We start from the raw sequence: 72,089 nt of genomic DNA on the forward strand, positions 1-72,089 counted from the left end.
GAGGTTGTTCTCATTTTAAATTCATGAAGTCACTTAATCCACTTTTTCATTTCTCTACATGGGTATTTTATATAATCTTTTTCTTTAAACCCCTGACACCTCATTTTCTATCCTCACTCTCAGCAGATGATATTGCTTTGTGCTACTATGAGAAAACTGAAATAATGAGAGATCTTATAAAAAAAAAATCCCCTGTAAAATACCTGCTTCTTATTTCACTACCACATGTGCAGTCATCAAGGATGAACTATTTTGCACCTATCTATAATAGTTCCTCCTATTGTGCATTATACCCCACCCTCTCTTGCTCAAGAACCTGGCTAGAACATTCCCCCTTTTCTCCCAGATCCTCAACACCTCTCTGTTCAAGTATTTCCGTCAATGTATAGATATTATGTTAACAATCCCATTAAAAAAAATCCTTACTTGACCCATTTACTCTTTAGCTATTGCCTCGCTTCTTTATTGCACTTCACAGCAAATTTCCTGAAACTAATTTTCCATATTTAATGTCTTCAATTCCTCTCTTTCCTTTTTCTTTTAAACTGACTCTAGTCAGTATTTTGCTACCATCACTCCACTGAAACCACTCCAGTCAAGGTCACCAATTACCTATGCATTGCTAAATCCAAAGATCACGCCTCAGCCCTTATCTTATTTTGATTATCAGCAGCATTTGCTGTAGTTTATCACTCCCACTTGGATATAAATTCTTTGGTTGGCTATAGTTTCATCACTTGGCTTCTAAGTTTCCGTGCTCTCTTGTTTTTTTCTTTTGCTGAATTGACTGCTTTTTAAAGACCCTTTGGTTCTTTTTCTTCTATATTCCAAACTCTCCAATCATTGGAGTGCCTCCAGACTCAATCCTAGAACTTCTATCTTCTACCTATTAATTTAATGAGCTCACCCAATCTCATAGTTTTAAATAATAGCTCTTTACTGACAACTTCCAAACGTATATCTCCCTCCTAAATTACACCTTCTCCCCTGAATTCCAGATGTATATGTCCAATTTCACATTTCTTGCTTAATATTGCCACATGATATTCAAACTGACAAGAAAAATTCTGAAATTCTTTTCCAAACCTTCTCCACCAATGGTATTCTATATCTCAATGACAAATCCATCCTTCCATTTCCTCTGTCCCCAATGCTTGAATTCATGCTTCTCCTCTTACTCCCTCAAATTCTATAGTCAATCCATCAGAAATCCTATCAATTCTAACTCAAGAATCTGATCACCATTTAGCAGTATTGTTGCTTCCACACCAGTCTAAACCACTATCATACCTACCAGCTACCTAGTTACTTCCTACTCTAGATTCTGGGTTATACTATTAAATATAAGTCAAACTGTGTCACTCTTTGTTCAAAACCCTTCAGTAACTCTCTATCTTATAGTAGAAGTCAAATATTAAAAATGGCCAACAAGGCCCCAAAGAGTCCGATACCCATCTGACTTTCTTTTCTTTTTGTACCCCCTCCTTCTAACTTTCCCTCCTTGCTCTTCTCCAGGCATGTCAGACATTCTTCCTCTGCCTGGAATTTTCTTTTCCCTGATATAGCAGTGCTCAGTCCATCATATCTTTTGAGGTTTAGATGAAATTTCAACTTCTCAATAAAGCCTACTTGGACTATACTAGCAAAAAAAAAAAAAAAAATCCTTTGAGTATTTCCAAACCCTTTTAGATTGTTTTATGTGTACTATATTATTGTTTCCTTTACACTAGAATGTAAGTTCTACATATGCAAATTTTTTGTCTATTTTGTCCACTGATGCCTTGAATAGTGTCTACTAAGTGCTTAACAAATATTTATTTAATGGATAGATCACCAACATGGCTGCTATTATAGATGAGGGGACAAAGGGAGGAAGTAATTTGCCAATGATAAAACCAAGAATATGTTACAAATATGGAACCATGATTGCAGACAATTATGTTGCTAGATATCATGTCTTTAACTACTTCACTACAGTTAAAACCATATGATAAATTATAATTTCCATCATGTGTGTTTCTGCTCCGCTGCACTGTCATCTCATACTGTTGCATTGATTACTTTTTAGTTTCTTCATCTGCTTAAAATAATAATAAGCATATATTTGGAGACTGTATATAAGTTAGTGATATATTCTTCCAACAAATATTAGTAACACTGTTTGTACACATCTCAACCAGGCAGCTTGTGTCTGGAAGCAAGGTTAGCTTTGGGAATCAAGAATTATATGTGCTCCTGAGTCCTTGAATTTTCATGAGACTTTAGCACAACCTGCCTAAAGTAAGAGCAGATCATTTATATGGTGAAATGCTATATATCTTTCAAGAACCAACCTAAATAATAGTTGTTTAAGGTATTTCCTGTTTTTCTGAACTGGAAACATTCACTGTTGTCACAGAAGCCCAAAACAATTTTTCTCCTCTGTATTAAAGGACCATATTTTAATTTGCAGTGTCTTTATTTGAAAAAGTCATTATATACTCCTAAATGTATCATCAGTTGTTTGAGAACATATTTTATTTTTGTGTACCACAATATCCAAAGTAGGACATTAGTATAAAATATCTGTTGAATTGAGTGCATTAAAAAAGGAACAAAGTACACTCCAATTGCATGGTAAAGTAAGTAAAATGAACCTGTTTGTTTTTAAAATGATGATCATGATGATCTGTTTTCTGCACCATCCCCCTCAACCAACAGAGATGATCCTATATAACTAAGAAATTCTATGAGGTGCAAGTACTGAATAAAATCAAATACTTGAAGGAAGATTTTTGTCCTGTTTGTTACAAGAAGAGAATTATAAATGAGCCATATGATGCCCTGGGTTTATTTCAGAATTTCAGTGTTTGTTTGGCTGTTTCAGAAAAGCTTAGGAAATCTCTCCCTGTGTCAGAAATCTTTACAATCCCATGTACTTTTGGATTTACACCATGGATAAGGTAGGATTTTCAGAGAAGTAACAAATAACATTTTAAATTCATTAAGCTTGAAAGTCGTTGAACTCTGTAAGATTACTAAAGTACAGTAAGTTTTTACATTATATATATATATATATAAAGAGCTTCTTGTAAACTTTGGCAGTCAATCAAAGAAAATCCTGAAGTTTTTGAAATTTACACTGCTTCATTTGCTGGATTATTAGTCTTAGAACTTTATAAATTTTTGTGGAAGATTCTGTTTTTCAAGCTCTGCATTAGAAAATTCTGCTTGACTGTCAAAATGCTCAACTACATTCCTAACATTTCTAACTCGAGGATTAATATTAATTCAGATGCATATTTTTGTCTACAAAAGTGATACACTATGCTTTGAACCAAAATTTTTCAATAATCACTCATATGCCAACTACCAGGAGCATTTGCTTTTGTCTGATTGGTTCTTTGTCTCAGGTGTGCATGTCACAACTGTACGACTGGTGTATATTTTCTGCAATTTCTTTTATCTTGCTGGTAATAGGCCATCAGAATTCTGAAACATTCCTGAAGTGAACAAAGAACAACTATGAAATAGAGGATTAAATGCAAAAGAAATGTAAACTACTGGCTTCAATGGTAAGGTTCCACTAATTCTAAGGATATGTTCAGTATTAAATATTTAAAGAATATTTCTATTACTCATTTTCTACTCAAAACTTTAAATGTCTTTTTATCTCTGTATGCATCTTCTCAGCAGCTTTCAATTTTTCTATTTCTTTGAGTTAGTATTATACATTTCAAAACATAAAGGCTTTTTAGAACTGAAAATGCAATGTCAATTTAACAATTTTACTAGAACTGTATGAAAACATGGGGATTTAGACTCTGCATGACATACTTGTCAATTTTGAAAGTGTTATGTAAGTCACGCAAGTATGAAGATGCAATAGTATATTATGTCTAAGGTAGCACTGCCTTTACAGTTTATTTATATGTATATTCTCAAAATGACATATTTATATATATGGAAAAACCCATTCTTTGCCATATGATCATTGGTTATATGTGATTTTTCAAGTAAGTCACTATTGGTGACTGTGGATACATTTAAAATTATAAAAATGGAAGAAAACTTATAGAATAAGTTAACCTATAATTTTAACAAAATCTCTGTGTTTATTTTCTTCTAGTATAGTCAATAGATTATTATCTTGTTGCTACTCCTCTGGTTCAGTGCTTTTGTTTAGTAAATAAGTGGAATCTCTTCATTACAAAAGATGCAAACTGTACAAATTCCATTTGGGTGTTGTAACTATTGGAGTTTTGCCTGCATAAATAAATTGCTTACAGTTTCTCCATCTATAGAGATCCAGTTAACATTACTTTATGACTTGAATTTCATAAACCAAGGCATTTCAATGTCTCAAAACGTTTTATTAAAATTTCTTATGCTTTCTGGTTATCTCTACCCTAGGCTTTGTGGCTGCTACACTTCTTCATGTCACTATCAGCGTGATGATCAAGGTCAATTTAGCTTCTATAACAACAATCCTTCTCAGCAAGCATTTGTATCTTAAAATTCTGGACAATCTGAAGGCAGATAGAAAAGGGGTTTATATCACAGTAATAAAACCAACAGTAATGGACACTGCAAGGACCATATTTCTTTCATTTTTGCAAACTTAAAGCAATTTTACTGTCCTCAAATGTAATCTGTGCATCTCATCAGTTCCGCTTTTTTCCCATTTCTTCTCCATTATCTAGTGTTTCTCGCTCTCTCTTTCTCTCATGATCTCAGGAGGAAAACAAAAATGAATCTTTCTCTTTGTCATACTGAAACTTACTCTCTCCTTAAGGTAAGGTCAGGATGGGGAGGGTGGGGTTTCTCATCATGAACTTTTAGTATTTATCACTGTAACCACCTAAATCACTTAGTATGCTTATTAAAGAAAATTTACTTTTTTCTATTTCATTGTAATTAAAATGGGGTTTCATTTCTTTGAAAATAGAAAGTACATATAAGTATTTAAAGTTTATTTAAAACAATATTAACTGGTAGAAATAAGTTTTACAGATCTTGGGAGTAATTGTAAATACAAAGAAAAGTCTGTACTATTCTGAGAAGAACTTAACTTTGCAAGACTATTTTTAACTAATTTAGGTAATAGAATACCTTCTGAGTTAAAAAGAAAAAGAAATTTCTGTTCGAAAGTTTGTTTGCATTTACCAGTGAACTCCAAGAGATAATACTGTTGACTATTATGTATGCAGGTATTTCTATTTAAAAATATAACTTCACACAATAAAAGATAACATATATGAAATAATTGTTTTCAAGATAGTAGCCATCAGGTGATGGAAGACAATGAATGATGCCTGAGAGAGAAGAAATATCCAATGTGGGCCCTTTACAACACCGTTAATGTCCTTGAGACAGTTTCCAGGCTTCTTCCAGGAGTTTATTATTGATCTTAAGTACTATCAAAATGACATGTTATTGGCATTTATTCTGCTTGGTGTTCTCTAAGCTTCCTGAATCTGTGCTTTTGTGCCTGATATTAATTTGGAGAAATATTCCGTCATTATTGTTTCAAATATTTCTTCTGATTTTTTTCTCTCCTTCTTCTGGTATCTCCACTATGCATAAGTTACACCTTTGGTAGATGTCCCATAGTCCTTGGATATTCTGTTCTGTTTTTTAATGTTTTTGATTTCTTTGCCTTTAGTTTTCAAGGATTCTATTTATATACACTCTACCTCAGAGATTCTTTCATCAACTTTGTCCAGTCTATTGGTAAGCTAATCAAAGGCATTCTTCATTCTTTTGCACTGTTTTTGTTGGATAACTTTTCTTTTTTTTTTTAACATCTTTATTGGAGTATAATTGCTTTACAATGGTGTGTAGTTACTGCTTTATAACAAAAATTATATACATAGTTTAGCTATACATATACATATGTTCCCATATCTCCTCCCTCTTGCTTCTCCCTCCCAACCTCCATATCCCACCACTCTAGGTGGTCACAAAGCACCGAGCTGATCTCCCTGTGCTATGTGGCTGCTCTCTATTTTACATTTGGTAGTGTATATATGTCCATGCCACTCTCTCACTGTGTCTCAGCTTACCCTTCCCCCTCCCCGTGTCCTCAAGTCCATTCTCTACATCTGCGTCTTTATTCCTGTCCTGCGCCTAGGTTCTTCAGAACCACTTTTTTTTTTTTTTTTTTAGATTCCATATATATGTGTTAGCATACAGTATTTGTTTTTCTCTTTCTGACATACTTCACACCATATGACAGCCACTAGGTCCATCCACCTCACTAAAAATAATGTAGTTTTTCTTTTTATGGCTGAGTAATATTCCATTATATATATGTGCCACATCTTCTTTATCCATTCATCTGTTGATGGATACTTAGGTTGCTTCCATGTCCTGGCTATTGTAAATAGAGCTGCAATGACCATTGTAGTACATAACTCTTTTTGAACATTGTGCTGCATGACTCTTTTTGAATTATGGTTTTCTCAGGGTATATGCCCAGTAGTGGGATTGTTGGGTCATATGGTAGTTCTATTTTTAGTTTTTTAAGGAACCTCCATACTGTTCTCCATAGTGGCTGTATCAATTTACATTCCCACCAACACTGCAAGAGGGTTCCCTTTTCTCCACACCCTCTCCAGAATTTACTGTTTGTAGATTTTTGGATGATGGCCATTCTGACTGGTGTGAGGTGATACCTCATTGTAGTTTTGACTTGCATTTCTCTAATGATCAGTGATGTTGAGCATCCTTTCATGTATCTGTTGGCAATCTGTATAACTTCTTTGGAGAGATGTCTATTTAGGTCTTCCACCCGTTTTTGGATTAGGTTATGTGTTGTTTTCATATTGACCTGCATGAGTTGCTTGTAAATTTTGGAAATTAATACTTTGTCAGTTGCTTCATTTGCAAATATTTTCTCCCATTCTGAGAGTTGTCTTTTCATCTTGTTTATGGTTTCCTTTGCTGTGCAAAAGCTTTTTGTTTCATTAGGTCCCATTTGTTTATTTTTATTTCCATTTCACTAGGAGGTGGGTCAAAAGGATCTTACTGTGATTTATGTCACAGAGTGTTCTGCCTATGTTTTCCTCTAAGAGTTTTATAGTGTTTGGCCTTATATTTAGGTCTTTAATCCATTTTGAGTTTATTTTTGAGAATGGTGTTAGGGAGTGTCCTAATTTCATTCTTTTACATGTAGCTGTCCAGTTTTCCCAGCACCACTTATTGAATAGGCTGTCTTTTATCCATTGTATATTCTTGCCTCCTTTATCAAAAATTAGGTGACCATAGGTGCATGGGTTTATCTCTGGGCTTTCTATTCTGTTCCATTGATCTATATTTCTGTTTTTGTACCAGTACCACACTGTCTTGATTATCATAGCTTTGTAGTATAGTCTGAGGTCAGGAAGCCTGATTACTTCAGCTCCGTTTTCCATTCTCAAGATTGCTCTGGCTATTCAGGGTCGTTTGTGTTTCCATAAAAATTGTGAAATTTTTTGTTATAGTTCTGTGAAAAATGCCATTGGTAGTTTGATAGGGATTGCATTGAACCTGTAGATTGCTTTGGGTAGTACAGTCATTTTCACAATATTGATTCTTCCAATCCAAGAACATGGTATATCTCTCCATCTGTTTGTATCATCTTTAATTTCTTTCATCAGTGTCATAATTTTCTGCATACAGGTCTTTTGTCTCCCTAGGTAGGTTTATTCCTAGGTAATTTATTCTTTTTGTTGCAATGGTAAATGGGAGTGTTTCCTTAATTTCTCTTTCAGATTTTCATCATTAGTGTATAGGAATGAAAGGGATTTCTGTGCATTAATTTTGTATCCTGCTACTTTACCAAATTCATTAATTAGCTTTGGTAGTTTTCTGGTACCATCTTTAGGATTCTCTATGTATAGTATCATGTCATCTGCCAACAGTGACAGCTTTACTTCTTTTCGATTTGTATTCCTTTTATTTCTTTTTCTTCTTTGACTGCTGCAGCTAAAACTTCCAAAACTATGTTGAATAATATTGGTGTGAGTGGACAACCTTGTCTTGTTCCTGATCATAGAGGAAATGTTTTCAGTTTTCACCATTGAGAATGATGTTGGCTCTGGGTTTGTCATATATGGCCTTTATTATGTTGATGTAATTTCCCTCTATGGCTACTTTCTGGAGGGTTTTTATCATAAATTGGTGTTGAATTTTGTTGAAAGCTTTTTCTGCACCTATTGAGATGATCATATGATTTTTCTCCTTCAGTTGGTTAATATGGTTTTTCACATTGATTGATTTGCATATATTGAAGAATCCTTGTGTTGCTGGATTACACTCCACTTGATCATGGTGTATGATCCTTTTAATGTGCCATTGGATTCTGTTTGCTAGTGTTTTGTTGAGGACTTTTGCATCTATGTTCATCAGTGATATTGCCCTGTATTTTTTATTCTTTGTGACATATTTGTCTGGTTTTGGTAGCATGGTGACGGTAGCCTCTTAGAATGACTTTGGGAGTGTTCCTTCCTCTGCTATATTTTAGTAGTGTTTGAGAAGGATAGGTGTTAGCGCTTCTCTAAATGTTTGATAGAATTCACCTGTGAAGCCATCTGGTCCTGGGCTTTTGTTTGTTGGAAGATTCTTAATCACAGTTTCAATTTCAGTGCTTGTGATTGGTCTGTTCATATTTTCTATTTCTTCCTGGTTCAGTCTCAGAAGGTTCTGCTTTTCTAAGAATTTGTCCATTTCTTCCAGGTTGTCCATTTTATTGGCATAGAGTTGCTTGTAATAATCTCTCATGATCCTTTGTATTTCTGCAGTGTCAGTTGTTACTTCTCTTTTTTCATTTCTAATTCTATTGATTTGAGTCTTCTCCCTTTCTTTCTTGATGAGTCTGGCTAACGGTTTATTAATTTTGTTTATCTTCTAAAAGAACCAGCTTCTGGTTTTATTGATCTTTCATATTGCTTCCTTCTTTTCTTTTTCATTTATTACTGATCTTTATGATTTCTTTCCCTCTGCTAACCTTGGGGGTTTTTTTGTTCTTCTTTCTCTAATTGCTTTAGGTATAAGTTTATGTTGTTTATTTGAGATGTTTCTTGTTTCTTGAAGAAGGATTGTAATGCTATAAACTTTCCTCTTAGCACTGCTTTTGCTGCATCCCATAGGTGTTGGGTCATCGTGCTTTCATTCATTTGTTTCTAGGTATTTTTTGACTTCCTCTTTGATTTCTTCAGTGATCTCTTGGTTATTTAGTAGTGTATTGCTTAGCCTCCATGTATTCGTATTTTTTACAGATTTTTCCCTGTAATTGATATCTAGTCTCATAGCGTTGTGGTTGGAAAAGATACTTGATACAATTTCAATTTTCTTAAATTTACCAAGGCTTGATTTGTGACCCAAGATATGATCTATCGTGAAGAATGTTCCATGGGCACTTGACAAGAAAGTGTATTCTGTTGTTTTTGGATGGAATGTCCTATAAATATCAATGAAGTCCATCTTGTTTAATGTATCATTTAAAGCTTGTGTTTCCTTATCTTTCTTCATTTTGGATGATCTGTCCACTGGTGAAAGTGGGGTGTTAAAGTCCCCTACAATGATTGTGTTACTGTCCATTTCCCCTTTTACGGCTGTTAGCATCTGCCTTATGTATTGAGGTGCTCCTATGTTGGGTGGATAAATATTTACAATTGTTCTATCTTCTTCTTGGATTGATCCCTTGATCATTATGTAGTGGCCTTCTTTGTCTCTTGTAATAGTCTTTGTTTTAAAGTCTATTTTGTCTGATAGGAGAATTGCTACTCCAGCTTTCTTTTGGTTTCCATTTGCATGGAGTATCTTTTTCCATGCCCTCACTTTCAGTCTGTAAGTGTCCCTAGGTCTGAGGTGGGTCTCTTGTAGACAGCATATATACAGGTCTTGTTTTTGTATCCATTCAGCCAGTCTATGTCTTTTGGTTGGAGCATTTAATCCATTTACATGTAAAGTAGTTATCGATATGTACGTTCCTATTACCATTTTCTTAATTGTCTTGGTTTTGTTATTGTAAGTCTTTTCCTTCTCTTGTGTTTGATGCCTAGAGAAGTTCCTTTAGCATTTATTTAAAGCCGGTTTGGTGGTGCTGAATTCTCTTAGCTTTTGCTTGTCTGTAAAGGTTGTAATTTCTCCATCGAATCTGAATGAAATCCTTGCTGGGTAGAGTAATTTTGTTTGTAGTTTTTTCCCCTTCATTGCTTTAAGTATGTCCTGCCACTCCCTTCTGGCTTGCAGAATTTCTGCTGAAAGATCAGTTGTTAACCTTATGGGAATTCCATTGTATGTTAATTGTTGTTTTCCCCTTGCTGTTTTTAATATTTTTTCTTTGTATTTAATTTCTGATAGTTTGATTAATATGTGTCTTAACGTGTCCCTGTATGGGACCCTCTGCACTTCCTGGACTTATTTCCTTTCCCATATTAGGGAAATTTTCAACTATAATCTCTTCAAATATTTTCTCAGTCCATTTCTTTTTCTCTTCTTCTTTTGGGACCCCTATAATTCGAATGTTGTTGCATTTAATGTTGTCCCAGAGGTCTCTGAGACTGTCCTCAATTTTTTTCATTCTTTTTTCTTTATTCTGCTCTGCAGTAGTTATTTCCACTGTTTTATCTTCCAGGTCACTTATCCGTTCTTCTGCCTCAGTTATTCTACTATTGATTCTTCTAGAGAATAGTTAATTTCATTTATTGTGTTGTTCATCATTGTTTGTTTGCTCTGTAGTTCTTCTTATCCCTGTTAAATGTTTCTTGTATTTTCTCCATTCTATTTCCAAGATTTTGGATATCTTTACTATCATTACTCTGATTTCTTTTTCAGGTAAACTGCCTATTTCTTCTTCATTTGTTTGGTCTGGTGGGTTTTTACTTTGCTCCTTCATGTGCTGTATGTTTCTCTGTCTTCTCATTTTATTAATTTACTGTGTTTGCGGTCTCCTTTTCACAGGCTGCAGGTTCGTAGTTCCCGTTGTTTTTGGTGTGTGCCCCCATGGCTAAGGTTGGTTCAGTGGGTTGTGTAGGCTTTCTGGTGGAGGGGAATAGTGCCTATGTTCTGGTGGATGAGGTTGGATCTTGTCTTTCTGGTGGGCAGGACTACATCCTGTGGTGTGTTTTGGGGTCTCTGTGACCTATTATGATTTTAGGCAGTCTCTCTGCTAATGGGTGGGGTTGTGTTCCTGTCTTGCTAGTTGTTTGGCATGGGGTGTCCAGCACTGTAACTTGCTGGTCGTTGAGTGGAGCTGGGTCTTAGAGTCGAGATGGAGATCTCTGGGAGTGCTTTCGCTGTTTGATATTACGTGGAGCCAGGAGGTCTCTGTTGGACCAATGTCCTGAACTCGGCTCTCCCACCTCATAGGCACAGGCCTGACACATGGCCATAACACCAAGGCCCTGTCAGCCACACAGCTGGCATGGTGAACCCGAGGGCGGACTGGGGTTGGCCAGCAGGATCCAACCAGAGTGCAGTGAAGTTGTGGCTATGGGCACGGCTGCGGCAAGCCTAGGGGGTCATGCTGCCCTCTGCTCGGGCTCTGGAGCAGCTCAGCGACTGTGGAGGTAAGAGATGCTAAATGGGTAGTTAGGGCTCTGCTGGGATCTTGGCTCCATGCCATGTGGCGGGGGTGGGGTGCTAGGCTCTCAGTCACTCAGGGAGAGAGGTGGGGGTGCTGGAGAGAGGGGCGGATTGGGAGGGAGGAAGCAGGGCATGACCAGGCAGCCGGGGACTGCAGCTTCGCCGAGATCTTCCACCTTCTCGATCAGTAACATTTCTTTTTGCTTCTTTCTTAAAATCTCCAACTCTCTGCTTACGTTACCCATCCGTTTTTACATGCTGTCTACTTTATCCATTAGAGCTCTCAGCATGTTAATCATAGTTGTTTTAAATTCCCAGTCTGATAATTCCAACATTCCTCCTGTGTCTGGTTCTGATACTGGCTCTGTCTCTTCAAGTTGTGTTTTATGCCACTGCTGTGCCTTGTGATTTTTTTCTTGATAGGTAGATAGTTTCTTGATAGATAGTTTATGCCATTGGTGTGTCTTGTGAATTTTTTCTTTATAGTACCTAGGTGATGTACTAGGTAAAAGCAACTGCTGTAAATCAGCTTTTAGCAATGTGGTGGTGAGGTCTGTGGGGAGAGGAAGCATTCTATAGTCCTATGATTAGGTCTCAGTCTTTTGATGAGTCTATGCTTCTAGACTGTGCACTTCACAAGAGTGTCTCAGGTTTTTCTCCTCCCTTTGATGGAACAAAATATCTAGTGTGGCCTGGAATTTGTTATTTCCCTTTTTCCAGGTCAGTTAGCCTCTGATAATACTCCAACAAGTTAGGCTCTTGGTTAACTAGATTCCTCTAAGGGAAAGCCTTGTTAAGAACAGAGTTCTCTGGTGTATTTCAAAATGGTCCCTTTTTCCTTCCCCCAACCAGAAGCCACAGGAGATTTTTCTTTGATATTTACTGTGAGAATCTGGTCAAACTCCTGAAGGTAAACCTCACTGTATTGTGGAGGTCTCCCTAAGACTGAGTCCACCTGGAGATTTTAACTCTTGGTTTTGTCCACACTGAACCTCTGCAACTCGTCAATTACTGTTGAGGTTCCTGTGGTGGTTCTTCCTCAAGAGCGTTTGCTCTGTTAAGCTATGACTCCCTGTATTCCCTCGTTTGACTCTCCAGTCTTCAGGGCAGGCGTTTGTCTTGTGTCTTACCCTAGTTAAGGGATCCAAGAAGAATTGTTAATTTTTCAGTCGGTTTAGCTTTTTACTTATTGTTAGAATGTAGTGGTGACTTCTTACATGCCAGACCAGATACTAGAAATTCCTATCTCACAGTTTTTGTAGGTAGTATTTTTAGGGTCTCTCACAGACTGCAACCAAGATGTCAGCTACGACTGTAATCATTACAAGACGAGATTGTGGAAGGTTTTACTTCCAAGTTCCCTCATGAGGTTGTTAGTAAGATTTTAAGTTTTGTGGTATTGAAAATTCACATAGAAATGAAAAAATATCTAGAACAGATGAAACAAATTAGGAAAGGCAAGTTGGGTTAACACTACCTGATTTCAAAACTTTTTATAAAGCTATAGCAATAAAAGAAGTGCAGTATTGAAATTAAGATAAACACATACATCAGTGGAACAGAATATTGAGTCCAGAGGTAAACCCACACTTATATGGACAGCTCATTTTTGAGAACCGTGCAAACACAATTTAGTGGAAAAATATCTTTTCAACAAATAATATTGCAACAATTGGAAAAACACATTCAAAAAATATGAAACATTAAATTAGAGTCAGGGATCATGCTAGGGACCTGAGGAAGGTATCTGCAAACTCTTTCATGTTTTACTTTTATGAACCCTCTTTAGTTTGACCCTTGAACTAAATTAACAGCTCTGTGTTTGGGGTTCATGTTCTGGTTTTGATCGATTCTAATTCTTATGCCCTCAGTGTTCCTACTCTACTTTTGCTTCAGAGGTCTTTTTACTGTTTCTGAAAGTCTAACTCTAGCAATCACTATATTAATACTTTATAACTGAATCTGTATCCACAGCTATATATTTGTTTTGTCATATTGAATTTCAACATATTTAGAGCATAAATAGTGACAAAACATTGAAGAATTCCGTAACTTAGGATCATCTCCTTGTGATAATGCTCATTATTTTTAAAAATCACAAAAAATAAAACTCTTAGGACATCATAGGACACTAAGTAATTTCATGTGAGTTACTTTTTAATCTAGATTAAGCATTTAATTGGGAATTTCTATAACTGAAAATAAGAACATAATTTTAATTAATTTCTAACATTAGGTATATACCTCTTGGCAATTTTCATGAGTTCTTGAGCCTTCTGCCTTTCATGATATTGTAAGGAAACATCTTTTTGTTAAAAATACGTTGAATTTATAAAATACCTGTGGTTTAGATATGATAGTTGTCATCATTTTGCTCTAGAAGAAAAACTGCAAATAAAATTTTGGCCTATGGAACTCTAAGCCCTTTATTCTAAAAGATTTTAAGTTTAAATGCCAAGTAGGTCATTATAACAAAAAAATGTTCTGGTCCTATTACTTGGATGTAAACATCTGCTTTGGCTTTAATGTCATAAAATCCTGAGCTTAGAATCAATATATTCTTTTAAGATAAGAGAAACAGTTTATTGTTGAGAATAAAGAACGGAAATGGAAAGAAAATTTAGTCATTTCAAATGCAAATTTACATGCATGTAATTCTCATTTGTATGCATGCAGTTTCAAAATGACTATGTGTTTGATGTGGAAAGACTAAAAATCATTTGCTACAGAAAAGCATTTGCTACACATACATAGGAATATTATTCAACTTGAAGAAAAATTTACCACATGCATTAAATTGACATTGACATTTGTTGTTGTAAAACAACAACTAATGAATTATTATCGTATGAATTGTATTTGTTTAAGGATGTTTACAATGATAAATGTGTCCATGTAAAAAACATTTCACTCATATGTTTTTATCTAAATTTGCATACATTCCATATATTTTACTTTCATTCTGGTATTCCATGATATAAAAATTAGAAATTGCAAGAAAATCAGACTTGTATGTTGTTTTTTACAACACCGTATTCTGCATTCTTGATAAAAATCTTTTATTTCTTAACTCCTCAGTCTCTAACTCTAAATATCTAACTGTCTGCAACCAGATGCTCTGTAAAATGTCCTATTTGTTAACTGTAAAATTGCTGTGTCAACTTGTTCAAATCCAAAATACAGTGTGACACATAAGAAAAAATAGAAATGAAGCTAAGGAAACAAACAAGCACATAAACAGAAAAGCCAATTATTATTTCTAAGGAGCAGACTTCCTATTTTTAAAAATATATTTTAAAGTTATTTCTCAAATTATTCAGAATCAACATATCTTATTTTCAACACATCACAGAGAAACAAACATAAGTCTCCTTTAAAATTTTTCTTCTGCCTGGGTTACTTTATAAAATAAAATACTATAGTTTAGCATGGATGATTTGTATAGACACTATAATAGGCAATCTGTATTAAACAGTTAAACATTAGGAGTAGGAAACACACACAATCGGAAAAGAAAAACACACTTATGCACCTTGCAAATTGAGCGATAGGAACCCTTTTTACCAAAAAACACTTACAGAGGAAAGGTATCACTGAGAGCAGTATTGGTTTAAGAAAAAAAGTCACACAAAAAAATTATAACCATCTTTTAACTAGTTCCCAATTGTAGGCAAAAATACTGCTCTATTTCTCTACCTGGAACACCATGGCGAATGAGAATATTAGACTGAAAGTTAGAAATGAGTACCCTATTTTTAATTCTATCTCATATTATATATACAGGTATAGGTGTGGTGCACCACCCAGATTACTCTTTAAAGAAGGACTTGTCACCCCTCTTGGAATCTGAATTAGGGTTTGACACAGCGGCAGAGAACGACCTCACCCAAGGCCATGCTTTTCCTATGTGGCGCATATCCAACAATGAATCCACAAGGTCAATCGCAATGTTGGAAAATGCTGACAGGTTACATTGACTCCAAATGTCCTCATGAGGATGGTCAAATTTGTCAGGTGTGAATCGGTTTCACCTCTTCCTCTTAGTGCTGCTGCCGCCCTCATCCTCACAGTGTTGATCCTTAATTAATACTTCATGATAAACTCTTTCTCAGTTTCTGCTTCCTCAGAAACAAACTAGTGACAGTAATTCTCAGGAGTGGTGCAAGAAAGAATGCAACAATATTTGTAACTGGATGTCTTGCCAGCCTCTCTGCCATCATGAGATGATAAGTGGGGCACAGAGAACCCCTGACTCAAGGTGGTGATCCACTTGTTAAAAGTCTCACAAGTAGTGAACTGGCATAGTTTAACAGTGAAAGGGAATGCTTAAGCTGTAGCCATTTATCAGACATTTGAGAGGCATAAGGGAAATGGTAAGTATAAAGACAATGGGACAGGATATCTATTTATTGCTAAGTACCATTGATACCTTGAAAAAAGTAATGAAAAGCTGCAGGGGATTAATAGGTAATTAAAGCTAGTGTGAAAGCCAAAGTGTCCCTTTGGCAGTGTGTAAAGTGACTCTTATCCTGCAGCTGGAGGGCAGGTAAAGCTGAGGCCAGGCCAAGGACTTAATAGTATGAATGGCTGAGGTCCAGAAAAGGTTAAAAACCCAACTAAATCAGCTTCGCTACGCCAAATTCAGGGCCAGCGTTGGGGAAATACAGGACCCTAATTTGACAGGTGTCCCCAAATGCTGAATCCTTAGATATAACTGCAATCCCTGAGCCTGCAGAAGTTGCCCAGCCCTCCCTATTGAAAGCTAACACTCCCTTTCTATTTAAATGCAGAGGCTCCTTCCTTGTACGACTGCTGCCCGCAAACGGTTTGGCAGGTTCTCAAAATGTTAAATGTAGAATTACCATAGGATTTAGCAATCCTAGCCCTAGATATAATCCCAAGAGAATCCAAAATATATATCCACACACAAGCTTGTATGCTACCTTCACAGTAGCATTATTCATGATAGCCAAAAAGTAGAAATGATACAAATTTCCAGCTGATGAAGGGATTAAAAATTGTGGTTTTGTTATCCATTTACACAACAGAATAGTCATGCAATGTAATAAAAATTAATGAAGTGCTGATATATGCTACAACATGAAAGAATTTTGAAGACATTAGGCTAAGTGAAAGAAGCCAATCATAAAAGATCGATTGAATGATTCCATTTATTTGAAATGTCTACAAAAGGCAAACTTGGAGACAGAAAGTATATTAGTGGTCTAGATTGGGAAGGGATGATGGTGGAAAGAAATGAGGACTGATAGCTAACAGATATGGGGTTTCTTTTGGGGGGTGATGCAAGGTTCTAAAATTAGATTTTCATGATAGCTGCATAATTCTGTAAATACACTAAAAGTTATTGAAGTGTGCATGGGTGAATTTATGATTTACAAATTATATCTCAAAGTTGTTTAAGAAATGGTACGGAAAGTTCTCATATAACTTTCGCTCATCTTCTCCTAATGTTAATTCCTTGAATAATCAATACCAGTAAAGTCACAGACTTTATTTACTAAAGTACTTCTTCAATTCCAGGATCCAATTCTGGATCCCAAACTGCATTTTGTTGTCATGTCTACTCAAGTCTCCTCCAAAGAGCTTGTTTTTCGTTTTCATAATCTATCATTAGAATCTAGTTACTAAGCCCAGCTTACAATGAAAAGGAAGGCAATTGAACTCCCATCTCCTTGATAGAGAGGTAACTGAGAATTCATAGTATTTTTTTGAAACTATCAAAGTAGTTAAAAAGTTGGGGGGAAGGTATATTGGAGTATGCAAATAGCTAGTTTCTTTTTAAAGTTTGTCCACTAATTTTGTCATTCATCAATGAATCTTGCCTGCAACAGTTATTACTATGGTGTTCTTATGGTGATTTTTCTATTTCCTCATTTGTCTACATTGTAGGGGAGGGGAAAAATAGCTTTTCCTTCTACCCTTCTTGGTTTTTGGGTGGGGCTCTGTAACAAAACAAAACAGATTAGCAAGAGAAAAGCCTAAATTTATTTAATATCAGTTTTACATGACACAGAAGCTTTCATAAGAAAATGAAGATCAAAAGCATGTTTATACTACGTTTGATGAAGAGTAGAAAGTCATGGGAAAATGTGATAGGACAAAAGGGTATAAGCTAAGTGTATCGACCTGGGAAAAACTTATCAAGGCCTGTTTGTTAAGATTCTTCTTGGCATCCCTTTGTCTTCCGAGATAAGGGTGCTCCTTTTCTCCAGATATAGGAAGGGCATCTCTCACATGAGGCTTTTATGACCCATTTCAGGGAAGAAGGGTGAGGTGGGGGGGAGGGAGTCACAGTGGTATTCCTGCTTCTGTGGTTTTCTCACACTCTTTTAGCTTAAAATATTCAATGTACTAAGGTGCCATATTTTGGGGTAGTGTGTCTTGCACCCTATCACAGTATTCAACCAAGTCACTCCTTGCGATGTTACAGTTCAATGGGTTTTGACAAATGCATAGAGTCATGTATCCCACACCCCGATAACAAAGAGTAAATTTCCATCACTCTAAATTTCTCATATGAAGTTCCTTTGCAGTCAGCCCCTTTCCTCCTCCAACCCCTGGCAAACACTTATCTGTTTTATATCCATATAGTTTGACCTATTGGATATGAGTATTACATTGGATATGAGCATATACACATATGCCTGCACCCCTCTCCTTCTCTCCATACACAAGAATGTAGCTTTTGTTCCATAGAAGAGATAACAAGGAGCAGAATCTGAGTTGAGTTTCTTGCCCCTCTTGAAAGGCTGCCATTCCTCTCTCCTATGTCTGTAGCACAAAAGACACCTCTCAGAGCTGTTTCTGTAAAGATTCAGGAAAAAGAGCTTGTATATACTGACCACTCCTTCCAGGGATTTCACACTATCCTGCCAATCTGCACTTGACCTTTAATATTTTGTCAGCAATTCTAGCTAAACTCTAATGTGTTCAGTAGCATCTATTCCAGTAAGTGTGAATTTGCATCTGTTTTCTCTCTTCAAGCATTGTATTTTCTTAGATTTTGGGCCAGTTATTTGATCTGCTACCAGTTATGATTTTGAAGTTAGTCCACCTCTTTTTCTGTTGCAAGAGAGGAAGTGTCCCACTATTTAGCTCTGCATCTTGGGGTAGAATCCAGAAGTTCTCAGTTCTATAGTTTTTGGTTTGCTACTACCAGTTTACACTTATTATGCAAAGCAGGACTCTATACCCTTAAGATTTGTGCTTAGAGTGAAAATAGATATGTCTAATGCAGCCCCACTGGTATAAATTATACAAACTCTGTCTTTCCGAGTAGAATTTTTCTCACTTCTGTCTGTGCATACATCTGGAAAGTAACATAGCCAAACTAAGTAAGCATTTCTCTATTTTGATTCTTTAAGTCTTTCAAAATACATTTTACTTATCATTCTCTTGCTGTTATTGACCAGTTTTCCATTTTATTTTAATATGAAAAATAAGCGAATGTTTGTGCTTTTCCATTGTAGTATCTGTGGGTTATATAAACTGCAGGAATGTAGCCAGTCCTTCTTTGGGAACTTTTACATAAGATAACGTCGCTGCCTGTGGATATCTTTAGGGATGCCCTCTTTGTCATGTGTGATATAGTTAATTTTGTTTATTTTTTCTTGATTAGCATGGCTAGGATTTTAACTGTTTTATTTTCTTTATTTTTATGTATTTTTGAAATGTCATTCATTTCACATTTTGTATTTACTATTTCTCTTCAATTATTAACCTATGTTTTATTTGCTCTTTAAAATGTGCCTTAACTTTGTATCATACAAATTTTGACATTTGGGGGTTTATTATTATTTAGTTTGAAATATTTGTGACTACTTTTTGGAGCCACAAATATAGAACATCTACCAAGTGTAGGTTGATGCTTTAGATTTTTTATTTTTATTGATGTCTAATTACCTTCAGTATGTACGAGGGTATAATTTATATTACTTAAATACTTTAAATATACTGAGACTTTTTAATGTTTCTGCATAGGGTTAATACAGTCAGTAAATGTTTCCTGTGCACCTTGAAAAAATGTTCTCCTCATTCATTCAGTATTAACTTGCGAATTAGGTCAGGTTTGGTGGATAGTGTTCTAATTTTGTATTACTTAACTGACTTTTTATCTTTTTTAAAAATTATTTAAGAGTGATTTTTAAAATACAGACTGGGAGAAAATATTTGCAAGTGATGCAACTGACAAGGGCTTAATTTCCAAAATATATCAACAGCTCATACAACTCAATAACAACAACAAAAAAAAATCTAATTCAAAACTGGGCAGAAGACCTAAATAGACATTTCTCCAGGAAGAACATGTAGATGGTCAACGGGCACATGAAAAGATGCTCAACCATTTTTTAAAGGTTTTGACATTGAATATGTTAGCAAAACCTTATATGACATGAGTTTTCTGCTTGGATCTAATTGATTAAAGCAAGCATATTTAAAAGTAACATTTCTTGAATAAAATTTTAGGGTTTTTTCCTGTATTTTCTAAAATTGATAGACTGTTTATCATTATCATTTTTCCTTTTGGAGAGTCTTCAGCTGTCATCCTAATATCTCAAGAGACTATTTATAGACCAAGCATATTCTTTAGGTGGTATAAATTTCCTGAACTTGACATTTATGTGTCATATCTATAAGAGTTTTATATACATACGAATAGATATACATAATTATATATCTATCTATAGTTTTAGTAATATATACATATACTTTCCTAAGTATGTATTTGTGTGTTTATATATTATAAGCTATTGCCTCTCTCAGCTTCAAATCTACCCTTCTATATGCAACTTCATGATGTTGGGATTGGGACTCTCCAAATCAGTTTCTGTTTTGCCAGCTATTCTTGGTTAATTTCCACTAATAGAAGGAGATTGGTAAACTTGAGAAAGGAGAATGGATTTGCTCCTTCTAGTTTTCTTCCTGTTCCTGTTTTGCTTTTTGTTTGTATAGGCATCACCTTGGCAATGATTCTTCATCCTGGAGGTGGCAGTCTGTTCCCATAACCGCATAGCAGCAGCTGAATCCATTTTGCAATTTTTCTATACCCTTAGAACCAGTCTTATTTTGTTACTTGTAGATCTCAATACCAGTGGGCCAGTGTTCACTTCTTAGAAATCCGGAACTCAGCTCCATGGGGACCCTCTTTGATTTCAGAGATGCCAGCAACAGCATAGCAGCACCACCCCCTCCCTGAGCCTAAGTTTAAGCTCTGCAGAGCCTTCCTGCAGGCTTCTCAGGGTTAGTCACTCCAGACTCTTCCCTTTGCTTTGGTAGCCATATCCTACAATCCCTACATTTGTGTTATTTTGTTAGTGTCTTCTGTTTTTATTATTTGGTGCTTCCACACTTGGTAAACAATTTTTATTTAATATTATTCTGTTAAAAGAGCTGGTATAATTTCTCTGGGCAGGTATTTGAGTGATACACAAATAATTCTTTTGCTGATATCTTTGATACAGAGTGATATGATACAGCATTTTTCAAATAAGCTGTACAGTGATTAAAATCATTAGTCCATTTAAAATTGCTTAGTAGTTGATTTCAAACTACTATAAGTCCAATGATAATTATATTAGTATATATTTTATCTAACCATTTTAAATTTGGAGTTAATTATATCAGTCTAATAAGGCAGAAGTGGCAAGTATTTTGATGCAGGCAATAGTATTATACAACGCTTAGCTCTGTATGACGTATATTCCTCCCCCTTTGTCAATCACTTAACAGTTTTTGTGAAATTCTAAGTAAAATGAGTCATCTCCATATAATGAATAATTTACATCTTCTTACTGGACTGACAAGAGTACAGTGAAAAATCATCTTTAATTTTGGAAAAATTTTGCAAATTATGAGCCATTTGCTGAGTTTTTATTCCTCATTAAATGATTCTTGTCATGTGTAAAATTCTCATTGAATGCAAATGACAGTATTCACATATTTTCAGATTTGTGAAATAACTTTACATGGAGAGAAAAATTTTATTCCAATGACAATAGGTAATTTGTCTTTCATATAGGTAATCTCGCCTACGGAGGGAAAATTATTGCTAATGTCTGAGTGCAAGCGGTTTTCACATTGTTTAAAGGAGTCAAATTTGTATGTCAGACTAATGCACTTTCCCCCCAAATTTTACAAAAGTAACTTCAGCTATCTGACAGGAAATTATTAATTCTGTGATATACTTAGTGATTCAATAGTTTTCTGTACCAGATGACATTGATTGACTTTGAAATGTAATCAGTAAAATACAGTGTACATATTAACATCTAAGTAACCACGTTTATTATAATAGGAGTTTATTCCACTTGTGTATTTATGTGACGCTGTCAACTTAAGAATGAAATTTCATTTTTCATGATTGTTGTTTAAGTGTGTGAACAAGGGGTTCTAGCTTCCTGGATTATAAATAATAACAAAATAAAACACAGGTCTTTAACTCAAAATAGACTGGCCTAGAAAATGCAAAGTTATCAAATACATGGAAAATTTAGTATTTTTTCACTGTTGTTTTTGAGGATATCTGTTATTTCCTTGATGACCTTTAAAAAACTGGCAGGTGTGCATTCAGTCTCAGTACTACCCATGGATGGTTATAAGAATACCAAGATTTGAGTCACTGTGGTAATCAGAGCACCAGATATGTGTCTGAGCTTCTATTTTATCTTTTGGGATTCTACATTAACAGGCAGATGTTCTGGGTTCCACTCTTGGCTGTAATATGATATTGGATAAGTCATCCTACTTTCAGGCTCAGATTTCTAATATAAACCTGAATTCCTATGACTTTAAGAATTTTTCAAGATTTATATGAAAATCAAATGTGATTATGCATGTGGAAACTCCTAAGAAAATATATAATTATTTGTAAAATTTCAAGTTGTAGAGTTGTGGGAGAAATGACTCTAGGACTTGGTATCAGGTAGCCATTAAGCAGAATCTCTTTTACTTTTCCTTCAGTGGAGATATGACACTATAAATCTCAATTAGTTGATCCCAGGAAGAGTATCAGATACCTCTTGTAGAACCTGTCAAAGTGTCTCAGGTATAATGCAAAAACAAGGACCAGGAAAACAGCATGCCTCTAAATAGACTGCCATGCTGCACAGAGCTGGTCTACACATGGTTTGATAAAAGCTTGGAAAAGGTGATCTTGAACATTTTCTATTCATTTAGACCCATAATTGAGAAAAACTGACTGAAATAAGTTAAGAAGGACTAGCAGCACAGGATGAATACAGGCAGGAACAGGGTAGTTGACTTCAAACCTGATCCAGTAGTTTGCACATAAACTTTCCCAATTATTTCAAAATCAAAGTATCTCTTAGGAATCCAGGGAAACTATTCACTACTACTTAGATCATGCCAGATATTTGTATATATCTGAAGCCTATCACCTATTACAAATAAAATAAAAATTATTGATGGTATGTGCAGAGAACTCTGAATATCTGTTATTCAGAGTTACAGTATCACTTCATTATAACGGATAGAACATTTTATGTTTTCATATCCTTAAAATCAAACCTCTGTATAATAAAGAGCAGGGCTTGAGAGAACTATACTCCTAAAAGCCAAAAGAATAAAATTCTTTATGATGGATATTTCTCACCTTATGTAAAATAAATCTATATATTTTTGTATTTAAAACAAAGGTAGTCAAGTTTAGAGGGTGTCGTCTTGAGAAAGATAACCTAGGTTAATTCCTAGATTTGCCAGTGAGAAGCTATGTGACCTCAGGCACCCTATTTAACTTGTCTGAACTTCAGTTTCCTCATCTACAATATGGAGGCAGAAAAGTCCTGTAATATAGACTTGTGAGGATTCAATTAGTTAGCACAGGTCCCAGGTTAAGCAGTAGTAAACGCTCAGTACATGTTAGGTATTAATACTGAACAATATATATATTAGAAAGCACTTTAGAAAAATTAATGCAAATGATTTTCTTAAAAAATTCAATTCTCTTAATGTTTTTGTTTATAAAATTACACTTTAATGTCTGTTTACATTGTGAATTTTTCAGTCTCACCATTCATTTATTTACTTATTTCTTCCCCACCTATTTTTGCAGCATATATAAAATGTGTGATAAGTACTTGCTGAATGTTGAACATGTCACAGTAAGAAGTTCACAGACCTTACCCTAAGGGAGATCAAGAAGCTCATAGTAGGGAAGATAAACAGATTAACACACATCCAATGCAGATGGTGAAGTCTTTGACAGCTCTATTCACAAGATGTTCTGCGACCTATATTAGCACCTCAGCCTTGTGCAGACTTTAAAGTCCTATTAGAGGAAGTATCTCTTAGTAACACCAATCTCAAAAAAAAGGAAAACTGTATTTCAAAAAATAAACAGTATGTGAGAAAAGTACATTAAAAATGAAATTAAAATTCTGGGGAAATAGAAACTGAAACAAACAGGAAAAGAATAGTGAAAGATGAAGCTAAAATTGAGATAGAGGCAGTTACAAAGTGCCTTTTCTATGTCACTTAAAATTTTTTCAACTTCTTAACGAGAGTCATTGGCATGTTTTAAGCATAGTTTGTACATATTTTTAAGAGGTCACTCCAGGTCTAAGATAGAGAATGGTTTCGAATGAGAACAATCCAGAACTTATTCTACATAATTAGAATAACAGTACTCTAATTCTGAGGTACTGACAATGGAGAGATGGATTGAAGAATTAAACATCTATTGAGGGACAATCTAGAATTGGTGACTGAAGGAATGTGGAGGAGAAATCACATTATATCTGGTATGACCTGTGTTAAAAATCATATTTCAGGTTCTTTTTGCTAGAGAACACATTATCTCAAAATACAGTGGCATAAAACAAAAATTTATGATTATTTCTCAGGGTTCTTGAGCTAGACTGGGCTCAGCTGAGCAGTTCACACTTAAGATCTTGGTGACAGACAAATGGCAGCTATGGCTGAAATCATCTGGTTGTTTATGCTTATATCTGACACAAGGGCTGTGATGACTGAACTAACTAGGAACTTTTAAGGCATCCCTCTTTCTCTCTCTCTCCCTGTAAGTCCTTTCCACATGCTATCTTAGCTTCCTCATAGCATGGTAGCTAGACTTCTTCCCTGGAAGTTGGATTCCCTCAGAGATACTATTCTGACAGATAAGAAGTGGACACTGCCCTTAATTCCAGGGCCTGGAAACGGGCATATTATCACTTTTTCCATATAGGTTGATCAAAGCAGATACCAAACCTACCCATATGGAAGAGGAAGGATCACTGTCTCTGACTTTTTATGGGAAGCATGCCAAGGAATTTTTTTTGGCCATCTTTAATTCACCATACCCATTATTGTTACTATTTTATTTCTTGAGAATCAACTGGAAAAGGGGAGTGATAGAACATGAGGGTACTTGCCAGTTTTCTAGATATTGAAATTTTGAAAGGGAAAGTGGTTTGGAAAAGAAAATGAATTCTATCTGGATAACTGTCAGACTACCTAGTAGAGATACACAATCGCTGGATTTGGGTCTGAAGACCAGAAATTGGGATCTCCTTTGGAGTTAGGCTTTACAGTTATTCATCTACACATTCTATAAACAGCAATTGAAGATCTGGCAGTGGAGGTGAACACTCTAGGAAATTAGAGAGATAAAGCAGATTAGGAGACCCAAGAAGAAATGGCAGAAGAAATGGCCAGGTGTTTAAGGGCTGGGCAAAAGTGATGAATACTGGGGAAAAAATGGTCAGATATGTAGGTAGAAAGGGAAGAGAGTCTGTTATCATAAAATCCAGGGTTAGAAAGCATTTTATTAAAAATTAAAAGAGATTGTCATGAAAGTTTTAGGGAATCTTCCTTTACTCTGGGTCTGAATTAAGACAAATTCATAACATTTATGACTGAGATTAAGGTTTCTTTTAGATTGGAACTGGTTTTCAGAACCTGAGAATATTATTGTGTTTGGAAAATGTTCATTTGAAAAGTAAGCTTTGCTGTGTTTGCACTTATTTTCTTTTTAATTTTACTATGGCTTTTAAATATGTCTACCTACATTTATATCCATAACTTTATCTGGTCCATCAATACTTTCTTATAATTTTGTGAGTGCAGAAAAATGAAAAAATCATAGGGTGTCTGACAAATTTTTGTGATAAACATTTTAAGTGTTAGAGCTTTAAAAGCCTTGAAGTTTCTTTAAAGCACCCTCTTAGAGGTTTTTCTTTTAACATTTTAGACACATTTGGCTTTTCTAAAACTAGGTATCAAGACAAAGAGATTCTGCTGAACATCATGTGATATCTAATGTGTCATGGGAGGCTTTTCTGCCATTTCTGAGAAATCTCCTTTTTGGGTATGATCTTTCTTAGAACAGAAAAAGATTTACAACCCTAATACAACCTGCAGTGAAATCTCATTGTACCATTCCAGAATTGCTTATAAGTCTCATTAGAAGTCATCCTTGTTTCTATGTGAATAACAACTATGATAAACTTTCATGAAAGTAAGAAAATATGAGTAATAAAATGAATTCATTATAGTGAATATTTAAAGGTTAACAACATGAAAAGTATGCTTTATTTTCTTAAATATGAACAGATTTGTGGCTCTGGAAGTAAATAATTAGTCTTACTTTATATACTGGCTGCCATTGACTTATGCTGTTATTGACTTGGGTTGTCATTGATTAGCTCGTGTATATATGTGTGTGTATATATATATATATATATATACACACACACACAATTTTTGTATTCTTTTTATGAGTATATATGTGTGTATGTGTGTGTGCAAGTATGTGTAAACTTCAAACTAAAATTGTTAGAGTGTAACAATTTAAAATATATGGCCATCTTTTTCTAAAGGAAATAATATTTGTCTTCTTAATAAGAATAACTATGAAATAAAACTCTAACAACATCTTATATATTTCTTTTTTTAGATGTTTCAAGTAAAGACATAAAGTTTAATTATTTTTTTAAATGTCTTAGAAATAAAACATCTAAATATTCATTACCAGTAGCTGAAATATTTGTCTTAGCTCTCAGTTTCAGTATTGGTCCAATATGTAAGCACTGGTAGGTAGAAAAATCTTCACAAACAAAAGTCTTTATGTACAAATTGTATGAGGTCATATAATAGAAAATATGATCACACTGAAGGGAAAATTTACATTTAATAAAATGGTAATCAAGGAAAAAATTAAAAACAAATATATCCAGATTTAAGATGTACTTGATGATTTGATTTCCTTATAGCAAGAAATCTTTTATTATATTATCCATTTATTAACAGAGTAAGATTGATACCATTGTTCAGAAGTGTTATTTTAAATGGCATCTTAATTAAGATAAAACTTGCATTATTAAATTATTTTTTCATAGTGTAGATAATTAGCAAACTATTTCCAGCTCTATTGCTCTATCAGCTTTGTATCATGTCAACATAGCTTGGAGGCAGAGCCTGGAGAATGCAACACGAATATGTTTACAATTAGACTCATAAACAGGGAGTGAGTGACCTCCTCACATTCCCTGATAACATGGACCATCCAACCTCTCTAAAGGAGACACCAGCAGTTCTGAGATGGAGCCTAACAAAAATAGCATGGGATGAAATTCATTATGAGGATGGAATTTATCAAATAGATGCTGCATCCATGCCAGTACACATTTGATGTTTTAAACGTCCAGGTTAAGACATGGGGTGAACAATCTTGAGCAATCTGTGATGGTGTTCTCCAATAGGAGAAATTAGAGTTATGTTTCAGAGAGGGGACACAGTTTAAATTTGAAGACTGCAACAATGGTACTATAATAGAAGTGGTGACCAAATCATGGGAGAATTTTAGAATATGCCTTTAAGAATAGACATGTGTAAAACACAGTCTGTCATCTTGTTAATATGACCTCTTTGTAATTTTTGTCTGAATTTTAAGAGTGAAAGAGAAGATAAACCAACTGAAATATAAGTTGCACCAAGTATGAAAGATGGCACAGGATGACATAGTATGAAAGAAAGTTTTTCACCCATGGTGAGAAAGATGGTGAACATAAGAGCAAAAAGAGAGAGGCTGATCCCGTTATCATTGTAGTATAGTTTTTTTCCATATAAAACCAATCATACACCAAGTTGACAAGAACCAAACTGTGGAAAGATAGATTAATGAACAGTTTTTAGTAGAACCCACAGTAAAAAGATGAATACCTATTGTAGCCAGCTTTGGTTTTTGTCTGCTTTTTTGTTCACATTGAATCAAGCTCATAAGTTTGTAGGGTTACAAACACATAGTAGGCTAGATTTCCATAAATGAAAGGTAGATTTAAAATAATTTCATATATATCTCTAACGGTTAAAAAATTAAAATTTATTCTAAATGTCAATAAAGCATTCAATATGAAAATGAAATTTGATCAATTAAAAATAGGGAATGTAGTCACAACCAATTGTGAATGAAATTCAATTGATAGGGTCCAACTGATATTTTTTTCCCTAATTTATTATTAGGAAAATAATATTCAGGTCTTATAAGCTTTGATTGAATAAATGTTAGATATCTCAGACTTTGAGGTTGTTGAGAATCTTCCAAAGAAGATCTAAAGTTTTGATAGACTTTTTAAAACTATCTTATTTAAATAGTCACTAGTTCAGAATCATTTTATGAATTATCTTTTTCCTTCATCATTATCATATTTTTTTATGAAACAACTTGGAATATGTTTTGAAAAGAAATCAACTCTACTACTGACTTTCATATACACAAAAGCAAGATTAGATCATATCTTATCATATATTGATCATGTCTTATCAGGTATCATGACTACGCAGTTTGCAGTTTTCAGAAGTTAGAATAAACAACATTACATCATGAACAGTGATAGTACAGCAAATAGGACCACTGTGTGACTTCACAATCATATAAAAGATTATCTGTAGAAATATTTGAATTATAGTGAAGACTTTTCTGTGATTTCCTTTAAAAACAATTTTCCTCATGCTTGTTTTCCTTGTGTTTTTAAATATTTCCAAACCACTTCATTCCTAAGGCCATTAATTAACTGTCAATAATAACAAACACTTCTCCCTCTCTTTGTAGTGAGATCACAGTGTGACAGCTATATGACAGCATTTGAATTACAGGAAAATGAAGTAGGTTGTCTATAGTCATATAGTGCAAAAACTAAATGGATTATGAACCCAGAAAAAATATGGCTTCAGAATTCATGCTTTTATCACCTGTGATTGTTCATCTCATTCCATGTGTTAACTTGGCTATGTTATGACACCCAGATATGTGGTCAAACATTATTCTAGATGTTTCTGTGAAGGTAATTTTTAGATGAAATGAACACTCAAATCAAGATGGCCTTGTCCACTCAGTCAAAGGCCTTAATAGAAAAAGATGCCGTTTCTGGAAAAAGAGGGAATTTTGCTGGAAGACTGCCTTTGGACTCGAACTGCAGCTCTTCTCTGGGTCTACAACTCACCAACCCACCATGCAGATTTTGAACTTTCCAAGCCTCTGTAAATGTGTGGGACAATTCCTTAAAATCTCAATCTCTCCCTTCCTTCTCTCTCTCTCTGGGTCTCTCTCTGTGTCTCTCTTTGTCTTTATCTCTTTTTCCTCAGAATCACTGTAGACCAGGGTTGATGTATCTTATGCTGCTCTTAATTAAGCTCCCTGTTATCAGTGAGAATGAGAGCACTTCAGAATAGCTCAGACTAACTGGCAACACTTAACTGTAAGAGGTACGTACAATGAATGTGATGGATAAAAAGGACAGAATATAATCCACAGCAACCTGACCTAGAGGGATCTGTGGTAATTTGAAGAAAACATGATGCTTCAGGATGCAAGACAGATGTGGACCCCATACAAATATTTCCTGACATATAATACCAGAGAGATCTCTGGCTGTGCCAGTTTTCAGATGTAAACAACTTCTGAGACCTAGAGCTCATTGGTTTAATGGGAGGCTTGGTCACCTTGAAGAAAGGCCCTATAATCCCACAGGAAGCATATACCATACTGGTCAATAATTTTTCTCCAAAGGAGCTGACAGCTGTTTCTTATAGTAACTAAATACTAGGAAAATTGAATACTCAGATCTTCACAGGGCTATTGGATGCAGATTTTAAGCCGACACTGAACTGATACCAGGAAATCCAAAAGTCATGAGCCCTCCTCATCACTTCACCCCGTTTAGAGTGATAATTCAAATTCCAGTCCAACTCCATCTCATAATTTTTCCAGTAGGTCTGTTGACCTAGGCTATTTCTATGGTCTCTGAATGCATGATCAAGATGAATATAGTTAAGTGCTCTCAGAATCTCATTTTGTTTTCTTGACTTACAGATTTCAGAGCCATTATTGTAGAAAAGGCTCAGTAGAAATCCACGATACCTCTTACCCCTGTCAAAATAGAGTACCAACAGCAACACTCAGTGAAATGGCACAGTACAGTGAAAACTTCACAAACCTAAAGGATGCAAGGACGATAGTCCCTGACATATCCCCACTTAATTCAATACTTTGTCCCCTGAAAAAGCAAATAGATCAAAGCAGATGACAGTGGTCTATTCTAACTTTAACCACGTGACAGCCACAATCATAGCTGCTCTAACGAATGTAGTATCTTACTGAAACATATCACACAACCCTGAACCTTGGCAAATGGCTATTGGTGTGTTGTTATCAACCCCAACCCAGAATGGGAATCAGAAGCCATTTACAATCCTTTAGGACAGACAGCAGCACACATTTACTAGCCTTAGAGCTATATTAATGTTCCTTCTCTGTCACAGTAAAGTATGAAGAAGGCTAGATCCTGTAGTCAATGTACAGAACGTCATGTATGTCATCCATACTGACAAAAACTGAATCAATTTTGGGGCTTTGAGTAGGTCAATAGCAAGAGAGGAAACTGTATCCATTTCAAATTATGGTACTAAGTAGTACTGTCACTTAAACCATATGGCTTTGTAGATGCCATGATGCTAGAAAAACATCTACAGAATCAGGGTACCATGTGGATATTTATAGCACAGACTTCTGGGATTCTCAAGCAGTGTCATGATTTGTGCAACTGAGAATTATTCTTCAATTCAGTTCTTGGATCTATCATAGACTCATAAGCCCTTGACATTAGCCTTGAGTCTTTTGGTGACTAGAGGACATGAAGATGCCCACAATGAAATGCATATTTTCTGAAATACCAAATAATAAGTTTGAGTAGACTTAATACCAATTCATCATACAATGGAAAGAGAGTGTTTGAGGTATAGCTCAGGCAATTAGAAAGGACAAAGTATATTACATAAATAGGTGTCCTAAACTCACATGTCATCTAAATCTGTTGCATTGATATTTATCCCTCACACTTTACAGGTAGTTCCCTAAGACCAGATATCAAAGAAGGAAAAATTCTAGGTCCATTTAATGGCTAAGTTAGTTCAATATATTGGTGTGAACTAAATATACTTTTTCAACATTATTGGTCTGGAACCTAGGAATGGAAATTGTAACAGCTCCTCTCAGTGACACATTGGGGAACTTATCCCCACTATTTTAGACTGTGTTAAAATTTTATTTTTGACTTAGTTCCTAGGTTTTAATTTCTTGGGGCTTTGATTTGTTGGAGACAGGATTTTCTACTTGGGAATACAGTAAGGGTTCAACGTGGTTACTTTGGACAGTTTGCACCAAAAATCTGAAGGCAGGCAAGTTATTCCTACTTTCATAGAGGTAATTGACTCTGATTTTCATGATGAAATAGAGCTGTTGCTATTAAATCAGGAGAAGGAAGAATAAGGCTGCATCTCTGGAGATTTACTGGTGTGCTTGTGCATGCTTCCATTTATGGATATAACCATAAAGAGAAAATTAAAAGCACCAGGAACTGGCAACAGCACAGTTACCTTGGAGAAAGAAGCCAGGGTCATCTTACTGGGCAAACTACTTATTAGCAGAAGTACTGACTGAGGTTGTAGGAAATCTAGAACGAGAGGTAGAAGAGAGAAATGATATATATAAACTATGGCCACAGGATGAACTGCATACAGGAAACTAACTTCTCAACGGTTTCTTCAATTATCCTCTTTTTTAAACTGCAACTGGCTACAAGTATCAGTGAATCAGTAAGTAAAGAAAGTGGATCTGAATTTTGCAAGAAGTGAAATGTAGCAAAACATAATTACTGATGGTTTCCTATTCCAAGTACTGGTATGTATCCAACTAAAAGCATATCTGACAGTGAAAATTTATGGTCTATAAGTGCCTGAGAGTTGACAATCCCAGGAGAAGCCCTCAAATAATGAAGGAAGGAGGTGATGGGTAAATACCACAACTTTTTTGACTTTAGGTGGGATAATTCTGAGGTGAATTTTATAAGTCTCTCCAAGGGGGAGATAAAACCCTATTTTTCCAATGTGTTAACTTAATTATTATCATAACCTTGAATGACTATATCGCTCCCCTAGTCCCTCACTGTGCTCCTGAGATGATTTCTAAATAAATTATTTACTCTATACATGTCATTTTGGACTAATAGGCTTAGAAACCCATCAAGTGAAAATGTCTCTCTAAAAAATTCTTCGATAGCTATAATTGCTATAGGGAGCGTAGTCTACCTAGAAAACTGAGAGAGTTGAACTCCTTTTCTTGAAATTTTTTATTAGATTGGATTAGATTAAATTCCCTTGACTTGAAACTGAAACTCTATCTACAGAGGGATAGAGATATAATTTTTGACCTATGAAACAAAAGGAAATCAACCTAACCTTCCAAAATAATGTTATTAAAGTGTCCAGAGATTAGATAAATATATGCAAATATCTTTATGCATTAAACAGAAAATTTAATGGAAAATGATTCCCCATTTCAACAGCAACACCAACTATAAAATACCTAGAAATAACAGTAAAGAACATTGTTTAAGATCTGTATAAAGAAAACAGCACAATTTTATTATTACAAAAAAAGTCTAATAAATTTGAGTTAGGTATAAGGAAGAACCTATATTTCAGAATGGGTGTACATGGTGTATGTGAATTGTAGTTTCACTATATAATAAAACTTAAGGTTACCAGAAATCTGATTATTAAGACTTGAATGACCGGCCAAGAATTTTGGATTTTAGTTTGGCGTCTTGGGAGTGGGTTTGATCATTTCTGAATTTTAGAAAGGTTTGGAATTACATAGTCTAATTTGGAATATCAAGAAGCTACAGTAGGTAAAACAAGTTCTATGTGACAATTACATAATTATTATTGGTATAGATACTAATAAGAGATTCTATCAATACTAATAAGAGAAGCTGATAATAGAAATATTATTTTAAGAAGGCAAAATACTCTGTTTCAATTTTCCTAAACCAATATGTGTGTGTGTGTGTGTGTGTGTGTGTGTGTGTGTGTGTGTGTGTGTGCGCGCGTGTGTGTGTGTATAAAATTTTAAATGTAACCATTATTGACTATATGGCTTTTTCTCTAAAGCTCATAATGGCCAGCTCTCCAAATATACTCTATGACTCAAAGACTACAATCAGTCTTGCTATGGCTATTGATAGTTCTGATATCCAGAATAGTATGGGTGGCCCTGCTTTAGCAGAAAACTGCCAATTCCCTCAGTATCTGTGAAGATCTCAGAACTGTTTTCTATTCTCCTGATGTGATTATGATTTTCTTTAAATTGGGGTAGGTGGAAATATGTTACCAATGAAGAATGGAACATTCTACTTCATTCCTAACTAAGAATTTCATTTTAACACCATCTTTGCACATTAAAAACTAAAATAAAATCCCTTGAGGGTAAATAAAAGATGTCTGGGCAGAGATAAAATGTAAAGCATTTGAAGATGATTCTAAAATTCGGGATTATGTATATATGTATAAGAAAAATCTGGTGCAATGGCAATAGTCCCTTTGAACTTGCATAGAATAGATAATTTAAAAAAATTTTTTAATGAATCCCCAAATTAGATTCAATTTTCTAGATAGTCAACAAACTAAAGCAGCACTTTCCACATTGTGTAGCTTTCTTAGGTATACATGTGATTAATACATATAACACCAAATCAGTTAGAAGCGTTCATTCAATTATTAGCTTTTGTGGTACACTGAAAAATATTTTCCATAGAATAACATTTGAAAATTTTAAGTCTCTTTGACTATTTTGTTTCTAAAAAATAAATGCCTATATTTCTGCTCTGACATGTAAATAGTGTGGATGTTAGCACTTCCATCCTCATGATAAAAAATGCTAAACAAGCTGAAAAACAACTCAGAGAATTGAGGTCAAAGGGCAAGTTGCTGCCCACAAACCTGAATAAACTAAGATATGGAGGATCACAGAAAATCACAACTTACTTGGAGCAGAAGCCACTGCTGGCACCAGTACAAGTAGGCAGACTTAAACTGTAATTGAAGAACTGCTGGCAGCTCAGTGTGGAGTATCTTGAAAGTTATGACCTCTGGGGATCCCAGTGTTAGGCAGGCCACCAAAATTCCATGAGTTTTACCTTCAGGATCCCCACTAGCTTCTCACTGTGAAAAAAAAGAAAGGAAAAAAAATCCCTTAGTTCTTCCTGTGTATAGTCTTTATTACCATAACTTTATAATAAGATTTGAAAGTGGGTACTCTGAGTCTTTCATATTTATTTTTCTTTCCTTTTTCTTTTTATAAATTTACTTATTCAGTTTTGGCTGCATTGGGTCTTTGTTGGTGTGCACGGGCTTTCTCTAGTTGTGGCGAGCAGGGCCTATTCTTTGTTGCGGTGTGCGGGCTTCTCATTGCAGTGGCTTCTCTTGTTGCAGAGCACGGGCTCTAGGCACATGGGCTTCGGTAGTCACAGCAGGCAGGCTCAGTAGTTGTGGCTCACAGGCTTTAGAGTGCAAGCTCAGTAGTTGTGGCACGTGGGCTTAGTTGCTCTGTGGCATGTGGGATCTTCTCGGACCAGGGCTCAAACCCATGTCCCCAGCGTTGGCAGGTGGATTCTTAACCACTGGGCCACCAGGGAAGTCCTATTTTTCTTTTTGAAAAGTTGTTAAGGCTATTCAAGGTCCAAAAATATAGTGGGAATTCGACTGGAATTCCATTGGCTCTATACATCAAATGGGGAAGACTAGTATATTAGTGATATTGAATCTTTAAGTCCATAAATAAGGGTTTTTTTCCTCCATTTAACTAGGAATTTTTTTTTCTTTCATCAGTATTTGGAATTTTCTTTATCCTATTTTACTGAAGTACAGTCGACTTATAACATTGCATAAGTTTAAGGTGTACAACAAGATGGTTTGATATATGCGTATGTAGTGAAATGATTACCACAATAAGTTTAGTTACCATCAATCACTTCACATACTTAAAATTGTTCATTCCTGTGATGAGAACTTTTAAAGTCTAGTCTCTTAGCAATTTTCAAAGATACAGTACAGTATTGTTACCTACAGTCATCACGTTGTACACTACATCCCCCAAACTTATTTATCTTATACCTGGACATTGTACCTTTTGACCACTTTCATACATTATCCTACCCTAAGCCATACCTCTGGCAGCCACCATCTTGATCTCTGTTTTTATGAATTTGTTTTTTCAGATTCCATATATAAGTGAGATTATGCAGTGTTTGTCTTTCTCTGACTTATTCCATTCAGCATAATATCCTCAAGGTTCATCTATGTTGTTGCAAATGGCAGATTTCCTTTATTTAATGGCTGAATAGTATCTAGATCTCTATATATATTCATCTGTTGATGAAATTGTTTGTTCTATTCTTTTTTTATGAAAGAGTGCTAGCAACACTTCTTCCAGATCTCTAAAATCATGGTGGAAGATGGAAATTCATATATACATTTTATTTAGTTTATGAATCAAGATTGAAACATTAATGTAGCTCATCAGCCACATATAACTGGATTCAATAAATTTTGTCTATTAGGATAATTTTTCCTTTTGTTTACTTTAATATGTAATTTATTCCATGAGTTTCACTTATGTTGCTGTAATATCTTATGGTTTGCAAAATAGGAAGCCTAATCTTAAAATATTCCTGTATGGTAGGAGTATTCTCATTTTACATAAAGAAACTGATGCCCAGGGAGGAAAAATTTTTGACAAAGTTTACCAAGAAAATATACATTGAAGTTTGAAAATGAGCTAGTGCTTCCAAAACCCATGTCATTGTTCCATACTTATTCTGTGTTTTATGTAACAGTGCACTGTAAACATTATAATAAAAATGAAGATTGAATGTATAACAACATGTTTATAAAATTAATATACAATTAATTAGCAATTAGACTTTATATCTGTGTTATGAGTGCTTTGGGGATATAAAACTCTTCATGGATAAGAATCTAATCTCGATATCAGAATACCATTCTATGTATCATGAATATTGGTATCAAGCATGATATATTTAAATGAATCTCTATCAATGTGAAATACTTTGTCATTGACAAATGATGGGCTATATAGGAAATTAGTATTTAGGAAATAAAGATATAATTTTAAAAATCCTTGCTTTCTTACTAGGGGAAAAAAGGTTGAAGTAACTGTAATATTAAATTATTTTAAGAATTAATTAAATAGATTACTAAAAATAAAAAATGGAAATACTTTCCTAGAATTTTATTCTGAATGTTCTTCTAAATTGAAAATATATTACTATGCTAGATATCAAGCCTCCAAGGAAAGCACTTAACAGTTTCACATTTCACTGACTAGTGTTTGAGATAGTTACTTTAAATCATAGCAGGACACGTGGAGTTAAATGATTTTATCTTGGCTTGAGAATTAACCAACAGCTGAACACTTTACCTGCAATCTCATTCAATGTGATTTTAATGGACTAGCTCATGGTGGGAAAATGCCATCACAATTAAAATGAATCTCTTAGGTTTATAAATCCTTGTAGAGACTAACTCAAGAAGGATATCAACAGAGGTTACAAAGAATATTTCACTTGAAAGTGTCTGTAATACTCTGCATATGTGACATTTTTTATAAACTCTTACAGTTTATTATATTTTCTATTTTAATACGCAGTAATCATCAACTAAATATTACGTGCATATTTTAACAAGTGCTATAGACCTAATGCTAATGCTCTTACCTTGAAGAGGATTATTTGTAGTTCAAGGCTTTAAACTACTCTCTAATATGTAGAATTCTACACTGAATAGTTTGCCCAAGTGTTCCGAAGGCTTTGACTTTGCAAGATATTGCCATCATTAGCATCAAACTTCTGGATCAGAAACAAAAACCACAATGCCCTATGTTGTTCATCTATGTTGTTGCAAATGGCAGGATTTCTGAATCTAGGTACTGAATCTAGGTACTATTCAGCCATTAAATAAAGGATTCTAGAATTAACAAAATCATCGAGGCAGGTTCTAAACAATTTTTTTCTCATTAAAATTTTAGCATTATTTATTTCAACAGTGTTTAAAATTGTTTTAATGGCAGTGGTGTTGAGAGGATCAATAGATATGATATCAATAGATTTAAATGAAGAAGTGGTTGAAAATTCATAAAGATTACCTTGGTAATAACACAAAGGCAGGAAAGACAATAAAGACACATTGCTAGAAGTCTAAATCTGAGTTATCCTAAGTATTTAATTGGAAAGATACTTGAGACTATAAAGATAGAAGGTCCTGGATGAGGATAAGCAATGAGGTACAGAATTAAAGGAGGTATTCTCAGATTCTTGAAAGTGAGTGCCTCCTTAAATTTTGGGTCCTAGGCTCTTGCCTTTCCTCACCCTAGTCCTGAGCAAGAAAAGTTGAATTAAATACTACACAGATTTCCCAAGTTTCGATATTTCAAAGGACTCACGAGGCTTCCCAAAGCATACTCACATAATGCTCTTTATTTAAAGTGAAAGTATCAATAAGACACAGCAACAGAAAGAGAGTACAGGCAAGTTTTGGAGGTCTGAAATATATTCAGGTACAATCTCCCCAGAATCCTTAATGCACATGGGCCAGGCTTCAACATCAGTTGAGGCATCAAGATCTGTGCAAGGAATCTGGGTCTCATGAGCACTCAAGGCAGAAGTAAGGAAGGGGGATCACACATGTCTGGCAATGTAGTTAAACATTGCCATATCTCATAGGCTACACCAGGTAAAAACCATCAGTAAACCAAGCCCTAGGAGTGTCTAGGAGATCTTTAGACTTTAAACTACACATGATAAATCCCACAGAGCTTATCTTGGTCAAAGCCAACCTCCAGTATCCCCAGAGATAAGGATAGAATTTTCCCAGACCAGCTGAAAATCAGCTCTATCCTACACATACTCCAGTATGACTCCCCCGACCTTAGGGCTTCTAGGCAGAAACATTTTAACAGATGCCAGCAGGATTGCAAATTGGTTTTAAACCAATCTTAAGCATGCATGTGAGATCTTGATAGTCCTAGATGTGGCCCAAGGCTTATATCAGGAATAAATTAAAGTAATAATAACTGACTACAGGAATTTGAATTCTCTGGACAGTTATCAAATTTTGCCTTTTCATTACTTTTGGTCCCTTCCTCATACACACACCTTTTACATGTACTACTGAAGAATTCCAAATTTGAAAAGCTGCATTATGCTTAGCCATCTGCATTATGTTCAATGTTGAGCATTCAGTGGTTTGATCCTTAGAACAGGTTTCTTTGGAAAATGTTTCCAAAATCATGTATTACCTTTGAACTCTTGTACGTATTTATTTGCTTTTTTAGTAGGTAAAATGAAAATAAAGAAATTAACCATAACCAATTTAAAATGGTTAGTAAACAAATAGGGTGAAACATTTAGATGAAATAGGACTGTTTGTAAGGTAATAACACATGTGGAGAGTTTAAATGCAAAAACAGAATGCCATGAGAATTTCCATATTGTTTATGATCCCTGATTTCCAGTATGGTATATGTAAACATGCTCTGAAAAGTATTTTTATGTTCTTCTCTACATCACTAAGACAAATTAATGAATATACCACATTCCAATTTTGAAAGTAAAGTATAACAGTATGATTGAAACTACTCTGAATTTATATTTTATTCATAGACTGCCTTAAGAATTATTTTTATAAGCATCTGTTCAGATATATTTTTACTTTTTATTAACATATTCAAAGAGTAAAAAAATTTTGTCAGGAAAAGTTTTATTACATAAATGTATATAGTATCAAAGTACATATTTATTATTTAAATTATAGTGAGGTTACTAAAGCAAAAATGTAGACTTGGAAAAATGTTTTGAAATTACATATTTCTATAAAATTATTTAAAGTAATTAAAGTAGTTCTTCAACATTAAAATGATAATTATTTTGTTCATTTAAATAAAATACTGCATAGACATAGATATATATAACATGATGGAAAATTTCATTGATATTATAAAATCAGAGTATAATGAAAAAACTACAGAAATACACAAAAACAGTAAATTATATTATAAATTCCTGGTGAATGATGTCAATAAAACCACAAAAATGTTTTGGAATCTGGAGGATTTGAAATGACTCACAAATGTGTAATAATGAACTACTCTTAGAACTATTCAAACACTAAATATGTACTGCTTGTTAATCATTTATTATAGTTTTAATTTAAAATTTTTACCATTTTATTTTAAACCTCATTGTCAATATTGGGTAATGTCTTATTTAAAGATGAAAAAATCTTTAAGTTTTATAATTTTCATTAAAAATTTGAATCTAAATTACACAGCAGAGAAAAAAATTGGAAATATAATTAATTTTTTTCATGAGATAAAATTATTTCTATTAATGTTGGAAAAAACTTAAGTAGGAACTATAATATGTTGATATAATTTTGAATTATCTGAGTTATTTTATTTAAATAGTGCCTCATCCTTTCTCAGTTTTCTAGACTTGATTGTTGGGGGACTTCAATGGAAAAGGAAGTTATGCATATTATCCTGTTAAGTAAAATAAAAATGTATAACATAATACTATTTCTGTCAATGGATTTTAGACACTTGGTAGTTCAGGTTTAGTAGCAACATATTAATTCATCAGTTTTTTTTAACTTTTCTACATATTATTCCTTAACATCTGGAAAAAATTTAAAATCTATCATAGTAAATATTGATATCTAAGAATGTCTTTTAAATTTGTTACCAAAAATCTTTTGTGTGCCTCAGTGTGTTAGTTTTATTATGCCCATGAATAGATTAAATCTGTATACTTAAAATAAAATTAAAGACAAAATGGTACAGAACTCCTGAACTGTGGAGTTTTTAACTTTATAAACTACCAAACATACAAACTGCTATCAACTGCCTTTTGTACATAAGATCTGTAAAAACGGCACTCCTTATAATAAAGCCCCAAATCCTCCTCTCTATGACTAAGATAAAACACTGAATTGAGACATGGTTAATGTATTAATTTGATGAATAGAATTTATGCTCATCTCACTCAATTTTGACCTGTGGCTGCTTGCGGGGACATGGAAGAGGGGGCAAGAAAATCAAGAAACCTGGAATTGTGTTGCCATTTAAATGAGTATTCCTAAAAGGTGAAAAAAGTGGAGAAAAGAAAGCCTAGCTGAATGTGATAGAAAGACCTGGACACAGTGGTGCTGTCCCTGCCAAGCACGCCAAGCCCCACGTACTGCTGAGCCAGTACCCAGAGAAGGAAGTGAAGCGCTGAGGTCAGTTAACGTACAGTATGTACCAGGACACCTGACTGCCTCAAGTAGTAAGGAAATCCTGAACTTCACTGATGGTGCAAAGAGCCCACCAGCTCTCCAAGCACGATGCTGTGACCAGCCTGTCCACCTACAATGTCCAGCTGGCCTGGAGGGACAAGGAGAACACCATCTCAGGTCCCATCCATGGCACTGCCTCTGTCTCCCACCTCCAGTATGATGCCTTGCACCTGGTGGGACTGAAGAGCCCAGGACCCCGGCATTTCTTCAGCCCGAGGCTGTCTGTGGAAAGTTCCAGAGGCCTCAGGAAAGGCTTCGTGTCCGAGAGCGGAGTGGGGCCTGTGGAGGCCAGCTGCCTGGTGATCCTGGCTCCTGTTCTGCCAAGTCTTCCACATACTTTATGTGGAGTCCACCATGGACCTTCAGGGCAGAGCAATATTGGAAGGTGTCTCAATACCTACCACCACTTCTGTCCCATCACAAAAATGACTGATTCTCCCACAAAAGTGAACATTAGAGGATCCCACGAGGCTGAAGCGGGCACCTTCCTAGGTAAGTGCACGCACAGGTGGCACCCTGCCTGGCCTCCTGCGTATGGACATCGCCAAGTGCCCTGACCACCAACGAGAGCGCTCAGAGCGCTGGACCCCTAGCTGCTGACGGCCTCTGCACTGACGCAGTACACCCGGCTTTCCTCCCAGGAGACCTAGCAGTTGGCCGCCCTGGGGCCCCAGTACCGCAAAGGGCCTCAGTCCAGAGTTCGCCATCCACAAGCGGCAGCTCAATGCAGACAACCACAAGTTCCTGCTGCTGGGGCCGAGGCCCCTCATCCCTCAAGAGGACAGCTAGTACTTGGAGGACTTCCTGGAGACCATCAGGGTGATGGACAGTGACCGCATGCATCATCACGATAGGAGCAAGGCCTGGGCGCTTTGCCATCCCCACCCACCCCCTTAGTCTTGGCCCATCCTTCCCAGGAAGAGGTTCCTGTGACCTCTGTGCATCCACACTTCCTATCCCTGGGCTGGGCTGGGGGCTGGGCGACAAACTCCAGGCACAGATGTCCCTCTGCTGTTAAGGAGCACTTTTATATTGAGAAACAATATATATATTGAGAAACAATATAAAATAACTCATTTATGATCATATTAAACTAAACTTTGCAGATATTTTCATTTCCTGCTACATTGACTGAAATATTCTTTCTCCTGCTGCCTCGTTTTAGAAATCCTTCTTTATTACTCACATCCTCCATAAAATATTTTGTAAAGATACAATGCTACATATTTCTAATTACTTTATTTGTTCAAGAAGAATTCTTTGGATACCAGTTATGTGTGAGGACGGTTCATGTAAGAAAATTTTCTGATAGTCTCATAGGTAATGTCACAATTTTGGAGAAATATATATTCTGTTGACTTGTTCATTGCCTGAAAATTTAGATATTGGCAGTAAAAATTCTTTATTTCCAAGTTAACTGACAAAAAGTCAATGAGATTCCTAAAGAGCAGGGTTTTGGGTAGAGGTAGAGGGGTGATGTTATAGTGAAAGCTTCCTAGGCTCATCAAAAATTATTGTACTAGTCCTGACTTTGCATAAATTAATACACGAACAAAAGAAAGTTCTAAATCAGACTTTTACATCAAGAAATAGTTCATTGCACTATGTAACTAAACATTTTATTATTGGCTCAATCTATGATTAACACCAGAAGAGATTCCACAGAGTGGAGTAGACATAAAGTGTATCTACTCTTCTTTGCCGAGATTCCTTTCTACATCAGAAAATTTGTGATAATTTATCATCAGAAGATGATGGGCCCTTTATTGATACTTTCATTAAAATCTACTAAGGATTCTTTTTCTCTAAAATCAAGCCAAATGGCTTTAAGAGAGGCAAAACTGTTATTCCAAATGGGCACTGTGTGTGTCCCTCTCCACAAAAGGCCATTCTCCAAATTTCCAAATTTCCCTGAAGGCAAGGAAGGTCATGGCTTGGGAGAAATGATAGATAAATGAAATTCATAACGAGGCTCCATACTCCTATGCCTTTACTCAAGACTGCTAGAAAATTATGTGACTCATTAACCTCTCTTACACAGGGCATTCTTGTTTTTATCTGTACTCTTCACTTGTACCAGCAGATCCCAGATTTATAAGTTTGAAAGAGATAGAAAGCTGAGTAAAACTGCTAGGTTTTTTAGTTTATAAACAATTGTTATTTCTTCTTCTGATATTACTTTCAGTAGATAATATCAAGTGCTCTGGACACATTTCTTTCAGATTGAAAAAAATAAATAACACACACACACACATATATACACACACACATACATACATAGATATATGCACATGTGAGATAAATTTCTATTTTTATATGGTTTTGAGTTGGGAACCTTGTTTCTTTAATATTGAAGTCTTTCCTCTGTAACTGTTTATTTTATATTGTCATTGCAAATAATCTAAAGGACTGATTTTCAAAAATTCCTCTGGGACAACACTAAACGCACCAACATTTGAATTATAGGGGTCCCAGAAGAAGAAGAGAAAAAGAAAGGGACTGAGAAAATATTTGAAGAGATTATAGGTGAAAACTTCCCTAATATGGGAAAGAAATAGTTAATCAAGTCCAGGAAGCACAGAGAGTCCCATACAGGATAAATCCAAGGAGAAGCATGCCAAGACACATATTAATCAAACTGTCAAAAATTAAATACAAAGAAAGCATATTAAAAGCAGCAAGGGAAAAACAACAAATAACATACAAGGGAATCCCCATAAGGTTAACAGCTGATCTTTCAGCAGAAACTCTGCAAGCCAGAAGGGAGTGGCAGGACATATTGAAAGTGTTGAAGCAGAAAAACCTGCAACCAAGATTACTCTACCCAGTAAGGATCTCATTCAGATTTGATGGAGAAATTAAAACCTTTACAGACAAGCAAAAGCTGAGAGAGTTCAGCACCACCAAACCAGCTCTACAACAACTGCTAAAGGAACTTCTCTAGGCAAGAAACACAAAAGAAGGAAAAGACCTACAATAATGAACCCAAAACAATTAAGAAAATGGGAATGGGAACATACATATCAATAATTACCTTAAATGTAAATGAACTAAATGCTCCCACCAAAAGACACAGATTGGCTGAATGGATACAAAAACAAGACGCATATATTTGCTGTCTACAAGAGACCCACTTCAGACCTAGAGACACATACAGACTGAAAGTAAGGGGATGGAAAAAGGTATTTCATGCAAATGGAAACCAAAAGAAAGCTGGAGTAGCAATTCTCATATCAGACAAAATAGACTTTAAAATAATGACTATTAGAAGAGACAAAGAAGGACACTACATAATGATCAAGGGATCGATCCAAGAAGAAGATATAACAATTGTAAATATTTATGCACCCAACATAGGAGCACCTCAATACATAAGGCAAATACTAACAGCCATAAAAGGGGAAATCGACAGTAACACATTCATAGTAGGGGACTTTAACACCCCACTTTCACCCATGGACAGATCATCCAAAATGAAAATAAATAAGGAAACACAAGCTTTAAATGATACATTAAACAAGATGGACTTAATTGATATTTATAGGACATTCCATCCAAAAACAACAGAATACACATTTTTCTCAAGTGCTCATGGAACATTCTCAAGGATAGATCATATCTTGGGTCACAAATCAAGCCTTGGTAAATTTAAGAAAATTGAAATTGTATCAAGTATCTTTTCTGACCACAACGCCATGAGACTAGATATCAATTACAGGAAAAGTTCTGTAAAAAACACAAACACATGGAGGCTAAACAATACACTACTTAATAATGAAGTGATCACTGAAGAAATCAAAGAGGAAATAAAAAAATACCTAGAAAAATTCTCAACAAAATATAGCAAACCAAATTCAATAGTACATTTAAAAGATCATACAAAATAATCTAGTGGGATTAATCCCTGGGGTGCAAGGATGGTTCAACATATGCAAATCAATATAAGTGATATACCACATAAGAGATATACCACATTAACAGAATGAAGGATAAAAATTATATGATCATCTCGATACAGAAAAATATTTGACAAAATTCAACATCTTTACATGATAGAAACTCTCAACAAATGAGGTATAGAAGGAGTATACCTACTCATAATAAAGGCCATATATGTCAAGCCCACAACTAATATCATACTCAAACATGAAAATCTGAAAGCTTTATCTCTAAGATTAGGAACAAGACAAGGGCACCCAGTCTTACCACTTCTATTCAACATAGTACTTAGAGTCCTAGACAGAGCAATTAGGCATGAAAAATAAATGAAAGACATCCAGATTGTAAAGGAAGAATATAAATTGTCTCTGATTTCAGAAGACATAATCTTATGTAGAGAAAATCCTAAAGACTCCACCAAAAGGTATTAGAACTAATAAACAAATTTATTAAAGTTATAGGATACAAAATTAACATACAAAAATTAGTTGCATTTCTATACACTAACAACAACTGTCTGAAAAAGACATTAAGAAAACAATCCCATTTACAATAGCATCAAAAATAAAATAAGATAAAATAAATACTTAGGAATAAATTTAACTAAGGAGGTGAAAGATCTGTACCCTGAAAACTGTAAGACACTTTTTTTTTTTTTTTTTTGCGGTACGCAGGCCTCTCACCGCTGTGGCCCCTCACACTTCGGAGCACAGGCTCCGGACGCGCAGGCCCAGCGGCCATGGCCCAGGGGCCCAGCCGCTCCGCGTCATGTGGGATCCTCCCGGACCGGGGCACAAACCCGCGTCCCCTGCATCGGCAGGTGGACTCCCAACCACTGCCCCACCAGGGAAGCCCGTAAGACACTTTTAAAAAATAATTGAAATTATTATTTTAAAAATAATTGAAATAAAAAGAAATAAATCAAAAGATATTCTGAGCTCATAGGAAGAATTAATATTGTTAAAATGCCCATACTACCAAAGTGATCTACAGAGTCAATGGAATCCCTTTCAAAATTCTGATGGTATTTTTCACAGAAACAGAAAAAAAATCACAAAAGACGTTGAACAGCCTTTCTTGAGGAAGAACAAAGCTGGAGGCATCACACTTCTTGATTTCAAACTATACTGCAAAGGTATAACAATCAAAACTATGTGGCACTGGCATAAAAATAGATTCATAGACCAACAGAGCAAAATGCAGAGCCCAGAAGTAAACCCACATGTGTATGGTCAATTAATTTATAATGAAGAAGCCAAGAATATACAAATGGAAAAGGGAAATCTCTTCGATAAATCGTGTTGGGAAAACTGGACAGCTACATGCAGAAGAATGAAATTGAACTGTTACACAACACACAAAAATAAATGCAAAGTGAGTTAAAAACTTCAACACAGGACCTGAAACTGTAAAACTCCCTTCCAAGAAAGGAAGAAAAAAAAATGACATTGGTCTTGTCAGTGACGTTTTTGGATATGACACTGAAAGCACAGTCTACAAAGCAAAAATAACAAGTGAGACTACATCAAACTAAAACCTTCTGCACAGCAAAGGAAACAAACATAATGAAAAGGCAGTCTAAAAAATGGGAGGAAATATTTGCAAACCATCTATCTGATAAGGGATTAATATCCAAAATACCATTAGACCTTGAACGATGCTGGAGTTAGGGGCACCAACCCTCAGCACAGCTGAAAATCAGCATATGACCTATAATCAGCCCTCCATTTGTGTCATATTATTTTCTCTGCTTTTTGTGTATTGGAAATACATTATATACACAATTTTAAATGACAAGACAATTTAAAAGAAAAAATATTAGGACGAAAATATTTTATGAAAATTTTAAACATGATTCCAGGTTAAAAATTACATCATCCTCAGAAAAATATCAGACTCAGTATTAAAGACAGACTAAGCAATTGACTAACTATATGAATATTTACCAGAATGATTATTCTACTATGCTACTTATTAATTCTCATATGGTCAGTATAAATAAGAAGATTTAAAGTTAATCAGTGTTAATTGGGAGCTTTAAAATATACCAAGCTATATTATATTTATTTTAAAAATTATTTTTTTCCTCAAAGGTAGTATGGTTCTTCAAAATAGGTTTCCTCCCACTCCCTCTCCATCTGATACTATATTATTTGCTACAAACAGTAAACATCATGCAAGGAAAAGGGAGTCTCTTTCTCTTTTCCCATGATACTGTGTGATGCTTTCTCTCTCATTGGCCAGAACTGGGTCATAAACTTCCTGACCCAATCACTGTGAACAACATAATTCAGTTTAATGTTTGGTTGAAGATACTCTTGGCCTACCTCAGAGGTCAAGGTGGGGTAAACCTTTTCAACCTTCATGGGGAGTTTGAAGAGGGGTGAATTTGAAAATGGAAAATGAAGATATCTTTGGAAAAATACAGAAATGAAAGCTATGGAGGACACTGAGACACTTTCATCATACTCTTTCCAAGCTCATCATATACAAGTCTCCTTGACTCTCAAATCTGTAACTCCTCAGTTTCCTTATAATACCAGTTCTTTCTCCATTTCAAGTATGATTGATGCTACTCACCTATTACTTGTCACACTTCAGAGAGACCTTCCATAATTGTCCTATGTATGTAGACTTCCCTCACACACCAACACAATTAATTTTTTTTAACATCTTTATTAGAGTATAATTGCTCTATAATGGTGTGTCAGTTTCCACTTTATAACAAAGTGAATCAGTTATACATATACATATGGCCCCATATCTCTTCCCTCTTGCAACTCCCTCCCTCCCACCCTCCCTATCTCACCCCTCTAGATGGTCACAAAGCACTGAGCTGATCTCCCTGTGCTATGGGGCTGCTTCCCACTAGCTATCTATTTTACATTTGGTAGTATATATATGTCCATGCTACTCTCTCACTTTGTCCCAGCTTACCCTTCCCCCTCCCCGTATCCTCAAGTCCATACTCTAGTAGTTCTGCATCTTTATTCCAGTATTGCCCCTAGGTTCTTCTGACCTTTTTTTTTTTTTTAGATTCCATATATATGTGTTAGCATATGGTATTTGTTTTTCTCTATATGACTTACTTCACTCTGTATGACAGTCTCTAGGTCCATCCACCTCACTGCAAATAACCCAGTTTCGTTCCTTTTTATGGCTGAGTAATATTTCATTGTATATATGTGCCACATCTTCTTTATCCATTCATCTGTCGATGGACACTTAGGTTGTTTCCATCTCCGGGCTATTGTAAATAGAGCTAAATGAACATTTTGGTACATGACTTTTCTTAAATAATGGTTTTCTCACAGTATATGGCCAGTAGTGGGATTGCTGGGTCATATGGTAGTTCTATTTGTAGTTTTTTAAGGAACCTCCATACTGTTCTCCATAGTGGCTCTATCAATTTACATTCCCACCAACAGTGCAAGAGGGTTCCCTTTTCTCCACACCCTCTCCAGCATTTATTGTTTCTAGATTTTTTGATGATGGCCATTCTGACCAATATGAGATGATATCTCATTGTAGTTTTGATTTGCATTTCTCTAATGATTAATGATGTTGAGCATTCTTTCATGTGTTTGTTGCCAATCTGAATATATTCTTTGGAGAAATGTCTATTTAGGTCTTCTGCGCATTTTTGGATTGGGTTGTTTGTTTTTTTGATATTGACCTGCATGAGTTCCTTGTATGATTTGGAGATTAATCCTTTGTCAGTTGCTTCATTTGCAAATATTTTCTCGCATTCTGAGGGTTGTCTTTTCGTCTTGTTTATGGTTTCCTTTGCTGTGCAAAAGCTTTGAAGTTTCATTAGGTCCCATTTGTTTATTTTTGTTTTTATTTCCATTTCTCTAGGAGGTGGATCAAACAGGATCTTGCTGTGACTTATGTCATAGAGTGTTCTGCCTATGTTTTCCTCTAAGAGTTTGATGGTGTGTGGCCTTACATTTAGGTCTTTAATCCATTTTGAGTTTATTTTTGTGTATGGTGTTAGGGAGTGTTCTAATTTCATTCTTTTACATGTCACTGTCCAGTTTTCACAGCACCACTTATTGAAGAGGCTGTCTTTTCTCCATTGTATATTCTTGCCTCCTTTATCAAAAATAAGGTAACCATAGGTGCGTGGGTTTTACTCTGGGTTTCTATCCTGTTCCATTGATCTATATTTCTCTTTTTGTGCCAGTACTATACTGTCTTTATTACTGTAGCTTTGTAGTATAGTCTGAAGTCAGGGAGCCTGATTCCTCCAGCTTCGTTTTTCTTTCTCAAGATTCTTTTGGCTATTCGGGGTCTCTTGTGTTTCCATACAAATGTGAAATTTTTGTTCTAGTTCTGTGAAAAATGCCAGTGGTAGTTTGATAGGGATTGCATTAAATCTGTAGATTGCTTGGGGTAGTAGAGTCATTTTCACAATGTTGATTTTTCTAATCCAAGAACATGGTATATCTCTCCATCTATTTGTATCATCTTTAATTTCTTTCATCAGTGTCTTATAATTTTCTGCATACAGGTCTTTTGTCTCCCTAGGTAGGTTTATTCCTAGGTATTTTATTCTTTTTCTTGCAATTGTAAATGGGAGTGTTTTCTTAATTTCACTTTCAGATTTTTCATCATTAGTGTATAGGAATGCAGGAGATTTCTGTGCATTCATTTTGTATCCTGCTACTTTACCAAATTCATTGATCAGCTCTAGTGGTTTTCTGGTAGCATCTTTAGGAATCTCTATGTGTATTATCCTGTCATCTGCAAACAGTGACAGCTTTACTTCTTCTTTTCTGATTTGGATTCTTTTTATTTCTTTTTCTTCTCTGATTGATGCAGCTAAAACTTCCAAAACTATGTTGAATAAAAGTGGTGTGAGTGGGTAACCTTGTCTTGTTCCTGATCTTAGTGGAAATGCTTTCAGTTTTTCACCATTGAGGACCATGTTGGCTGTGGGTTTGTCATATATGGCCTTTATTATGTTGAGGAAAGTTCCCTCTATGCCTACTTTCTGGAAGGATTTTATCATAAATTGGTGTTGAATTTTGTCAAAAGCTTTCTCTGCATCTATTGAGATGATCATATGGTTTTTCTCCTTCAATTTGTTAATATGGTGTATCACATTGATTGGTTTGCATATATTGAAGAATCCTTGCATTCCAGGGATAAACCCTACTTCATCATAGTGTATGATCCTTTTAATGTGTTGTTGGATTCTGTTTGCTAGTATATTTTTGAGGATTTTTGCATCTATGTTCATCAGTGATATTGGCCTGTAGTTTTCTTTCATTGTGACATCCTTGTCTGGTTTTGGTATCAGGGTGATGGTGGCCTCGTAGAATGAGTTTGGGAGTGTTCCTCCCTCTGCTATATTTTGGAAGAGTTTGAAAAGGATAGGTGTTAGCTCTTCTCTAAATGTTTGATAGAATTCGCCTGTGAAGCCATTTGGTCCTGGGCTTTTGTTTGTTGGAAGATTTTTAATCACAGTTTCAATTTCAGTGCTTGTGATTGGTCTGTTCATATTTTCTATTTCTTCCTGGTTCAGTCTCGGAACGTTGTGCATTTCTAAGAATTTGTCCATTTCTTCCAGATTGTCCATTTTATTGGCATAGAGTTGCTTGTAATAATCTCTCATGATCCTTTGTACTTCTGTAGTGTCAGTTGTTACTTCTCCTTTTTCATTTATAATTCTCTTGATTTGAGTCTTCTCCTTTTCTTGATAAATCTGGCTAATGATTTATCAATTTTGTTTATCTTCTCAAAGAACCAGCTTTTAGTTTTACTGATCTTTGCTAACGTTTCCTTCATTTCTTTTTCATTTATTTCTGATCTGATCTTTACGATTTCTTTCCTTCTGCTAACTTTGGGGACTTTTTGTTCTTCTTCCTCTAATTGCTTTAGGTGTAAGGTTAGGTTGGTTATTTGAGATGTTTCTTGTTTCTTAAGGAAGGCTTGTACAGCTATAAACTTCCCTCTTAGAACTGCTTTTGCTGCATCCCATAGGTTTTGGGTTATTGTTTTTTCATTGTCATTTATTTCTAGGTATTTTTTGATTTCCTTTTTGATTTCTTCAGTGATCTCTTGGTTATTAAGTGGTATGTTGTTTAGCCTCCATGTGTTTGTATTTCTTACAGATATTTTCCTGTAGTTGCTATCCAGGCTCATAGCGTTGTGGTCGGAAAAGATACTTGATATGATTTCAATTTCTGAAATTTACGAAGGATTGATTTGTGACCTAAGATATGATCTATCCTGGAGAGTGTTCCATGAGCACTTGAGAAGAATTTGTATTCTGTTGTTTTTGGATGGAATGCCCTATAAATATCAATGAAGTCCATCTTGTTTAATGTATCATTTAAAGCTTGTTTTCCGTTATTTATTTTCATTTTGGATGATTTGTCCATTGGTGAAAGTGGAGTGTTAAAGTCCCCTACTATGATTGTGTTACTGTTGATTTCCCCTTTTATGGCTGTTAGAATTTGCCTTATGTATTCAGGTGTTCCGATGTTGGGTGCATATATATTTACAATTGTTATATCTTCTTCTTGGATCGATCCCTTGATCATTATGTAGTGTCCCTCTTTGTCTCTTGTAATAGTCTTTGTTTTAAAGTCTATTTGTCTTTGCTACTCCAGCTTTCTTTTCATTTCAATTTGCATGGAATATCTTTTTTCCATGCCCTCACTTTCAGTCTGTAAGTGTCCCTAGGTCTGAAGTGGGTCTCTTGTAGACAGCATATATATGCGTCTTGTTTTTGTATCCATTCAGCCAGTCTATGTCTTTTGGTTGGAGCACTTAATCCATTTACACTTTAGGTAATTATCGATATGTATGTTCCTATTCCCATTTTCTTAATTGTTTTGGGTTTATTATTGTAGGTCTTTTCCTTCTCTTGTGTTTCCTGCCTAGAGAAGTTCCTTTAGCATTTGTTGTAAAGCTGGTTTGGTGGTGCTGAATTCTCTTAGCTTTTGCTTGTCTATAAAGCTTTTAATTTCTCCATCAAATCTGAATGAGATCCTTGCTGGGCAGAGTAATCTTGGTTGTAGGTTTTTCTCTTTCATCACTTTAAATATGTCCTGCCACTCCCTTCTGGCTTGCAGAGTTTCTGCTGAAAGATCAGCTGTTAACCTTATGGGGATTCCCTTATGTGTTACTTGTTGTTTTTCCCTTGCTGCTTGTAATATTTTTTCTTTGTATTTAATTTTTGATAGTTTGATTAATACATGTCTTGGCATGCTTCTCCTTGGATTTATCCTGTATGGGACTCTGTGCTTCCTGGACTTGATTAACTATTTCTTTCCCATATTAGGGAAGTTTTCACCTATAATCTCTTCAAATATTTTCTCAGTCCCTTTCTTTTTCTCTTCTTCTTCTGGGACCCCTATTATTCGAATGTTGGTGTGTTTAATGTTGTCCCAGAGGTCTCTCAGACTGTCCTCAATTCTTTTCATTATTTTTTCTTTATTCTGCTCTGCAATTGTTATTTCCACTATTTTATCTTCCAGGTCTCTTATCCATTCTTCTGTCTCAGTTATTCTTGTATTGATCCCTTGTAGAGAATTTTTAATTTCATTTATGGTGTTGTTCATCTCTGTTGTTTGCTCTTTAGTTCTTCTAGATCCTTGCTAAATGTTTCTTGTATTTCTTCCATACTATTTCCAAGATTTTGGATCATCTTTACTATCATTATTCTGAATTCTTTTTCAGGTAGACTGCCTATTTCCTCTTCATTTGTTAGGTCTGGTGGGTTTTTACCTTGCTCCTTCATCTGCTGTTGTTTCTCTGTCTTCTCATTTTGCTTAACTTACTGTGTTTGGCGTCTCCTTTTCACAGACTGCAGGTTCGTAGTTTCCATTGTTTTTGGTGTCTGTCTCCAGCGGGCAAGGTTGGTTCAGTGGGTTGTGTAGGCCTCGTGGTGGAGGGAACTAGTGCCTGTGTTCTGGTGGATGAGGCTGGATCTTGTCTTTCTGGTGGGCAGGTCCACATCTGGTGGTGTGTTTTGGGGTGTCTGTGGCCTTATTATGATTTTAGGCAGCCTCTCTGCTAATGTTTGGGGTTGTGTTCCTGTCTTGCTAGTTGTTTGGCGTAGGGTGTCCAGCACTGTAGCTTGCTGGTCGTTGAGTGGAGCTGGGTCTTGGCGTTGAGATGGAGATATCTGGGAGATTTTCAGCGTTTGATATTACGTGGAGCTGGGAAGTCTCTTGTGGACCAGTGTCCTGAACTTGGCTCTCCCACCTCAGTGGCACAGCCCTGATGCCTGGCTGGAGCACCAAGATCCTGTCCTCCACACAGCTCAGAATAAAAGGGAGAGGGAAAAGAAAGAAAGAAAGAAGAAGATAAAATAAAATAAAAGTTAAATAAAATAAAATAAAGTTATTTAAATAAAAAATATTATTAAGAAAAAAAAGTTTTTTAAGGAATTTAAAAAAAAATGGACAGACAGAACCCTAGGACAAATGGTAAAAGCAAAGCTATACAGACAAAATCACACACAGAAGCACACACATACACATTCACAAAAAGAGAAAAAGGGTAAAAAATATATATATCGTTGCTCCCAAAGTCCACCTCCTCAATTTGGGATGATTCGTTGCCTATTCAGGTATTCCACAGGTGCAGGGTACATCAAGTTGATTGTGGAGCTTTAATCCGCTGCTCCTGAGGCTGCTGGGAGGGATTTCCCTTTCTCTTCATTGTTCCCACAGCTCCTGAGGTTCAGCTTTGGATTTGGACCCGCCTCTGCGTGTAGGTCGCCTGAGGGCGTCTGTTCTTCCCTCAGACAGGATGGGGTTAAAGGAGCAGCTGAGTCGGGGGCTCTGGCTCACTCAGGCCGGGGGGAGGGAGGGGTACGGATGCGGGGCAAGCCTGTGGCGGCAGAGGCCTGCATGACATTGCACCAGCCTGAGGCGCGCCGTGTGTTCTCCCGGGGAAGTTGTCCCTGGCAGTGGCGGGCTGCACAGGCTCCCAGGACGGGGGGTGTGGATAGTGACCTGTGCTCGCACACAGGCTTCTTGGTGGCAGCAGCAGCAGCCTTAGCGTCTCATGCCCATCTCTGGGGCCCGTGCTTTTAGCCGCGGCTCGCGCCTGTCTCTGGAGCTCGTTAAAGCGGCGCTCTTAATCCCTTTTCCTCCCGCACCAGGAAACAAAGAGGCAAGAAAAAGTGTCTTACCTCTTCGGCAGCTCCAGACTTTTTCCCGGACTCCCTCCCGGCTAGCTGTGGCGCAGTAACCCCCTGCAGGCTGTGTTCATGCCGCCAACCCCAGTCCTCTTGCTGCGCTCCTACCGAAGCCGGAGCCTCAGCTCCCAGACCCCGCCCCCCCCGTGGGTGAGCAGACAAGCCTCTCGGTCTGGTGAGTGCCGGCCGGCACTGATCCTCTGTGCGGGAATCCCTCTGCTTTGCCCTCCACACCCCTGTTGCTGTGCTCTCCTCCGCGGCTCCGAAGCTTCCGCGGCCCCGAAGCTTCCGCGGCCCCGAAGCTTCGCCCTCCGCCACCCACGGTCTCCGTCCGCGAAGGGGCTTCCTAGTGTGTGGAAAATTTCCCTCCTTCACGGCTCCCTCCCACTGGTGCAGGGCCCGTCCCTATTTTTTGTCTCTGTTTATTCTTTTTTCTTTTACCCTACCCAGGTACCTGGGGAGTTTCTTGCCTTTTGGGAGGTCTGAGGCCTTCTGCCAGCGTTCGGTAGGTGTTCTGTAGGAGTTGTTCCACATGTAGATGTATTTGTGGGGAGGAAGGTGATCTTCGCGTCTTACTTTTCCGCCATCTTGATGCTCCTCCACCACCTTAATTTTTATCAGATTCTTCTGTTGTTCCCTGTAAACCATATATCACAATTTGCAGGTTTCTAAATTAGCTTTATATCAGACTCATGTAAAAACATGTACACATCTGTTTTTTGTCTGTTTCTCCTTCTACAAAATATGTTCCAGAAGAGTATAGGCTTTGCCAATTTCTTCAGAGCTCCAGAACTTGATACAGTGTCAGGCAACTAGGAGAGACTCAGTAGGTAGTTTTGAATTAATTGATGATAGAATATTGATGCCTATAATTAACCTTCGGGAGAAAAGTGTGAAACTCAAGCACATCTATATTCTAGGCAAAGAAAAGTGACCAGAAGTTATAGTTCATGAATACTAAAAACCTAAACAATCGATCCGGAAGGCAAAATTCACAAATACAAAACAAGGAAATAATGCAAGATGATATTTAATCAGGTAAATTTATATACCTGAATATATTGATACTGGAATGAGACAATATTATCTAGTGCAATTCCCATATTAAGTAATGACAAAAATAAATACACAAAGGTAGTAAATGAGCTGTGCAATTAGGATTACTTGTCTCAGAAAAGTCTTACTAATATAGTACACAGACTCATTATAGGAACAGGCTGTGCAAATAATCTAGTTCAATAATATATTTTTATATATATTATACTTTCACTTATTGATTCAATTCAGTATATATCATTATACCAATTATATATACTGAAAGAAAATAATATAAAGCTATTTTTTATTATACAATTTGGCAATTGGTTAGCCCTTTTATTATAAAGCATCCTGTATATCTAAGTCCCTTTGTGTGTGTATACATGCTTCTGTGTGTTTCTGAGTGGATTGATCTGTATCTCTGTTTGAGCACAACTTCTACTGTTCTGTTTTAGCCACAGAATATTTTCCTGTCTTATCAGTTAAAATTGTGCTGAAACATGATTCATCTAACTCCAATCAAGTTCACCTAAAAGAATATCCAATGGTATTAAACCAAGGAATCTTACCCTCAAGGAATACCTGTTTATTTTAATATGAGACTGACTCTAAGAATTGCTACCTTAAATATATTACTTATCCTTTCTCCTGACAATGAGAGGGGTGACAGGAGTTGCCCATAATCTCATTGTCCTGGTTCTAAGATCCCCCAAACTATTACTCTGTTTGGCATTCCAAATTTATTTCCCACTTCTCAAAATTATCCTTTCATCACACTCAGGTCAGTCTGTTCACTTTTCCACAAACACACCATGGTAATTTCTGTCCCGGTTTCTCTTCTTCAAGTGTCACTTTCTCCTTGAAATTTTTTGTTTTGCTTTGTTTTTCATTTCTTACTGACTCCCGGTCTCACTAACAATTTCCAATATTCTTTTCTCTAGGTGTAATGTATGCAATTGTATTCAGTTTTCATATGTGGAGCAAATGTCTCCACTGGAACTGAAATGTTATATCCACAGTGATCAATTGTGTATTTCTGAGTCATTCAATGTTACAGAAAATAATTTAATACCATAAAATCTTGCCTTCGGAAGAATTGCTCACCAGTGCTTTTCTGCAGCCCAAGGGTACCCTTTTCACTAAATACAAAACTTCCAATACCTATAGTATCAAGGTCTCTAGCTAACTGGTCATTCCTCTAAAGCAGAGCTACATTCAAATTGCTGTTTTAACAGATGGTTAAGATAAAGGGAGAATGGGAATAGAAGTTTCATGTGAAGTAATTCCTTTTTCAACTACTTTACTTGCTAAACTTACTTCCTAAGATTGTACGCCTCCAGGAGGACTTGTCTTCTTTATGCCTTTTGTGTGGCTACATCAAATGAGAAGTAATAATGTCTAACATATTATGGCAGCACAGTGCATTTCCACAGCATCGGCTGAGATTTTTCAATCCATACACTTAACTTTACCCAGAATATACTCCATGCTAATTTTTTTTAAGTTGCCTACCTTTTAATAAGCTATGTGGTAAAGTCAGGTGAATTTTCTTTTATAAGGCCCTGAGTTAATGACCAATTAATTTGAAACAACATGGGGAAAAAAAAAAACCTTTATAATTCCATTAGAAGAATTCACTATAGAAAAAAATGCATTAATAGTAAACTAAGAACATGGTTTTATTTCTTATTGATTCTTCATTTAATTGCAATTAGACAGATTCTATAATACATTGTGTGATCCTTCTCATTTTCCTGCTTTAAAAAAATCTAGATTTTTCTTAACATATAAGTAAATTTATAATTACATGGAATATACGTAGAGACTTTCAACACATTTCACTCCACATTAATTTAGGAAGAGGTGGTTGGGAATATGAGTAGCACTATTTAGGTATTGGTTCATTTTAGAATTTTGTATTAGTAGGTACTCTTAAACTTTCTTTATGTTTTGTCTATCACAGTGTTCCTAAATGATTGGATGGGAGCAAAAGGAGAACCTTCAGGAGCAAAATCATGAGTTTATTAGTTGCTCAAAGAAAGACTACCTCTGGCATGGGATAGGTTGATTACAGTGTACATTAATGATATTAAAGATATTAAGGAGGGGCTTCCCTGGTGGTCCAGTGGTTAAGACTGCACTCTTGGGACTTCCCTGGTGGCACAGTGGTTGAGAATCTGCCTGCCAATGCCGGGGACACAGGTTCCATCCCTGGTCCAGGAAGATCCCACATACTGCGAAACAACTAAACCCGTGCGCCACAACTACTGAGCCTGTGCTCTAGATCCCACAAGCCACAACTACTGAGCCTGCGTGCCACACCTATTGAAGCCCGTGTGCTCTAGGGCCTGCATGCTGCAACTACTGAGCCTGCATGCCGCAACTACTGAAGCCCGTGCGCCTAGAGTCCGTGTTCCACAACAAGAGAAGCCATTGCAACGAGAGACCCGTGCACCGCGACGAAGAGTAACACCCACTCGCCACAGCTAGAGAAAGCCCACAAGCAGCAACAAGGACCCAATGCAGCCAAAAAAAAAAAAAAAAAAAAAAAATGACTCTGCACTCCCAATGCAGGAGGCATGGGTTCAATCCCTGGTTAGAAAACTAAGATCCTGCTACTAAGATCCTGCATTGCCCCACTGTGTGGCCAAAAAAAAAAAAAAAAAAAAAGTGTTAAGAAGATAAAGAGAGGGAGTAAATTACCATCTATCCAAATTCCATGCTTTTTATATAGCGTCTTAGCTATAGTGGATATAAATCAGATACATACATATCTGAACACAAAAAGCATGCAAAAGTAATTTTAGTATTATAACTATTGCATTGTTATCATTTCATTTTCTTTTTATGATTTGCTCTCTTACAAACATCTTCTAATTATTTACCTACCTATTTATCATCTAATTATCTCTCTATGAGGTCAAACATTTAGCTGCAGAGAGCAATCTGCACTCATATAAAATACAGTAGCCCCACTTTATCTGCAGGGAATACATTCCAATACCCACAGTGGATGCCTGAAACTGAGGATAGTACTGAATCCTATATATACTATGTTTTTTCCTATACATACATACCTATGATACAGTTTACTTTATGAATTAAGCACAGTAAGAGGATATCTGAATTCCCAACATCACCACTCATTTGCTTTGGGGCATTTTAAGTAAAATAAGGGTTACTTGAATATAAGCACTGTGATACCTCGAAGTTGCTCTGATAACTGAGACAACCACTAAGTGACTAAGGGGTGGGTAGCATATACAGCATGGATACTCTGGACAAAGTGATGCTTCACATCCTAGGAGGGACAGAGTGGGATGGTGCGAGATTCATCATGTTGCTCAGAATGGCCTGTGATTTAAAACTTATAAATTGTTTATTTCTGGAATTTTCCATATATTTTCAGACCTGATTGACCACAGGTAACTGAAACCACAGAAAGCAAACCCATGGATAAGGGGGACTACTGTAGGTAGGCCAGGAATGCTGTCCATTATAACTAAAATTCTTAGTTTTGCTAACATGGATGGCTCACAGTGATCCCACATGGAATATTTCATGATATAGATATACCTCTCAAGAAGTTCAGCATCTGAGACATTAATTCTATATAGTTCAACAATAACTTAGAAAGAAGCTAGTTCCATAAATTGTCTTTACAATTAGATATCTCCCACTACACATGAATCTTTAATATCAAATTGTTTTTATGTGCATCAAAAAACTCATGCTTTTCTATGCATTAGTAGGACAAATAAAATGATAAAGTTTACTGACATTTATTAATTTTATCCTTTCTTGAATAATCTATTTACTCTGTCTCTCAATACATTTCTAATATAGCCTATTAAGTATTGTTTTCTCCCTCTATTTTGTTTCATTATAACTCAATTTGTTTTAAAATGTTTTGCTTCAAAAACAAACAAAGCAGTACCAGTATACTGAAAAACAGTAAACTGCTAAGGGTATTGTATGTTCATTTTCGATTCTCAGAAGGCCATGGAAAGGTCTGCATGTAGGAGAGCTACAGGTGCAGATTGTACTGTACTCTCTGGATCAAAGGGCACTAGTACACCACACTGTAAACAAAACAGCAATCATATTCTATGGTGCTGTTATGATTTGACTACATTCTGCAACATGTACTGTTTATTCCTTTGTGGCTTCTCTTTCTTCTATTTATTTTATGTCCTAGTGAAGTAGTTTTACTCACAGTGGCAGACAACATTTGTGCACAAAGAAAACAAAATAAAGACCTAATGCAGGTTTTTATTTCAAAAGGGTCAATTTTCCCAAGGCTCAAGTTGCCTTTGAGGAAATAGACAATAAATATTAGCATGCAATTAATAAAATGGAATAATTTGATATCATTAAGGGCAATATAAACAGTATTGCAGCTGGAGAGGCATGTCCCTTGTTTGTAGAATGGTTGCTTGAATAAACTATAGCCAGGGATATGTTGGGATTTTTAAGGTATTTGAAGAAAACAGAAGAATGATTGTCAGGATAAAAACCTTGAATGAAAATCCTGAATAAACCTGATTCTGTTAGCAGTTCCATTTCCAGGAATGGATACTTATATTATTAAAAATCTCCTTGATGCCCATAACAAACAGACTGATTATTGTAGGCTTCACAAAGACTAATTTCACATTCATTATTGAAAGAACCAGTGAAAGCTAGAGATATATAGATGTCCTATAGATGGCCTATGTTAATATATATAAATAACAATCAAAAATAAAGTGTATATATGTGTGTATATATATATATAAATATATAAGGGGTCATCCTGAATAAGTCAAAACTAGTAGTTTAAATCAATTCTAGCTGTGATAACTCCAAGTGTAAATGATAATTTAATGCTTTTCTGATTAAATTCTAATTCTATAAATTAGTAACATACTTTGTGTTCTATTGATCACACACTGAGATTTTGAAAAAAAAAGATTTATAGTGTGTGTTACCTTATGGTCTGGTTTGGTGACTTCAACATTATTTGATTCCTACATCCTTTTCTTTTTTTTATTGATAATCAAGTTTTAAATGAGCAAAAGACTGGCTGAAAGCTTATTTCTGGTTTTTGAGATTCTATTTTGATGCAAGGGCAACATGTTTTTAAGAAGAGAGGGAGACAAAAACAAATAGATTAAAATATTTCAAGTGATATTATTGGTTTCTCAACAGCAAACCCAGATGGCTCAAAAAGACATTTTAAAGAAACAGTTAAAACCATTATCGTGATTTACCGTTAAAAATGGGAAGAAAACTAGTGAAAGTTTTTCAGTAGATCAGCTTGATTATTCTTATGAAGAAAACGTCTTACTGGAAATGACTACCACATCTTGCAAGCAGCTGTAATTACTAGATAAGGCAGACTCTTCCAAATTTCTGCTCAGAAGTCTGGACTTTCTCTAAGAAAAATTTCCCAAATCAAGTTGATCGCTAAATCCTATAAATCTGCTTTCAGAATAGATATTAAATGCTATGCACCTCACCATCTCCATGAAACCACCAGAAAAAGTGTGTGCCTACTCATGTTTGAAGAGTCTAAGTTTCATTGAGTCATTTCTCACACTGCTAATTTTAGTGTCAGACCATTGTTCTTAGGGTATAATCCAAGACTTTTATTATTCCAGAATTGTTTTCTGTCAGTTTTTCTCCCTCTCACTGTGTACTCCCACTGGCTGGCTTTCAGCAACTTGACTTTGCACACATCATTCCCCTTACTGAAATGATTGCTTCTCTCCCAATAATCTACCCCTTCCTTGGTTAACTCCTACTCATACTTCATGTCCAAGTCGTAATGGCATTTCTCAATGACACTGTTCCCCCAAACTCACAATACCATATATTCCATTTTAGCACTTATCACAATATTAAAAATGAGTTACTTGTGCAATATTTTCACTTAAAATATGTTTTCCATTTTGGGCCCCACATTCTCTCTCTGTCTCTCTCCCTCCCGACCCTTCTGTGTGTGTGTGTGTGTGTGTGTGTGTGTGTGTGTGTGTGTGAGAGAGAGAGAGAGACAGAGAGAGAGACAGAGAGAGAGACAGAGAGAGAGACAGAGAGAGACAGAGAGACATGGTCATATTGTTGGCACTTAATAAATGTCTGTTGAGTGGATAAACTAAAAATAAAGAGCACTCACTATAGACAGAAAGTACAGGAATGTTAATACTTTATGTTTTCTATTAGTAGAGAATAACACAGATATAAACTTTGGAGTTTTGAGAAGGTTCCTTGTAGCTGAATACTTCTTTGATAGGACAATTTCACAATATAGAGACATAATAGGGAAAGCTGTGCTAAGTTTCTATATTTTTATTGAAAAGTAACCATAACATTAATGATAATAGTAACTACAGTGTATTCAATACTAAAATGAACTGTACATTGTACTTAATCCTCTATAATTCAGTCTTTGATTTAGTTTGTTCACATATTCCTGAAAAAGAAAATTTCCTATGATTATAGAAAAAGATTGATTGCCTTGTAACCATGATGTAAGTAGCAATCCAAACCAGTTTTAAGCCTGTTTATCTAATAAGCAAAAGCTTTCCTCACTGAGCATGATTTTGCACACTAAGGGATTGAATTACAGCTCCTTGCTTATCACAGTTAGCCAATCACAGATACACCTCTGAGTGCCAACCAATTAACAGTAGTCTTAGTTGATCATGCTTCTACAGATGATATCTTCTCACCCATACCTGTGAAAGTCCACCAGTCCCTAAACCCTACAGTTCCTAAAATTTATATTTAAAAAGTATTCTGTTCTGCTTCGATTCAGAGAGATTATACCTAAATGGCATAGCTCTCACTTAATAAGCAATAAATTTAGTTTTGTCTTCTTATTTCAGACATTAAGTGGTAGTCTCATCCTTTGACACTCCTAAGCCAACTATTAGTATATTCATTTTATAGAAGTGGGAAATAAGGATCAGAAAAAGATAAGTGACTTAATTAAGATTGCAGAGATAATAATATATAAATACTGGAACATTCATCTGACTCCTAATGTAATTATTTAATCACTGTAATATAGTCATTTCCTTGATAAATGCACTTTATCTAGAATTTTTAAAGAAGGATATTTACCCACCAGATCATTTAAGACATGAAAACCAACAAAACAGAAGAGATGAGAATAGAAGAAAATATCAAGGAAATATAAAAAATAAGAAACATTAGACACTGAACTTAGAAATAAGTATATCTGTTATAAAAATAAATATAAAAGATTTAAACTTATGAATTAAAAGTGAAATACCTTCAATTTTTCTTAATAACACATACTACCACAGAATACTTATAAAAGATAAACTTGCAGTAAAATCAACTGGTAAAAAAGGCATAATTGCTGGGCAGAATGAAGTAATAAAATTCAAGTGAATATTGGTTTGAAGTCATTAGACAATTTGTGTTGATATAAGATAAAATCTCAATAAAGATATTAGAGTTGTGAACACTCAAGTTCAAAACATCACACTGAAGAAATATTTCAAAATTTCAGGAAGAAACTGAACATATACATTTTGGATGAATTTTTGTGCACCAATATGTGTGAAAATGTAAATGGTTAGTTGATATTTTAACATAATATGCTAAGTTATAAAAAAAGAAAAAGTGTCTAGAGGATTTTTTTAATAAAATAAATATTATAACTGAGAATTTTAGTAAACTTTTTGATAGGATACATATGTTTATCTCTACTCTTTCTTCTTTCACAATTCGAATATAACAGAAGTGAATATACATAAAAAAGAATAAACCCATAAAGATAGATATAAGAAACAGAGATGACCACAGATGAGAAATGCCAACCAAGTTTGCAAAAGAAAGTAGATGTACAAATAATGAGGGTTTACCTATAGGGTTTACCTATATCTCCGTCTGAAGCACCTAAATGAGTGGCCAGGAGAGGGTGAAGAATACTCCAGGAATCCTATAGACTCTTACCACAAAATTCCCCCCAAACGCTCAGTGATTTGGGACCAACACATCTCTCTGAAAGTATGTGCGCAAGGCAGAGATGCTGAGAGGAGGGCTGTGTCAAAATGTATGAAAAGAATTGATAACCCTGTCACTAGCTAGCTAAAGGACTGCCTTCCTCCACTCCTGTTGAAAAAAGAAATTTACTTCTTTGGAAAAGTGAATAAGAGGAAATCTGTCCTGGGCCCACTGAACACTGGTGAAGGTGAGAAGCGGTGCCTTACTTCATGAACCTTCTAATCTATACCTCAAACCCTCTAACCGTACCTGGCCAAACTTAGAGTCCTTTTTAGGAAACTGAACAGTCCAACAGAAAAAGTCCACAGATACAGATTTTGGTGAAGATGGATTTGGGGATGGGCGCTCCACATAAAGCATCCTGGTCTCATGCTGCACAGTGAACTTAAAGGTCCATCCGTTTATAAATTGTTCACACATCTGAACTTTCTGTCACCTTTAATGCCTAATTTATGAGAAAACAATCACTGAGAATCATCAGATGTTGAAAAACACCTCAAAAAAAAAAAAAAAAACACTGAAACAACAAAGAAGATATCCTTATTTGAAAAGTGTACTTATATAACAATTATACTCCTACATATATCCTGATGATACGAATAATTATATTATTAAAGATTTTACAACACTGATTTAATCCATACCCTTATACCACACAACTGGAGAAAGATCATTCAAGTATGTTATATTTTCAAGAGCCACATTGTATGAAATTCACTGTATAGATTACAGTCATTAAGACCTATTGGACTCAAGAAAACATTTTCCTGTTTTGACAAGTTCATGATACTCATTACTGAATGATATACCAGGATGTTTCTGTCATGTTTGCTAGCAATATGCATTATTCTCATTTGCAGTCAATAACTTGACTGGCGGGCAACTCCCAGAGAGAGAGTGAGGATATTTAACTGCTTGCTTTGCCACACTACATCATTTAACTTCATCTTTCAAGCTTTTTCCGTATGACACAGCTCAGAAAATGCCACAGAACTGTGCTTCCTAATTAGCTTCCTATTTCCTTTTGATACTTTTGTTTTTTTGAGAGGCTGTAAATCTTGTTACAATATGTCATCCTAATACCGTGTAACCTATTTAAGATTTTAAGATGTGTTTTCCTTTCTACTTTAAAAGAGGGAGGGAGGATATGACACATTTTCAACATAATTAATAATTCCCAGAGTCCAAAAAGTATCTGCCCATAATTGCCAAATATGAGGTCATAATATTTATTATTTTCAACCTTCATTCAAGTCATAGTGTTGTTAGGAAAAACCCTTTTCATCTTTCACATATTGTTATACTGCAGTGGGTGAGTTGTGGTACCAGTTTGCTTTGTTTGCTCCAACTCTAACCCTGATCTCAGCACTCAACATACGAAAGTCCATATTTTAAAAACCAGATAAAACTTTTTTTTTCAGGATTTTGATAGCAGAAGAAAAAAACACGGGTTTATAAAATCCTCCTCCTTTTAATTTATGTATCTTTAGAAGACAGCCCAAGAAGAAATCAGTGGGTCTAATCCTGCCCCGACAGTGAGAAAACTACCACTTCTTAATTTTTACCAATTTTTCCTATCTTTTCAGTTAACTTTCTTTCTAATGTAAATACAAATTTAAACCTAGGCTTAATATCGTTTTTTTTTTTTCCCTTTCACCCAAGTGATGTCACAAATCAATGTAAAATCAATGATCCAAAATAGTCAGTGGGTAAAAATAATCCAAAGTATTTCTGAAGGGTGAGTTGGTGTGTAAAAATTTACACTGATTATAGTGTGTTCTGGGGCTGTTTCTGTTTGACTGTGAGTGTGTGATGATGCAAAGTTGAAACGGAGCCTAAATTCTATTGCTTCTAAGTCTGGGTTGACCACAGTTAATGGGTTTGGGATTTCCATTAGAGAAATGTGTTAAAAATCAAACTACTTTAAATTATTTATCTCTTAGTTAAATGGATGCAAATATGAGGAAGTCCTAAGATATTTATGACCAAAGTTTGAAGAAACTGAGATGCAGATAGCAATCATGCCCCAAACTAGAAAATGTAAAGATATAAATAAAAGTGCATTCTGACTTAGTGATATCTTGGCATTTCCCTCACTACAACCTTAATGTGAATCATCATCCTTGTTCATTTCCATCACTTTACTGTCTATCTTGTATCCCATCTTGGCCCCCTACAGAGTCTTTCATCAGCAGCCAGTTTTGTGATATGTACATCAAATCACATTCTTTCTTTCTTTGAATTTATCAATGGCTTTTCATTACAAATTAAGTAGCAATTTTTCTTGTTACCATGAACTGCAAGGCTGTACATGAAGTGGATCCTGTCCCATCTTCCATCTTCTTCCCTGTTCACAAAGCACATCAACTTTGGCCTCTGTCTGCCCTTATTTAATAGCACTTGTATGTCCTCTTCTTTCTGCATGGCTTTTTTTCTTATATCTTAGCATGTTTGCTTCAGTTTTGTATTTTGGGTTGCAATGCATGCGCTCCCATCATGACGCTGTACAATGGCCAGTGAATTCTGTTGAAGCAAAATTATAACCTTGCTTATGCAGTTATCAGCCAGTAGCTCATGGAGAATCACCTCTGCCTCTCTTCTGCTCATCAAATCTCTTGTGAGTGAAATTAACTGACATAACCTAAATGATACATCAAATCAGCAAGGGTTTCAACATGACAGATAAGAACATTCCATGTCAGGTCATCAATATCCTGAATTATAGCTGAGTAAATGTGAAAGCTCCATTGCAAGCCTGGTAGAACAGGAACACAACAGGATAAAGGCTTTGCTTCCGCTACTGTTCTGTTAAGAGGGTGAGGAATAATGATGAGCTTGATGCTGATTATGTGTAGATAATCTGTAGATGTGTAGATTCCTGAATACTGTGCCTGAATCCTAGTGAAACTATGGCAGCTACATAGAAATACAGATACTGATATATTTTGTAGAGACCAGAGTGTCCACTTTTCTGCTGTCATGTCATCAATGATTTGATCTCATAGTTAAAAATATAGAGCTATGTCAAATGTTGACCTTTGGCCAAACTCCTTGCCTGATCCTTGAACCCTGTACTACTGAAGGCATTGATACCTGGAGCCCATACAGACATTGAGTTGTATTCAAATTACTGTACCCCTTCAGTCTTGCTTTTCTCAAACTAGATACTTGTTATTACATCTTCTTCATGAACCCCAGTTTCACAGCAGATCTCTCTCTGCCTTTTGGACCCTAGCTCTGAACACCTTTTCACTTGTTCCTGGTACCCAGCCTTGCAGTACAATGTTATAATAAAAGAACACATCTTTTTACTTTGAATAGGAGGAAACTAAACAAAAAGTGTATTACTTATGATATAAAACAGACTTTATTTACATTTCCTCTAATGTAAAACCTCCCTGTCAAGATTAACTATAACCTCATTTGGTTAACTAGGTTTTAAATACAATGTCCTTATCAACATATGTATGGCAATTTTCAGCATATCACTTAAATAAACAAACCATTTGATTTTCAAGTGTTTTGTTTCATGAAATTTGTATTAATTTGTGCTGGTTCCTTTTTCAAGGGAGACGTCATTTTTTATTTGATATCTTTTTCTTCTCGAAGTGGAGCCTTAATATTTCTTTGGCAATTTTTTTTTCTGTTCAACTGCCATTGCACCGTCTAGCTAGCACAGCTCTCTCTGACCATGGCAATGTCCTGTGTTACATTGGGATCTTTCTCCAAATGTGGAGATCATGGAGCATCCCATTTATCATTTATTCCTAGCTTCTTATTGTTGATCACAAGTTATGTCACATATGGACGTTGTGTTTTGTGGAGGAAAATAGGGCTTTGGTTAAAGATTGAAAGTGAAGAAGAAAAACTATCTTAGTTTTAGAGGTAACATGATGATATATATCAAAAATCCTAAATAACCTATATAATTATTAGAATTAATATGTAATTTAGCAATCTTTTATGATGGAGGGAAACATTTAAAACTATAAATTTATATGTACTCTCATAAACAATTCAACGTAGAATTATTATATTATAATACCACCTAACCCAAAAATAAATTTAACAGGATGTTCACAGTTTCTACACTGAAAGGTACAAAACATTTTTGCTGAGAAAAGCTGGGTAAAATCTAAACAAATAAATGGAAAGAAATATCATGATCACAGACCAGAAGGCTCAATATTGTTAAGATATCAGTTTTCCTGAAATTGGTTTACAGATTCATTGTATTCTGAATCAAAATTTCAAGGGGCTTTTTTAAGGAACTGATATGCTAAACCTAAATTTTATGTGGAATGTAAAGGAAATAGAAGAGATAAACAGTATTTTAAAAGAAACAAAGTTGGATGAGTTTACTGCCTGATTTCAACACTTACCATAAAGCTATAGTCAACAAAACATGGTTTTGGCATAAGGAATGACAAATGTATCAATGGAATAAATTAGAGAGGCCATAAATAGATCAGCATTTACATAGTTATTTGAGTTTTATCAGAAGCACCAAAGCAATCCACATATAAAATGATTGGGATCACATTTTTATTTGAATTTCTTCTATTTGGAAAAATATTTAAAATTTGACAATATCAAATGTAAGTATATGGTGAAACAATTTCTGTAACAACCTGATGGCAGAGTGAATTAGTATAGTCAATTTGGAGAACAACTGGTATTATTGAGGAAAAAGAACTATCTGGCAAGATAGACTCTAAGCATGTGACAGTGATTTCTTCTGAAGCTGAAGAAGTAAAAGGGCACTTGTCAGCTGTGAGGGAAATGTTCCAAGGGGACTTGCTATATCTGTTCTATACAACTGTAAAGGAGAAAGTATGCATATATTAGAATATTTTAAATGTATGTATGGTAAAGATAGACTGGAAATAAATATTAAGTTGTTTATTCTATTGAAATATGTGTATATATTGACTGTTGGTAGTTTTCTGTATTTATTTTAATTATTACACCACCCCCAAGACCTACAATTGCTGCAGTCAAGCCTCAAAAAGAATGCATTCCATCTTGTTCCTAACTTCATTGGTCTTATTCCATTCCTCAGAGGCAGGAGCTTTGCCCAAGCCTCAACTCTCAATACTTGATTCTCAGGTCTCTCTCCATGTAAACATTCTAGTCCTAAAACAAAAATGGATTTACCTTAATCCTCTTATTATCAGGCATTCAATAACCTAGAATATCCCTCCATAGGAGTTTCTTTCAGCAAAAGTCTTGCTCTAGAGCCAGCAGTTATTCAAGGACAGTCATCTTCTCTTTTTCATTTATTTTGCACAACACGCAAAGAGTGGGGTCCTTTTATCCCTCCATGATGGCTAATGATTTATCACTTTCTGTGTTGGCGCAATCCTGTGATAACTAAACTCCAGTGTGTTTTATCCAAACTACATGGGATCCACAGATAGGATCAGCCTGCCTTTGGTAACTGGCTATCCCTCGACTAAATACTGAGCTTTAGGCATCTGGTTGTATCTTGGCTGCACTGTTGCTTCTGGTTGCTTGTTGTAAGCATTCAGGACAGTGTTTTCCTGTGGATGGGACCCGGTCTTGGGTCTCATTGACTGCAGTCTCCATCCAGCTTTATCATCTCACACATGGACCTTTCTCCTTTTTTTCAAGATCAATAATTTTTACTATGCCAAATATTTGTTGAGACTTCCTTAACCTACACATTGGAATAAACTGCAATTTTCTTGCATCATTAAAAAATCTAATTAAAATATTATGCTATCCTCATAATAAGACACTTAATAAACATGGTTAGGAAAAATGGCTCTGTCCCCTCAGTCATGGTGCTGCATTACCACCTGTGTTTAGGCCTAATGCTGTCTGTATCACACCCTGCTGTGTGGCAGAATTGTCACTTTACACATATCAGAGATTCTGTAATGATTGCAGAGACTTCTCAGCTTCTATAGCTGCAAATACTCAGTATTCACACTTCCACTATCTTCTCTTTCAAGGTATTTTTATACATAAAACTATTTTTGCCAACAGAGACTGAATCCCTATGCAGTACATGAGCAAAGCTGCTATCTTTCTAATGATTTTCAAAAATGCCTGCCCCTATTATTTCAGAAATAACTTTTCCCTCTGTATTCTCTGTGGCACTGCTCTAATGATTTTCTTTTCTCCAAGTTCTGCTGTGGGTTGGAAAGGTTATCCAAGAACTGGTTATATTTTAGTTGGAAAACAAAAAATTCCACTTTTAGAAATGTCAGAGTTGCCACTGTTGAATGAAATGTTATTGATTATACGATAACAGTATTTGTTACAGAATTAAGCATACTTTGCTTGGCTTAAGCAGCCAACAGTTTTATAGTTTAACATGATTTGTTAAGTTTAATATGTTCTGTTAAGCAAATCATACCAATGCCTTCTACTTACTGAAATTCTAACCATCCTTTCATTTACAACTTTAAATTATATCCCTTGGAACTTTTCTTGATCCTCCTTTGGAATTAATTGATCTTTCCTCTGTATTCCCATAAAATGTTATTTTTTATTTCAATAAAAGTACTTGCTTCTGTATATATGGAACTAATAGTTTGTTGTTCATGTATTTAAAAAAACAATCTAACTCCCTCTCCCAAATATGAGCTCCATTTATGACAGGAACTTTCATGTCATCTCTCTGAGAATGTGACACACTTAAAATAGTTGATATTCAAAATCTATTTGGAAAATCATGTTTTACATATTTAAAAGGTAAGTATAAAATAAAGTTCAGACATTTTAAGTGTACAGCTAGATTAACAAGGTGAGGGCTAAAATCATTTTTATTTTCCTCCCTTTTACCCTTTCTGCTATTATTTTCAAATATTTTAATTCTACATAAATTTAAAACCACAATGTAGCCTTCTTATTATTGTTTTTTAGCAGTATACATTTAGATTTTCACACATAGCTATATTTTCCAATAGTTTTCATTTATTCCTACATTTCCTTCCTTGCACATGGATTAATTTTCTTTTTGTCTGGAGAGCATCCATTAGTGTTCCTTTTACTATAATTTTTCTGGTCTGGTGATAATTTATATTCTCTCTCTTTTTTTTGGATGAAATTCCATTTTTCTCTCCTATTTTTAAGGCATTTTTCACTGGGTATAGAATTCCAAGTCAGCAGTTATTTCTTTCAAAGATCTAATTTGACTTTTATATTTCTAACACTGTTTCTGTTGAAAAATCTACCATCAGTCACAAGATTATTTCATTAGAAATACTGTATGTGTGTGTGTTTAATCACTGCTTTTAAGGTTTTCACTTTGTTTTCAAGTTTCAAGAATTTTATTATAGTATGACTATTTTGTAGTTTTCTTTCATTTTATGCTGCTTTGGGGTCCACTGAACTTGAATCCAGGACCTGGTGTCTCTCATCAGATGTAGAGAAATCTAAGTCAGTATTTCTTCAAATATCACCTCTGTGCCTTTTGCTGCTGAGATCACAATAATATGTAAATATTTCATTGTAACAATATTTCACTTTTGCCTTTTCATATTTTTCTTTATTTCTTTGTGTCCTTCAATTTGGTTTTTTTTTTTTTTTTTTTTTTTTTTTTTGCGGTACGCGGGCCTCTCACTGTTGTGGCCTCTCCCGTTGCGGAGCACAGGCTCCTGACGCGCAGGCTCAGCGGCCATGGCTCACAGGCCCAACCGCTCTGCGGTATGTGGGTTCTTCCCGGACCGGGGCACGAACCTGTGTCCCCTGCATCGGCAGGCGGACTCTCAACCACTGCGCCACCAGGGAAGCCCCAATTTGGGTATTTTTAAACTGATGGATATGACAGTTGTCTAAGTCTTCTCTTCTGTTGTTATTAATTTGCTGCAAACCTGTCTGCTGAATATGTAATTAAGTTTTAAATACTTGTAGTTTAAGCATTTCTACTTAATTCTCCCTTGAAAAGATTCAGGGGGTAATCTGTCTCTTGGTAGATTAAATAAAATTATTAATCTTCAATTTTCCATACTGAAATTTATAGAAATTATTAATCATAGTTATTTTAAGTGTCTGTTCATAACTGCAATTTCTGGAAAATGTGTGTAGCCACACTTTTTTTATGTTTCGTTATTTGCTCTTTATTTCTTTCCCTAGTTTTAAGTCACGGAATACCAATTGTTGGCATACCTGCTGATTTTTTATTGAATTACAGACAATGCATATGAAAAATCTGTGAAAGCTCTAGATGATATTTTTCTCCAGTGAGTGTTTTCTTTCTGGCAGCAAGATGTATTAGAGAAGATTTGATTCAGTCTTCTCCAACTTAATAATTCAGGTGACATGAGACCACCCTATTTGTTTTCTGCTTAGTTTCTTTGTCTCTCTACCAGTGTATAGGAGGCTTAAGAGCCGACACATTATTGGGAGGAAACTGTAGACAGAAATTTTGGCTCACTTCTCTGAGGTTTCCTTTCTCCTTGGTTCTTCAATTCAAGCCTCTTTCGCCATTTCCAAAATCCAACCTCTGTCTCCCCTACCCAGTGATACTTTCAGATGTCCCGCAGTGCTACTTTATACTTGATCTCTATCAGCAGATGTGGGTATTGGCAAATGTCCTGCAATTGTCACTTAGTTTGAGTGGTCCTAGTCTAAAGTGGACAATTAAACTCAAACCATTATAATAGACCACTCCTGGTACTGGTTTTATTTTATATACAGTACAGGAGACCCAGAATACCAGGGAAGTTGCATCAAACATACCTTTTAAGGTGGACTCCAAATGAAGACTTAGGTGTGAGAGAATGAGACCTCTTGAGTGGGTACTACATGAGACACCCTTTTAGGGACTATTCTCTCTTATAATAGTTCCATGGGCAAAGCTTTATGCACCCAGCAGGGGGAAAGCCTAGTTACAAGTTACACTCCACTTTTGGAAGCCCAAATGTGTGACTTCCCAGTAGTTATTTATAATTGGTTCAACTATCCCAAGTCAAGATGCAATTTCCAATTGGAAGTCATTTTTACCGTAAGCAGTTTGCCTAGTAACAAGGTGATATTCCATTTTTGTCAAATTTGTAGTAAAATGTAGAAGTTTAACCAAAACTCAGTCTCCTACAGAGAAGGAGAAAGAGATCTTGAAATCCTTTATTCACATAAACTGGTGGAAAATTAGAAGTTTATTTAGGCCTCACCTCAGTGTGCCACCCTTCTCTCTGGACGTCAAAGGTCTTGATGTCATTGGTCATGGTTGTTCTCAGTGTCTTCAAGCAGTTGGTTTATATATTTTATGCAACGGTTGATGTTCTTATTCTACCACCTCCAGAGGTAGAAGTGAGGCAAAAAGTTAAGGTTTTATATTGTTTTCATCATTTCCTTTTTTGGCTTCAAATTGATCATGGCCCAGTGGCTGTTAGCTATTCATATTTAGTGGATTTTCTGAACATGTTGTAAATTGTAAAACAGTTTTCTATACACATTAGAGGATATTTCAATGTGAGTCATAGAGGAAAGCTTCTAAAGAGACAGAAAATTAATAGTGTTCTTCCTTACTCTCTAGAGCCCACTTTACGTAAAAAAATACCACCTCTTATGTATATGTTCTGTTAAAACCAAATTATTAGAGTGTTCTCTATATCTGTCAAAAGATCACATCAGGAAATTAGAAAATCAATCATTATAGTAAATTTGGTGCAGTTTTTCATATATTTTT

At 35.5% G+C, this 72,089-nt stretch overlaps 1 pseudogene; it reads left to right on the forward strand.

Annotated features, from left to right (window-relative positions):
• The first annotated feature begins 11,349 nt into the window (after nucleotides 1-11,349).
• On the forward strand, nucleotides 11,350-40,701 carry LOC109548978 (cerebral cavernous malformations 2 protein-like; annotated as a pseudogene).
• The last annotated feature ends 31,388 nt before the right edge of the window (nucleotides 40,702-72,089 follow it).

Source organism: Tursiops truncatus, chromosome 12 (genome assembly GCF_011762595.2).
Source record: "Tursiops truncatus isolate mTurTru1 chromosome 12, mTurTru1.mat.Y, whole genome shotgun sequence".
Classification (NCBI taxonomy): Eukaryota; Metazoa; Chordata; class Mammalia; order Artiodactyla; family Delphinidae; genus Tursiops; species Tursiops truncatus.